A 52185-nucleotide genomic window follows, 5' to 3' on the forward strand; every position below is an offset into this window, starting at 1 on the left:
AGGTTTAACATGCAAGGGGACCATTGTTCAACACCTGATCTAAAAGATAGTTGTAACAACATGAATAACATTAGGGTACATGATGACAGAATTGATAGCTTATGGCAAATTATCTGCCAATGTGATCTCATGAAAATTCCTATGTATTTTTATATAAAGTTTGGGTCTAGCAAACGTACATTCTCTCACATTTGCATAGACAACGAATTATATAATTAATACCTATAGAAATGTACAAATGTTTACGTGTACTGTTTGAATTGATTAATATTTAATTAATGAATATTTAATTTAATGAAGTTGACATTATATTATAATATTTTAATGATTTCATTCAGTTCTGTGTGATTTCTGCTGCCCTATACAATGTTTTAAAGGATTATATTACTTTAACCAAGACTAAACTTTAAAGTGTTAAAATTAATAAAAACTCAGTAATCATTTATTAAGCATTTAATTTTATTTTTGTTTGCCATGGGACAAAATTAGTTTTCAGAATATGCCCATTAACAAAATAAACCACAAAAAGCACTAGAAAACAATAATAAAATTAATCCATACATTTGTTAGCTATAATGCAAATCTTCAGACTGCTTTCTGTGAAGAACAGACCCAAATTCAAACAATCTCCAGCTCCATCCGCCACAGTGACGTTGCGCCCACTGTAACCGTCAACACATTCAAAAACTGCCACCTCAAGCATTACGACCAGCGGTTTTACAGCAGTGATGTTGAATGCTCATTGGCTCTAAAGTGTTTTGCAACATGCCATATTCTATGATGTATATGTTTGAGTGAGATATGACAGTGCCGTAATGGAGTGCATCAGGAGAAGATTTACAACGATTTATAATTTAAATTCTACTCTCCACCTCACACAATGCTATTGCATGCTGTCAGGGAGCACATTGGATGCAGCGCATCACCCTTTGGACTACTTTTGTACTAAATTTAGCAATTTTTCGGAATAAATGATTGCGATTAAACTTTTCTGCCTTTTACATGTTTTATATGCTAAATAAATGGTTATGCTTAGTTTTAGGAGTGGGTGTGGGATTAGCGGCTTTAACATATATATAAATATATATATTGAAAAAAACATTCTTGCTACTGTACATAAATCTGCTTGTTACATGCTTTTATATTGTTAAAATGTGGTTATGTTTAGGAGGTTGGGGTAGGGTTAAAGTTGCTATGTATATAAGATTAACAACAAGTGTTTGAAATGGGTACTGCATCCAAATTCAAAATATTGGAGAGTTGTCTGCCCCGCCCCGCCCCAGGCTCGACGCTCATGCGGGGTGCCAAGAATGTTGACTGTTGCAAATGAGCCAAGTAAGTATTCGCTTTAAAGGATTTCTGGGCTTTAAGCTGTCTCCATCTTCCAAAGGTTATTCCAATATTGATCCTTGTTTTACTACACCACTGGCCATGGTGGTTTTAGACGGATGGAGAGGCTTTTTATGTTGGGTGGAATCTGTTATCTCTGATCCAGTTTGTTTGCTGGCTTACATGGCTGCAGCACGCAGTGTTGTTTGCCTACAAACTTGTTCAGATCTGGCAACTCGGCGATGTCGAAATACTATTGGTTAGTGGGCAGTGGGCGGGATCACACAGGCCAAAACATAAACAGAAATTCTGTCCCGGAATGGAAACTTCAAAGTAGAATATACTGGCTGTAGCATTGTTATCGGAGAAGCCACAAAGCTTCCTAATTCTGTAATGACATATTATTGTAATTTTATGATTTAGTACAGTCAAATACATATATCACCTTTAAGGGATCTAAAATATCTATAAGAGTAAAAATTTGCAAATATATTTGTGCATACAAATTCGTCAATATTTTAAGTTTCTAATGCTGTAAATACGTAAAAATATAGATGCATTCAAATGTCTATATTGTACATTTTAGTGTCTATCCAAATGTACAAACATGTACTTTTAAACATTACAAATATTAACATACAAATATCGGTGCGACTTCATAGTAATGACCATATTTCGACATGTGCTGATTTCTGCCCCCAATTTATTTTACCTACAATAATCATGTAGCTTAAATAAAACCTGTTTTCATGAAAGTCATATTCAAAATCCATGTGCATCAAAAAAAGGTGAGGGGACTCATGTACATTGGTACTAAACTATAGAAGAGACACATGTTTATATAGGCTATAACTCATTGATGTCTGAGGATCAATATTAGGCAATTTTAAAAGAAATCTGACACATTAATAATGCGTGTGACTGTCAGCTCAAGCCATTGTTAGATCAGAAACAAAGCTACAACTTCTCTCACTCTCTGAGCTGAACTATTTTAATACAATGCCAAAGTGGATATCAAAGAACAGTGTGGCTATTGTTTTACAAAAGCTGTCTTTCTCCAGAGTAAAATAAGCAAAGAGCATGAAAAAATACAACAAAACAGAGCATTGCTCCTCATCTTGATGAAAGGAGAGATGAGAGCAGTGAAGATCAGCTTTGAAAAAATAAAAACAAGGGCAACTCTCTTTGCCCCCCCTCAGCTGAAGGGTTTGCTCACATGCCAAAGTCTACTGTCCTGGAGTAGAAAAAACCCATCACACAATAACACAAACTCATATACACACACATATGGCCCACCTCAATACAGCCATATCAAGGCCTTGCATCAGAGCAGGTCTTCAGGCTATGGCAGCAAAAGAAGGCAACATATTGTCGGAGGTTATGTCAACACATTCCAGAACAATCAATAGTGTCAGAAGCGCTTAAATGAGTATGCCTGAACCTGCGCTCGGCAGGCAAAAGAGAGACCAGATGTACTATAATGTGCACTTTGATGAAATCACTCCCAAATGCTCTAAGATACGTTATTTATTTTTATGTTTAAAAAATAAATAATTCAATGAAAATTTCCAGATCAACTGCTTGACAAAATGTGTCAGTTTTCCTTTCTAAACAGAACGTGACACGTGTGTTTCCATGCAATTGCATATTTGATGGTGACATCAAAAAATGGCTATAGAGAACAATTTCTGCCATACAGGGATTTTAGAATCCTGTGATGAAAAGTTCTTAACAAATTCTGAAATAGCTGTGCACTTCATATGTAAAAGAAAGGGGAAAACAAGCTATAACGTTAAGAATCGTTAAAGTCTTAAGAGTCATTGAAATAATTTCAACAATAAATATAAATATTTGGGCCATGGAAACCATTTTGTTGTAAAGAGAAAAAATACACCTTTAAAAAAAAAGGACCCCTGTTAGATGCTCATGACTGTGTGTGGAGTTTAAAAAAAATCATACATTGACTATTATGAAAAGGCACATTTTGTTTAAGTGAAAAGAACACATTGATATTCATAACTCAAATCCATGATATATTGTTTTTATTATATATTTTTACCTTAAAAAGATAGTTTAAAAAAAATTTAAATTAAGGATTCTGGGCCATGGAGATTGTGTTAGGATCCATGTGCAGGAAGTTTATTAAAAGAGACAAAAGTAAACAATCCAAAACAGCAGGCAGAGAGATGTGGCAATACTTCACACAGAACAATGGAACTGCATCGCTGTATATACCTGTGGTAAACAGGAAATGAGCAGTGAAGAAATGGGTGAAGATCAGTATTCGGGAGAGGGCTCCCTATGTTGGTTGGCAGGATGGGTAACAACCTCAGATGTTACAGATGGTTACACCACTTGCCTTTTTTTTGTTAGTTTTTTTGCAAAAAGTGCTACAAATGTTTTTCAAAAATGTAAGAAACAACACGGGCACAAAGACACAAACTTGACACACATATAAAATAGATTTTTCAATATTTAAATTTTTTTATCATCACAGGCAACCATGTCAATGGCCAGGCAATTCATTGGTCAAAAACGTGTGTGAACTGTACATAGTGGGGAATTTTAATTTCTAAAAGGTCAAGAAGAGATTGTTTAAGATGTTACCTAAACTGGCCTTCGATTTGAATCAAACAAAAAATTGTGAATTCTCTTAAAATTGTTTACATGCCATTTTTACTACACATTGTGTCATACACAGAAAGGCCCGTTAGAATGCCTCCTGATTCTTTTGTGGTCCGTTGTGAAAAGAGCACATCACCAGGTCATGGGTGAATAAGGCTTGGTGTGTTGGTAAGGCTCATGAGGTGAGGAGAATTTGTAAAGGTAAACTCTAGCATTGGAAAATAATGGGAGTGTGGCTTTAGTTGTCTTTAGAGACATGAATAATGAGAAAGGTCTGTGACGTTGTAAAAGGTAAACTCTAGTCTCTGTGACGTTCCTTTGGCAGAAGTGTGCAAACATCTGTAGAAGAGTATAAAAGCTCCACCAGGTCCTCTATGGCAGTACGGCATATTGGCGTGGACATACTGCTCTGTAATCATGGGAAAGGTAGGCACTGGCCGGAGTACACTAAAGTTAGAATGACACCAGCTGTTTCAAATGGATGTTATATATATATGTATATATATTGTATGTTCTTCACGTTGGCTAGAGACAGTGACCCAGTGAAAATAGAGTCAGAAGTTCTTCAGAGAATATGAGTGTGCAAACACATCTCAAATTATATAAGGATGTTGTGATTCTCTAGAATAATACCTAGGACTTCTCTCTGATCTATAGATGTTCAGGAAACCTTCCTTGGAGGCTTAGCTAGTGCGCTGTCCATGAAGTAGCTGTATATGATACTCTCTCACTCAAATTACTGGTTTGAAAATTGAACTTGCAGAGACACATTTTTACTAAGCTAAAAGAGTCATTCAAATGTTCATCAATATGAAGCTTGCAACTTACACCATATTACACAGGAAAGTCATTTGTCACTTACATTACCTGGATTATTCCACCGTTTGCTAAAATCTTATCTGCCTAATAATAGTTTTGATTATACTGACTCTCTCTTTTGACAGATCATCTTTTACGAAGGTCGCAACTTCCAGGGCCGCTCTTATGAGTGCTCTGCAGACTGCTTTGACACCTACAGGCACTTCAACTTCTGCAACTCCATCAGGGTCATGGGGGGTCATTGGGTGGCCTACGAGAAGCCCAACTATATGGGATATCAGTACATCCTGGGCCGTGGGGAGTACCCTGACTTTAATCACTGGATGGGCTTCAACAGTTGTATCAGATCTTGTCAGATGTTCCCCCCAGTAAGTCACTCAAACTGATGGGTTTTATTCCAAACAGTTTGACATCTTAAAAAAAAAAAAAAAGCAACATCAATCAATCCCTTTGTAGTAATTCATAAATTATGTGTGTGTGTGGGGTGGGGGGGTCAGGTTCACAGGTCCACTAGGAGATTTAGTTATTTGAAATGGAGCAAGACACACTCCGGTGACTGCACAGTTCATCATAATTCTATTCATCTGTTTTTGGCTGTGGAAAAATCATCCCACTGTCACTAGAGTTTGTTCAACCAAAATTAATAAACGTCTAATTGAAAATCTTTGAAAGTTGCATGTTTACAGCAGAAAGTCATTTTCAAAGGCTTCTGGTCTCAACAGCAACATCAAGAATTCAAAGCTTCAGTTTTGCCCCATAATATTCTGACAACTGCTTTCTCTAATGTCCGGAGCGTTTGTCACTCAAATGTTCGGAATGGTTGTCCCTATAATGCCCTGATTAGCAGTTTCTCAAGCCCTTACACCTATTTTTTCTCCCAACACAACAGTACAGAGGAGCCTACCGCATGAGAATCTACAACAGGCCTGAAATGTACGGACACATGATGGAGTTCACAGACGACTGCCCCAACGTATATGACCGTTTCGGCCACCACGGCATCTACTCCTCTAATGTTATGGAGGGCTTCTGGATCTTTTACGAGCACCCCAACTACAGAGGCCGTCAGTTTTTCCTGAGGCCTGGAGAGTACAGAGCTTGTGGAGACTGGGGTTGCATGAATCCTATGATTGGTTCCTTCAGAAGAATGAGGAGCAGTTTAGTGTAAACAGAGTCTTTTTTTTAACACCTTTAAAGACTTTTAAACGAAATAAATTGATTCTCTTTTATTCATTCCACTGTCAATTGTTTGGTTACAAAGGAAAATGAAAAGGTTTGCTCAGCTTGCCTGTTGTTTTCAGAGTTAGAATCCACTGATCCTCTGCCCAATAAACATGAAAATAAAGACTACATCAGTTCCAAACAAAATCGAACTTTACACATCTGACTTCATTGAAGAATTTATTTTTTGTCTGATTCCAGAACAAAAAAGAAATAAATTTTGCCCCCTTTGAGTGAACAATTCCAATTGCATCTCATATTCATAAATTCATATCTCAACTTGAAAACAAACTGCTTAATATTACTATTTGATCTTCATCTGTGTATTCTGTCCATTCACTGCATATACACGTAAAACGCTGGAGCAACTAAAAGCAGAGTTTGCAACTTTTTTTGTCAAGCACTGAAAAGAGCAATGGTGCTATCTTTGGAGAGAGAACAAAACAAAAAAAAAAGGCTTGCAATGACACAAAGGGGGGCGAACACTGCCAGGTCTACAGTTGCATACACTCTATAGAACACATTGTGCTGACAAGACAGAGTTTTGTGAGTCACACACAAAGCCCTGATCCATGCTGGTTCTATAAAGAGGTCCTTGACTCAGAAATGGTTTGGTCTGCTCAGAGAACAGTCATAATGGGCAAGGTAAGTGACCAAATTATATGGTATCTGTAAATTAATTTATACAGGAGTTAGGATATACCACTCTATTACTTTAATGCACACTTTAAACTCCTCAAAATAGTGAGTGAAGAATATATAGATCAGATGTAAAACTTTAAAAGTCATGCAAGAAACTAAAACTGCAGATTTGTGGGCATCAAAATTCTAATAACATGCATGTATTCTGGCAATCAGCTATGGACAAAATAATGGACTGCAATGTGAGTACAGTGGAAGTTTTCAATGAATTTCAGCTTTGGTTAAAATAAGATCCTTGAAATACAGTGGTCTACACTGCATTCTCTTTTGAATACATAATAGTCTGTAATAAAATCTCATAGTGCCCATTCATCTCACAATGTTCAAATGTTTACATCAACGAAAATGTTCATGTCAACTCAACATAGACATTTAAGGGCCAAGGGCCAAATAAATGCTTTTAACCTAAAAGGTAGTCCAGTTGAATTAATTTAGTGTTTAAAAAACAAATCTGTATCAGTGTATTTCACATACAATGAGTGTGTGTGTGTGTGTGTGTGTGTGTGTGTGTGTGTGTGTGTGTGTGTGTGTGTGTGTGTGTGTGTGTGTGTGTGTGTGTGTGACAGAGAACAGAATGTGTTGTCATGCTGAGGGCACAATTTTAACTGACAGACCTTAAAAAATTGGCACTAAATTTGAAAACACTAATATTTAAATGAACAATCCAGCTTCCAGAAATAATCTTCAAAATGATTTCATTTTCAAGTAAAAAGATACTGAAAAGTAAACTATGGTTTCCCTGTTTTCTTTTTTCTTTCCTTCATTGTAACCATCCAACAGATTACTTTCTTTGAAGACAAAAACTTCCAGGGCCGTCAATATGAGTGCCCTGGAGACTGTGCTGACATGCAGTCCCACTTTTCTCGTTGCAACTCTATCCGTGTAGAGAGTGGATGCTGGGTGGCCTACGAGAAGCGCAACTATGCAGGATACCAGTACATGCTGTCCAAGGGTGAATACCCTGATTTCCAGCACTGGGCTGGCTTCAATGACTGCATTCGTTCCTGCCGCATGGTTCCTGCTGTGAGTGTTTGACTGTGTAGTTTTAAAAAGTAAATTTTAAGTCATTGGGATGAACAAAATCCCCACCACTAATGTTCAGCTGGTCTAGCAGGTCTCCCAGTCTGGTCAAACTGGTCTGACCTCCTACAGTAACAAATGCCCAAAACCCTCTAAAGCCAGCAAAGCATACAAGCCTTATCAGATTGTTGAAGCTGGGAGACCAACTTACCACCATTGGCTAGTTTAAGCAGTTTTTCAAAATTACAATATTCTCTTTACATAAACAGGTTAAACATAAGAGCTTATAATATAAGTCTGATTGATTCTTCCTCAGTACACTGGAAACTACAGGATGAAGATCTTTGAGCGCTCAGATTTTGGTGGTCAGGCAATGGAGCTGAATGAAGACTGCCCTGATCTGCGCCAGCGATTCCACAATGGCGATATCTCTTCAGCCAATGTCATGGAGGGCTACTGGATCCTCCATGAACACCCCAATTACACTGGCCGCCAGTTCTTCCTGCGCCCCGGTGAATACAGGAGGCACGTTGAGTGGGGCAGTCCAAGTCCAACCATGGGCTCCCTGCGACGTGTGACTGACCTCAACTGAAGATCTAAATAATGCAACCACTTAGTGGAACCCTCTCCTAATGTGTCAACAGCACTTCCTGTCCATGCAACGACGATGTCTGACCTTCAGTCACCTTAGGAGGACAAGGTCTGTGGATCCGTTGTGTTGAATGTATTTGTGATGCTTGCTATGATCAGGCACTGTATCCAAGTGCCTGTTTAACCTCGCTTAAGCAGTGATATCTGTCTCCTTTAGCAATGTTGACCGAGCAAACTGTGTATTTTATCAGTCCCCTTCCCTTCCAAATGGAAATAAAGGAAAACTTGATTAAAATCAAACAAATTACTTTTGTTGAATTGTGTTTCACAATTACATTATGTTGTACGAGATCCACTGGGAGCTAAACTATGCAACAGAGAGTTTCTTATACATATACTATGCAGTATAGTCCAGTGTATGGCCTTGATCTGGCATGGCATCATCTTGTGCCAAGAAACAAAATACAATTATTAAGGAAACGAAGGGCTTGTTCTTTGAACCAAGTTATTAAAGAACAAAAAAAGGGTATCTAAGGATGCAAGAGCAGAAGTCTTTATCAGATCACATGGGGTGTAGCAGGCGCTTAGGGACCATGAAAGAGGCCCATATTAGCAGCACATCATAGGCCAGTGCAGACTCAAATAGGAAAAGTCAAAGTGGCCTGGTCTTAGCCCCGAGCATACAGCTCTCTCAGAACACAATATAAAACCAAGTCCATATCTCAGCTAATGCATATTTCATAAGGTATGGTTACTGAGCCATTACAGAGATAAATATCAATTATTAAAATTGTTAATTAGAACCCCGTAATTGGTAAAGATACAAATGAATAAGTAACTTTGACGATTAATTATTGATTTGGAAAAAAAAAAAAAAAAACATTAATCTCTGCAGGGATTCTGCATTTGAGTCTCTAAAGATCAAGGAAAAAAAATGAAATATGAGTTTTGGCCCCAAGTAATGTTCAATTAAAGCGGTACTGACTTGGCTGAGAAAGTCTGATGGTTTGACATGAGAACAGTTCTTTTAATTTTCACATCCATGTGCCCTAGGCTCTCAAGTTTGGCATTGACATGATACTTCACCTCAAGTTTCTAGCCTTTACCAGGTTGATAATACAAAGAAAAACTTTATATAGCAGTCATAATTTCTGCAGAACAAAATAAAACGGTCTTCACAAAATACTTCTGAAAGCTCTACTTACATGTTTAAAGGTGCAGGGTCAAAGCAAAGGGCAAAATAAATGTAACATTACAAGAGATCTCACACTTTCACTCTTACAAACTTACACAAGTTTACATTACCCTTTCAGGAGATGTAAGATATTTAGTATATTTTTTTCTTTAATAAGACAATAAAAATTGTGGGTTTTTCAATTGCTCCATAACAGATATTTTATGTAAATGTAAGCATTACCCCTATATTTAACTAGTATCCTCCATAAAGAAAATCAAAGTGCTCAGTTCTGGTAACTTTGGGAGCAGCATTCTTTCGATTCAATGCATGCAGCATTGAGTGAGCTGTCCATCTCAGTTTAAAGGGATAGTTCACCCAAAAATGACAATTCTTTCATCATACTCGATGCGATTGGGATCATGCTATCCCAAATGTGCATGACTTTCTTTCTTCTGATGAACACAAATTTAGGGAATTAGGTTCACACAATACACGTGAAAGCTGAACCTGCTGGGCCTGGACACCTCCCTCTGCAAATGGATCCTGGACTTCCTGACTGGGAGACCTCAGTCAGTCCGGATCGGGAACAGCATCTCCACCACCACCACACTGAGCACTGGGGCCCCCCAGGGCTGTGTGCTCAGTCCACTGCTGTTCACTCTGCTGACTCACGACTGTGCAGCAATGCACAGCTCGAACCACATCATCAAGTTCGTCGATGACATGACCGTGGTGGGTCTCATCAGCAAGAACGACGAGTCAGCATACAGAGAGGAGGTGCAGCGGCTGACGAACTGGTGTAGAGCCAACAACCTGTCCCTGAATGTCGACAAAACAAAAGAGATGGTTGTTGACTTTAGGAGAGCACAAGGTGAACACACTCCGCTGAACATCGACGGCTCCTCTTTGGAGATCGTCAAGAGCACCAAATTCCTTGGTGTTCACCTGGCGGAGAACCTCACCTGGTCCCTCAACACCAGCTCTATCACCAAGAAAGCCCAGCAGCGTCTATAGTTTCTTCGAAGGCTGAGGAAAGCACATCTCCCACCCCCCATCCTCACTACATTCTATAGAGGGACTATTGAGAGCATCTTGAGCAGCTGCATCACTGCCTGGTTTGGGACTTGCACCGTTTCGGACCGCAAAGCCCTGCAGAGGATAGTGAGGACAGCTGAGAAGATCACTGGGGTCTCTCTTCCCTCCATCAAAGACATTTACAAAAAACACTGTATCCGCAAAGCAACCAGCATTGTGGACGACCCCACACACCCCTCACACAAACTCTTTACCCTCCTGCCGTCTGGCAAGAGGTACCGTAGCATTCGGGCCCTCACGGCCAGACTGTGTAACAGCTTCTTCCCCCAAACCATCAGACTGCTCAATACTCAGAGACTGGTTTGACACACACACACACGTGTCCTGAGTTGCACTTTAATTACTGTCACTTTATAACTGTCTGCTACCTCAATAACTGCTATGTGCATAGAACACTATCTCATAGTATGTTATGTTTACGTTTTTTGCACTACTGAGTACTGGTCGGCGCTGCACTGTGTCTATTGTCCTGTTCATTGTCAGTAATTTGTTGTACTGTCCCGTACTTTGCACATGTTTGCACGTGCACTTTATATAGGTATATATATATATATATATATATATATATATATATATATATATATATATATATATATATATATATATATATAGGTATTTTATATAGGTATTTCATTTTGTTGTGTTGTCTCATGTGGTCCTGTGTTGGTCCTTTGTTGTTTTTATGTAGCACCATGGTCCTGGAGGAACGTTGTCTCGTTTTGCTGTGTACTGTACTAACTGTATATGGTTGAAACAATAATAAAAACCACTTGACTTGACTTGACTTGAATGGGTACATTTTGAAGCTCCAAAAGCACATAAAGGCAGCTTAAAAGTAACTCATAAAACGGCATTGGTAAATCTATCTTATCAGAAGTTACATGATAGGCAAGGGTGAGAAACAGATACATTTGAAGTCCTTTTTTACTATAATTCTTCACTTTCACATTCTTCTTGTGATTTTGGCGATTTGCATTCTTTGTGCATATCACCACCTGATGGGCAGGAAGGAGAGTTTATAGTAATAAATTACTTGAATATCAAACTGTTTCTCACCCACACCTTTCATATCACTTCTGAAGATATAGATTTAACCCCTGCCGTCACGTGGATTGCTTTATGCTGCCTCTATGTGCTTTTTGGAGCTTTCAAATTTTGGTACCCATTCACTTGTATTGTCTGGACCTACAGAGCTGAAATATTTTTCTGAAAATCTTAATTTGTGTTCTGCAGAAGAAAGAAAGTCAAACATATCTGAGATGGCATGAAAGTGAGAGAATGATGAGCTAATTTAAAATTTTGGGGGTGAACTATTCCTTTAATCTCATTGTGAACAAATTCAGAATGGACTTAAGCCTAAAGTATACTTCGCCTGTCCACATTCCGTGACGGACCTCACATTCCACGTGGCGTAATTTTAGTTATGAGTGTCCGCGGATGTCCGCGCTCAGTGTCGGCGTGCAGCCAGATTTTTTGGTCCATGCGGACTGTTCGCGGAAAAACGCGCATGCGCAAGTTTTACTGTTGAGATAGTGTCCACTAGATGGCAATAGGCACAGTTGGGCTGTACTGTCAAGCAGTAGTCAAAGAACATATCCTTATTCATAGCTTTGTTTTGATTCCTGCTTCTTCGGCCCTGTCCCAAATGGCGCACTGCATGCGGACTTTCGGTCTCGTGGACTTAAATTGCGCGTGCTCGCTGAGTCTACGAGTCCGTAGGCCGTCCCATTTAGCATTTTAACGCTCTGAAGTGTGCTCAGCAGCGCCCCTTTGTACCCTTGAAGCGGTCTTCCGCGAAGCCCGCATAGATCCAGGCTTCACGCACTTCAAGTACCCAGGAGTCCTTGCGAAAGGCCAATCAGACAACTGGTGTGAAGAGCGCTTTCGCTCACAGACACAGACAATTGATAACATGGCTGAGAAGAAAACATTTAAGTGTAAGTATCATTATGGTTTTTATGACTGTGTACATTTTACCAGTTGTTACCTACAGTTTATACAAACATTATGGTCATCGACCAGTGGTTGATGTCTCAAACATAGTAATAGCGCGCTGAATAACAGGCTGATCGCATAACGATTCATTATATAGAACCGAATGGCAGGGCTTTACTGAGTCATATGTAAGTGAAGTATGGATATTTAAACCTGTAAATTAAAAACGACATAAAAAAAACAAGGTACACATAAAAACTATATATATATATATATATATATATATATATATATATATATATATATATATATATATATATATATATATATAATTAAAGAAAAAGAAAATTAAACAGTAAATCAAATAATAATGACTTAATGCATTAACGACTTTTGACAAGTTATATGTTTATCTACAAAGTCAATAACATTTACTTGCTTACCCTTTCCTCCGTGCATAACATCAGCATTTGTATGCATGAAAAATAATCTTGTCTTCTACGAGGTCTGAGCGTATAAATGTGATTTCTCTGCATGGCAAGCCATCTCGCAAACACAATAGTAAAAACAACAATAGGCAGCATATTTCCCCGAACCGAACCTGCAGCTCCTGTCCAACAATAACCACGCTTCACGATCGAGTCTGTCCCAAAAATACTTCTCAATGCGCCCTTGTGGACTTGCGCGAGGGGCCCTATAAGTCTGCACTACATGACGTCACCGAAGTGTGGACTCTGAGGAAGTCCACAAGTCCGGAGTGTGCCATTTGGTACAGGGCCTTCTAATGGTGGTCACTAATCAGTTTTTGTTCTTCTTTGTCCTTCAGATCGGATGTCCTATAAATGACACGACTCGGTGCTGCCCTCTAACGTCTAGTAGCGTATAATAAAGCAATTGTACTGCGCATGTGTCGAACTCGTCCATTCGCGCTTATCATGTATACTTTCAAAACTGTGTGTACACAACTGTGCGTGAGATGGAACGTAACGTGTAAATTTAAGTATACCTGGGCCTTTAAAAATAGTTTCATTCGCAATTCGGGCATATATTTCTGATTCTAAAAGGCCAACAGAAAATATGAGGAACACAACATGATTGCTTATAAAAAAATTGTTTTGGGGTCGCTACGGAGATCTTCGAACAGGACAAGTTGTTAACATTGTTATTATTTTGTCTTGTGCAATATACTCTATGTAAAAATCGGTTGTCAAAAAGATCTTTCTCAGATTCTGCAAGTGAACAGTATGTAAAGTTATGAGCAGAATCCATTGATAACATTATCATTTGAGATTTGTAACATCTTTCATCTGAAACAGACATTGATCATAGATCTCAGATGCAGAAAAGTTGGAACACAATAAATTTTTTCCCTTCATCTCTGGGTATTTTGTTTTTTGATGAAGTCAAACGTAAACAGCACATTTGGGAAAATACAAAGAATTCATCAGTCAAAAGGCAGTAGAACTTTAACAGTAAGCCCTTTCTTCCCACAGTCCCTTTCCATATAGCTCCTTAATTAATCCTCTGTAGTATTGTTTTCACTCTTCCATTACCCACTTTAGTGCTTGGAAAATCTTCCTCCCTACAGAGAGGCCTCTTGATGTTTCCCATACTTAAAGTTCAAAATGGCCACAAAAACGTTTCAGCTTCCTAATTTTCCCTGCATTGCGATAAGCTGCCAAATTACATTCAAAAACATCTTCCAGGTACAAATTCAACTTTCAAGTCTTAGTCAGAAGCGACAAATGTAACAAGCACTCTTAAAATTACAACAAAAAGAAGACATTTATTCCACATACAAAATTGGTGAACATCCTGAGGACACTATACAGCATAATTGTCACTATTTTACAAAAAGAGCTGTTAACTTTTATGCAAGATATCAATGCCAGCAGTCCAGGACATGTCTGCCCCAGGTGAACTTTACACAAATGACAGGAAATCATTTACAGTACTGCACATTCCTCATGATTAAAAAGCAAGAAGCATAAACTAATGCAAAACGAGACTGAAAAGCAATACAGTGGAAAATGGGAATACATCTACTTGGAGATTTATTCTCTTTAAAATTAAAGCAACCAATACTGTACCGACTTGAGCATTCAGATAATAAAACACAAATGGGTTAATGTAATGAGCAACACTTTGCTACAAGAAAAATTATTTGTTCTAGATTGTTAAAGCTATGTGTATGCAATTTGCAGAGCACATAAAAAAAAACTAGCACAATGATTCTTTAATGCTCTGATGGACTGATTTGTACAGCCTGTGTCAGGGAAATTTTAAATTGCACATATTACATAAATACACCATTGGCATTGCATTCACAGGAGTCAGAAACATATTGGTTTGACTAGTGCCCTGTCATTAGATTTACAATGAAATTCATGATTGGCTTAATGTTTCAATACCCAAAGAAACAATCCAATGCACAAAACATCCCTCAAATTGAAAGAGAAACAAGATAGGTTATATCTTTAAGCCAACCTATATTTAATGTATTAATCAACATAGGGTTCTCACCTTCCATCTTTGTGGTATGACATTAACATGCAGGTATGAGTGAACTGGTTTGTTCCGAGAACAAAATAAATGACTGAAAATAAGATTTGAGGGAGTTCAAATTTGCTATAAAAGGCTCTTTTATGTAATTGGGTGGACCAAATTGATCTCAGTTCATGTAAGGTATCATATATTTGCACTTCAAACACACTGTCTGATGGGATCTTTTAAAATGCTGTTTTAAGTGGGTGAGCCTTCACTTAAATGAGATTTGCATTAAGAGAATTCTTTACAGCAGGGTCATTTAATAAATTACTTTAGCTAGTGTTTCTGCGTCCAGTCAGGGGCTGTGCGACTGGGAGATTCTCATGTAGGTACGTCATACTGCCATGCTCAGAGAAGTCTGCAGCCGTGTGGCCCTCACCCCGCAGGACCCACTTGGTAGTGAGAAGCCCCTCTAGCCCCACAGGTCCACGGGCATGAATACGTGCTGTACTAATGCCAACCTCCGCACCTACAACACACAACACCGTCATTAGGAGATTAAAAGGGAAATGTTTGAATAATTAATATGACTGTAGTTATCCCAAAAACGAAAAATTCCACTCAAAGGATTGTTTACCCAAAAATGAGAATTCTCACATCATTTAAATCATATGCCATCCCAGATGTGTATGACTTTCTTTCTTCATCAGAACAGAAACATAGATTTTTAGAAGAATATCTCAGCTCTGTTGGTCCATATAATGCAAGTGAATGGTGATCAGACCTTTGTAGCGCGAAAAATCACAAAGGAAACAGAGAAGTAATCCATAAGGCTCAAGTGGTTAAATCCATATCTTCAGAAGCGACATAATGGGTGTGGGTGAGAAACAGAAGTCCCTTTTTTTTTTCTCTAAATCTACACCTTTCTCATCTGAATGTCACATGAAGTGTCCGTTTAGTTTTACTTTCACATCTGAAAGTGAAAGTTAAAGTGGAGATTTAGAGTAAAAAAGGACTTATATATTGTTCCGTTTCTCACCCACTCCTATTATATTGCTTCTGAAGGGATTTACACACTGGAGTCATATCGATTCTTTTATGTGGTTTTTGAAGCTAAAAAAGGTCTGTTCACCATTCACTTGCATTGTATGGTCCTACAGGAGAAGAGATATTCTACTAAAAATCTTATTTTGTGTTCTGCTGAAGACATAAAGTCATACACATCTGGCTTGGCCGGGGGGGGGGGGGGTTCATTATCAGAAATATTTCATTTTTGGGTGAACTGTACCTTTAAATTTTAGTCTGTTCCTCACACACAGTTATTTTATAGCATTCAAAGACTTATTATATATTGTCATATATTATATATTGTTTGTGGTGCTTTTTTGGTTGTCATTTTAGCTCTTGACTGCCCCAGTCCTCTTTTACTTTCATTTCAAGGAAGTTAGTGGCAAAGGTATTCTTTAAAAGTTCACCACTGAGTTCCACTAAAGAAAGTCTATGACATGAGTGAGAGTAAATAACATAATTTTCATTTTTGGGAGAACTATTACAGAAGGTGGAATAGAAGAAAAAAATTAGAAAAAAGGATTATAAAAGGCTCTCTACCAAGGCCAAAACGATATCCATCTGCAAATCGTGAGCTGGCGTTCCAGAACACACAGGCACTGTCCAACTGCTGCAGGAACTGCTCTGCTGTCTCCTCTACACAGATTATGAATCATAGATTAAAAAAAATGGTTAATGACATGTGCAAATACATTACATGCATGCAAGGTTAATGTAAGTTTAGATGTAGTTACATGTTTGGATGCAATAACAATCTTGTCACTAGATGGTACTGAAGTATTTGAAATGGTTTTTTTTTTTGCCGCCACAACAGGGCCCTCAACGTCAACACACTTAAATGAATACAAAATCTAGAAAATTTAGACAAACTATTTAAAGATGCAGTATGTAACAATTTTCATGTAATATTTGCCCTTTTTTTTGCCAATATGTGATCGTCTTGTAACGCAACTTAAAAAAAAAAGAAAAGTTGAACCCTTCCCGGACTTCCTAGGTTGCCTGTTAAAGCCTGTAGACTGATTTTCATGGGAAGGTAGCAGGTCGCTTTTGCAGGGAAAATTCAAATGTTGTGACGTTAATGCTCCCGAGAGCCTTTACTCAGTGCTTATCTTCTGCTATTCAACAGCGACAACAGTCTGCAACTCTAGGTAACTTTATGTTAGAGATGGAATTTAGCAAAAAAAAATAAATAAAATGTATCTACTGCATCCAGTCTGGCTAATTGGGAACTTGATCGTGGTCTAGCGAAAGCAAATGTGAACATCGGCAGGGCATTTGATTCCTGGAGGGACTTTTGTTCGGTTTTGGGGATCAAAACAGACCCTGAATTGGCGTTCTTCTTATTGGACAGGTAACCTTACATAACTGCAAACATGTAGTGCCATAAGTAATGATCTGTGTAATTTTAGCGAACTTGATCTTGCCTTCTAACGCTGACAAATTGCAAGCAGCCTATAAATTATTTAAACAATCTTCTCTTTATACTAAAAGTCAGGTATGCTGATTCACTGTAACTGACATAAACAATGATAATCTGTAATTATTCAGCCAGGTAAACTACAATAACACATGAAATGAATGCTAGACAACGTTCAAGATAATGCTAAAAGACCCATTCATTAGTGTAACGCAACTTGGTTATACAGAACATATATACAATCTATTATTATAAAACAATATTGCATTGATATATCAAAATGAGTTGTGAATCATATCAATACTGAATTTTGTCAACATATTTATAAATGTACAGTCTATTTTATAAACAGCTACGGTCATCATCCATCAAATTTAGCTAACAGCTATAGATAAAGCTGGCTAGCTAGCTAACGCTGACATAGGCCATCATATAAATGCAGTCAATGTATCATGCAAAGTAAAGTGATTAATTCAAACTACAGTCTCACATAGTCAGAGCTACAGTATATCCACACTTTGTTTTAGCCCTGTTCCAGCACTGGATTGTCAAATATAATATACAGTCTCAAAGTACAACAATCATAACTATGTAATTTTAATTATGCATCTGTCAGCATGATGTTGGTGAATCACGTTCAGTCAATTTGTACATTATGTCATCGTTTTGGTCGATGCTCGCTCGCTTCCCTATGGAGTGTGTGCACGAGCAACAGGTAGCTGGCTGCAGTTCACTTAACAGCCACAGGTGTCATTAATAACAAGAGTTTCTGAATCTTACATACTGCAACTTTGAGTATGTGAACAGCTATATCTTGCATTACAGCAGGACAGCTGTATGTTCAGCATTACCATTCTCAGTAACAATAACATCAGTGTGGGAGCTGCCATATTTATGGATGTGATCCACAGCTTCCTGCATACTGTCCACAACCTCTATACAGCACTCCAGATCCCCATACTCAGTCCGCAAAGACTTCACCTCCGATGGACTGAAAGTCAGGTAGGATGCAAATTTGGGGCCAGCGTGGATCTTTACCTGCACGAATTAAGCCACCAATAATAATGAGGAATGGGATTTAGAATTAGACAAAAGGCAGATTTCGTTACAGTTCTGAGTATATGTGCCTCCTTTAGTAAGAATGGTATTCTGTGTATATGAATGCTCTTACATGTTCTGTTCTTAGCATGTCAATGATCTGGTCAAACAGAGGGGTTCTGAGAAGATCTCGATGCACCAACAGGGTTTCCATGGCATTACAGGCTGCAGGATAGTCACATTTGGAGTCTCGGACTAGAGAGATAAGGCAGCATCATTTTTGTAAACCGTTAAAGGAATAGTTCACCTAAACTGAAAATTGTCATTTACATAAACCCATATGACTTACTTTCTTCAGCGGAACATAAAGAGACATTTTAAAGGATATTTTGCCTGCTAATTTTAGTGGCAGTTAGTGACTCACTTTGAAGCTTAAAAAAAACATCCATTAAAATTTGTCTGTGTTCTGCAGACGAAATAAAGTCTCCTGTGTTTGGAACGCCATGAGGTTGAGTTAATGACAGAATTAACTTGCAAATATCTATATGAAGTCATATTCTTAAGCAGTCTATCTTACTGATCTTGATGGCTTTGTCAATGCTGGCCTCATGGTCCACATAGACATGGCAGATGCCCTCACTGTGGCCAAGAACAGGGATGCCTTTAGCTGCACGCTGAATATCTCTGACCAGCTGAGAGGATCCACGGGGAATGATCAGATCTATCATCTTCTCAAGACGACACAGATCCTCCACCTCTTCACGTGTGCTCACCTGCAAGAACATGTTATTATCGGTTACATATTTAATATATGAAAGCGATCATGGAGCTGCTCACTGACACGAATGAAACGTGAAATTTACTGTACACCAGTGTATCATTTACCAGCTGGATGGCGTCTTTCACTCCATGGATGGAAAGGGCCTCCTGGGCGAGCTCATGCAGGATGCGATTTGTGTTGGCGGCCTCTTTGCCACCTTTCAGCAAAAGAGCATTTCCACTGGCAATGGATAAAGCAGAAACCTACGCAGAAAAAAAATAAATAAAATTGTAGCTGTTTATCAGATGCTTATTTACAAAGTAACTTGCAGTACATTTATTGCAGGAACAATATGCCTTGAGCAACCTGGTGTTAATTGCCTTCCTTACGGGCACAATAGTGAATCACCCCTCACCCTTGTGAATTGCCTCTTGCTGGGTTTAAACCAACAAACATTCAGCCCAGATCTGTAACCACTAGTCCAACCACCAAATGTTTGCAAAACATGAAAACTATATAATACAGATTACAAAGAAACTATGCAAATGATCAGTTCCATTCAAATCATCTACATCCACATGCTCTTGATGTCTTGGTTAATACAGTATCTCACAAAAGTGAGTACACCCCTCACATTTTTGTAAATATTTGATTATATCTTTTCATCTGACAACACTGAAGAAATGACACTTTGCTACAAAGTAAAGCAGTGTAAATTTGCTGTCCCCTCAAAATAACTCAACACACAGCCATTAATGTCTAAACCTCTGGCAACAAAAGTGAGTACACCCCTAAGTGAAAATGTCCAAATTGGGCCCAAAGTGTCAATATTTTGTGTGGTCACCATTATTTACCAGCACTGCTTTAACCCTCTTGGGCATGGAGTTCACCAGAGCTTCACAGGTTGCCACTGGAGTCCTCTTCCACTCCTCCATGACGACATCACAGAGCTGGTGGATGTTAGAGACCTTGTGCTCCTTCACCTTCCATTTGAGGATGGCCCACAGATGCTCAATAGGGTTTAGGTCTGGAGACATGCTTGGCCAGTCCATCACCTTCACCCTCAGCTTCTTTAGCAAGGCAGTGGTCCTCTTGGAGGTGTGTTTGGGGTCGTTATCCTGCTGGAATGCTGCCCTGCGGCCCAGTCTCCGAAGGAAGGGGATCATGCTCTGCTTCAGTAGGTCACAATACATGTTGGCATTCATGGTTCCCTCAATGAAATGTAGCTCCCCAGTGCCGGGGAGCCCCAGACCATGACACTCCCACCACCATGCTTGACTGTAAGCAAGACACACTTGTCTTTGTACTCCTCACCTGGTTTCTGTCACACACTCTTGACACCATCTGAACCAAATAAGTTTATCTTGGTCTAATCAGACCACAGGACATGGTTCCAGTAATCCATGTCCTTAGTCTGCTTGTCTTCAGCAAACTGTTTGCGGGCTTTCTAGAGCTTCATCTTTAGAAGAGGCTTCCTTCTGGGATGACAGCCATGCAGACCAATTTGATGCAGTCTCCGGTGTATGGTCTGAGCACTGACAGGCTGACCCCCCACCCCTTCAACCTCTGCAGCAATGCTGGCAGCACTCATATGTCTATTTCTCAAAGACAACCTCTGGAAATGACGCTGATCATGTGCATTCAACTTCTTTGTTCGACCATGGCGAGGCCTGTTCTGAGTGGAGCCTGTCCTGTTAAACCGCTGTATGGTCTTGGCCACCGTGCTGCAGCTCAGTGTCAGGGTCTTGGCAATCTTCTTATAGCCTCGGCCATCTTTATGCAGAGCAACAATTCTTTTTTTCAGATCCTCAGAGAGTTCTTTGCCATGAGGTTCTATGTTGAACTTCCAGTGACCAGTATGAGGGAGTGTGAGAGCGATGAGACCCATTTTAACACACCTGCTCCCATTCACACCTGAGACCTTGTAACACTAACGAGTCACATGACACCAGGGAGGGAAAATGGTTAATTGGGCCCAATTTGGAAACTTTCACTTAGGGGTGTACTCACTTTTGTTGCCAGCGGTTTAGACATTAATGGCTGTGTGTTGAGTTATTTTGAGGGGACAGCAAATTGACACTGTTATACAAGCTGTTCACTCACTACTTTACATGTGTAATTTCTTCAGTGATGTCACATGAAAAGATATAATCAAATATTTACAAAAATGTGAGGGGTGTACTCACTTTTGTGAGACACTGTAAATTGATCATGAGTTTTTGCACGACTAACCTGGGGCAGGCAGTCTGGCCGTGACTCAAAGATGACCAGCAGTACTCCTATGGGCACGGTGATCTGTTCCAACTCCAGATTGTTTGCCACACGAGTCCTGCGCAGAACCCTACCCACACTGTCCTGAGAGGAGACTGCGATCTGACGCAGACCGATGGACAGACTGTTCAGCTTAGATGACGACAAACTGAGTCGCTTCAACATAGCTGGAGACAGGCGACCTATAACATCACAAGATGAGAACCTAAACGAAGGCAAAAATCCTCTTTGATGCAATAAATTTTATGTTAATGAGACTGTCTGGCCTGACAAGCAGCAATGACTTACCTGTGCTGACAGTAAGCTCCATGTCCTTTTTATTGGCTGTTAAAATTTCATCTTTTCTTTCAGTGAGGAGGTCAGCCAATGCACAGATGATATCACTCCTCTGTGGGCGAAGAGATTATTAATATTAAGACTTCATAGTGCTTTCTTAGTATGCAAGGATACGAGTCAGGGCAATTTCACACATGGCTCATTTGTTTTGGAACCTGGTGTGCTTTCTCTCTTAGTTTGTTTGGTTTAGGCATATATGAACACAGCAATCGCACTTGGATCTACATCAAAACAATCGGTTCGTGACCACCTGAATGAGGCAGTCTCAGCCTGACTGCAAACAAACTCTGGAGCAGTTCGCTTCTGGCGAGAATGCAATCCAACCCAATGGACCAATGAACCAAACTATATCCCTATAAAAACCACAAGCATACATGACGGATTGGCAGAGAAGAAATCTGTAGGTCAGCAAGTAACTTTAATAATAATCAAACTGTGGATATATCATTTGGGGACTATATTAAATATAACTGCCAGTTTAAAATAAGAGTTATTGAATGATTAATTATAGTACGATCATTTCTCCATTTTGGACAGCGGCCAAACAGACAGTTAGGACGACGTAAGCAACTTTTTGACCATCTTCACATGGCTTCACTCTTTCTGCTGTTTGTATGCGTTTTTGTGTATTAGAGAAAGAGCTCTGTGACTGAGGATAGGCACTTTTCAATGCAGAGACAATGCAAAAGCAAAATAACCATGATGAAACTTTTACAACTTATCTCTATCTGAGTAATGTTCAATGTTAATTTACTGCGCAACCTCTTACTGGAACATGCATTCTGGACCATTCAATAACGTTCTGCGTAACTGTGACATAAACAATACTCAACAATTTGTACCCGTTGACAAAGTTTTACAGGTAGGTCTATTTCATTTTAACCAGTACACAGTAGGAGCTAAATTGTGGAACAGCGCACAAACATTCTGACCAATGATAGGACAGTCTGCTCACATGTGACTTTATCCGGAGACTATAGCAGAGATGGGCCAGTTCTATTAAAATGGATGGGAGAAATTGTATTGCCCAACCAAGGAGCTCTAAGCTCCCAATGGTCAACAAAGAAAGGAAGTCCCGCCTTACAGGTAAAAGAGACAATCACCTTTTAGATACAGACATTGACTGTCAATCAACTCTAGAACACGCAAGTGCATTAGCAAGAACATTTAGTTTTTTACGTAATGAGTTAAAGAAGCATAATTTATAATTCCAGTAATGTCAAATTGTATTGCTGATTTGAAATATGTTCTTTGATTGTAATCTTGACCCAACCGTTTTTGAGATTGTTTTTTCCCTATTCAAGTAGATAGGAGCTGCACTGGTATGACTGGAAATAGCCTCCCAAGATGGCCGACAATGGACTGACTTGCTAGAAAGATTTTGCTTTAACAGTTTGAGTCAATTTTGAAATGTTGCCCCACGTTAAGGCTAGCTGCAGAGTGAATGCAAAGAGAACTTTGTTCTTTCTTTTTTTGCTCACTTTGGTAAAAATATTTACTCATTGAATTACTAATATATATATATATATATATATTTGAAATGGAAAAATCTAAATGGTTGGTACAATTCAGCAACTTTGTTTCCATCAAGTCAACAGTAGCCCAGAATATTGCTTTTTAATGCAAGGAATGTTCATAAATTAAGTCACATCAACGCCTTCTAGAAAAATAGGGACATATGACTCCTGGCAATCCTTTAATATAGTGGGTTATATGGCGTTATTTCCCTGTCAAATGTCGAGAGCGCATTATTGTAGCGCGAAAGTACATTAATGTTATGCGCGAGCGCGAATCCCTCTGCTCGCGCGCGGAATATAATGCGCCGAGCGCGAATCCCTCTGCTCGCGCTGGAACTGGGCGCGGCTCTCAGATACACGCTGCTCTTGAAAGAATTTTCTCTGCGCTCGCTCAGAGAATATGCCTGCACTTAAAACGTGTTCATTGCAATCGCGAATCTCTCCTCTTCGCTTAAAGTAAGCGTGTTTGTGCTTAGACTGTGTCCCGTGCGTTCGCGCATGCCCAAGTACTCTTCTCTTCGATTTCTTTCTCTTTGCTCTTGGCATAAACGCTGTCAAAACGGCAACAACCAATCAGAAAAGGCTTCAACGACTGACCAATGAAAACGCGACATCGTACATGGAATCTTATTGGTTGATATTGAACCGCACATGTTCATGTGTTCAATCAAGACGATTCAATTCAATCAAGACGAGCCGAGATGGATCCGCAGAATCGACGATCTCAGGTAAACAGTTTTATTTGTTTTGATGTTAAATATGTCAAATGTATCTTAGAAATGTCTGGGAAGAGGGCGACTGGATTATTTTACATATAAATGACCTAGACTGTCAACCACATTCATACTACAGGCGCTATGCCCATTGTAGTGAGATTTTTGAGCCAAATAGATTTGAAAGCCGATTCCAAAAGGCAAAAATAATATTTTACGTCTGATAATTAACACATTGTCTCGTGCAATCACACCAGTGATTAAACATTAAGTACGTAGCGAGATCAACTGCTAAATTAAAATCTGAAAAAAGACTTGGGGAAGATAAGGTGGCAACATGCCCCCGTAAAATTATGCTAGTCCTATATCTATTATGGCTGTCACGAATGAAGTGATGTGAAATGAAAAGTGTCATCTGCAATAGATTTTCTTTATCGCGGATTGCAGCGTTGAGTGTTATAACGTTAATCAATCACCCACTTTCTGTTGAGCTTAATTAATGCAGTTTGGCCAATCAGAGGCATTTTGATTAAAGGACAAGTTCAGTATTTTACACTTAAAGCCCTGTTTTAAGATCGCTTCTGATGAAATAGAACGGTTAAGATTAAAATTTGGACCAAGGCGTCATAAAACCAACGCACATGGCACCCTTTAGCGTCAATATGAGACGCAGATATATATGGGCCAGAAGGCACCTCCTAGTGGTCTAACCCTAACCAATCTTTCAATCTTAACCGTTCTATTTCATCAGAAACGATCTTAAAACAGGGCTTTAAGTGTAAAATACTGAACTTGTCCTTTAATCAAAATGCCTCTGATTGGCCAAACTGCATTAATTAAGCTCAACAGAAAGTGGGTGATTGATTAACGTTATAACACTCAACGCTGCAATCCGCGATAAAGAAAATCTATTGCAGATGACACTTTTCATTTCACATCACTTCATTCGTGACAGCCATAATAGATATAGGACTAGCATAATTTTACGGGGCATGTTGCCACCTTATCTTTCCCCAAGTCTTTTTTCAGATTTTAATTTAGCAGTTGATCTCGCTACGTACTTAATGTTTAATCACTGGTGAGATTGCACGAGACAATGTGTTAATTATCAGACGTAAAATATTATTTTTGCCTTTTGGAATCGGCTTTCAAATCTATTTGGCTCAAAAATCTCACTACAATGGGCATAGCTCTGTAGTATGAATGTGGTTGACAGTCTAGGTCATTTATATGTAAAATAATCCAATCGCCCTCTTCCCAGACATTTCTAAGATACATTTGACATATTTAACATCAAAACAAATAAAACTGTTTACCTGAGATCGTCGATTCTGCGGATCCATCTCGGCTCGTCTTGATTGAATTGAATCGTCTTGATTGAACACATGAACATGTGCGGTTCAATATCAACCAATAAGATTCCATGTACGATGTCGCGTTTTCATTGGTCAGTCGTTGAAGCCTTTTCTGATTGGTTGTTGCCGCTTTGACAGCGTTTATGCCAAGAGCAAAGAGAAAGAAATCGAAGAGAAGAGTACTTGGGCATGCGCTGAACGCACGGGACACAGTCTAAGCACAAACACGCTTACTTTAAGCTGAAGAGGAGAGATTCGCGATTGCAATGAATACGCTTTAAGTGCAGGCATATTCTCTGAGCGAAGCAGAGAAAATTCTTTCAAGAGCAGCGTGTATCTGAGAGCGCGCGCCAGTTCCAGCGCACGAGCAGAGGGATTCACGGCGCATGATATATTCAGCTAGCGAAGCAGAGGGATTCGGCCACAAGATAACATTAATGTACTTTCGCGCTACAATAATGCGCTCTCGACATTTGACAGGGAAATAACGCCATAGGGTTAGAGCTAACCTGCTCTGAGTCGAGGGAAGCTAGAGTCCTGCCAGCAGTGCGAGCCATTTCTGTCTGCTGCTCCACTGTGGGACCTGTGATAAAAAAAAAAAGTGATGTCACTTTCAGGTAAATTCACAGACAAGGACAAACGAATTACCTCAAAAGAAAACTGATCTTGCAGAATGTGTAATGCTTACCTGCTGGCTTGACCTCTGAGAAGAATGTTCCGACTTTCTTGCCTTCAACAATGTCTGTGATCACGTGACCTGTGACTTTGGGGTGTGTACCGTTTGCAATGACAACAGATGTCCCACCCTGGAGAGCCCACAGAGCAGCTTTCACCTAAGAGTTATTGATGGCACAGACTGTCATGTTTAGATATTCAACCAAATAATAAATATTCACTTACAAAAGCTGCCTTGTAGCTTTGCATTCACACCTTTGCTTCCATTCCTCCAATGCCGACCCTGGATTTTGTGCCATAGGTTATAGAATGCTGGTCCCCAGGATAAAAAGTGTCCAGGAGTTTTGCATCATCTGATCCTGGTGGGCTGTCATAAAGCCCTGCATAGAGTGACAAAACAGGCCACAGACTGACTGAGCTCATGGTCTAACGACAGCAGTTCCATCAAACTATTTTGCCTTCATATTCTAAAAATAGAGTAAAAGCTGTCATTTGAAATCTCACCTTCTACATCAGAGAGCGCGATCAGAAGATCTGCCCTCATCTCTACGGCAAGACGGGCCGCAAGACTATCATTATCCTTGATACTGATTATCTGAAAAAGAACTATATGTTAAGATCTGAGTAGAGGAAGTGGCTCACTGGGTCTCATTCACCAACCGTGCATGCAAGCAAATCTGTGCGTAAAAACTGTGTGTGAATGTTTCATGACTTATCAATAAGCTTGTACTTCAATTCTTTCTCAATCAAGAACCAACTTAAACAACAAGTACACAAAAAACAAAGACTACTGGTGGCCTTGGACACTTGCAATGCATTTTGCTGAAATATTTTGTATTAGTACAGTATGTATTATTTTTATTAGACGTTTTATAACTAAATTTTTACACAGCAGAGTTAAGGCTGTTCTGAGCCTGCTGAAAAAAGTGTGTGTAAAGACGCAATGCCGCATCAAATCCAGATTAAATTATGCCTGCTGTGACCCAACTCAGCCCCTAGTAGCAAAGGCAGTTCTGATGCTGCTTTGGTTCTGTGCAAATGAAATGCAACATCAAAGTGACCTTAAAATTTGTTGGTGTCATGATACTGCACATTATGAAGTTACATATTTAGAAGTATAATCTAAAGTTCTCATAAATGTCATGTTTATATATTCATAATTTTATATGCAAAACATTAAATGCATAACAATATTTATGCAATTGTTATTGCTGTGTAAATACATTTATTCCAACTCTGAAGCATTAAACAGTCTAAGTAAATATTCATTTTCTTGCTATGCCCCTTAAGTGAATAATAGGTCTCTGCGGAACAATAATGGGCATTTCTCAATCTGTGGGTATATTCAAATTGGTATGGGCATTTCCCAACTAATTAAAGTAGGGAATCTCAGTGTAGTAATCAGTGGGCATTTCCAAAACAGGATGGCCATATCTGAACAATCCAATGAAAGTAGGTAAACTCAATGTAGAAGGCAATTTGTGTAAAGTGGTTGAAAAATGCCCACTGACTGGAAAACGCTATTTTTGTCTCCTAAGCTGAGCAATGGGTGTTTTCAAACTGTAATGTGCATTTTCAACTATCCAATGAAAGGAATCTTAATGTAGTAATCAGTAGGCATTTTCAAACCAGTATTGGCGTTTCTGAATTATCCAATGAAACACCCATTTTTGTTCTGCAGAGACATAAGTGTCACTTTAGTTGCAACAACTGTGCCACCTTTGCGGGGTAAAGATGGTTATGGTGAACATATAAGTCAAACTTCTTTTATTAAAAAAAAAAAAAAAGTGTGTGTTATTACTCAAGCTGGGGTTCTGTATAGAAATGCAGCCTTTAAAGGAGTACACACAGCTGGCTAATGAGAGGTCTGAAACATGATCATGTACAGTCTAGACTTAAGTTAAAGGTGTTTTTAGTGTTTTATCTGGTTTTGAGAATGGCACATGTAGCTTTAATCAAGATCAGAGCCCAGCATGAAAACCCCTCATATGGAGATAGTTTGGGCAAGAATTATGCTAATTAATAACTGCAGGTACACACTCCATTTAGAATACAGATAAATTAACATTAGAAAGAGGATAAAAAAATTGTGCATATGGCAGATAATTGGATGCAATTATTAGTGAATGTGACCCATTATCTTTTTAAACCCACAAAGCAAGACATCATAGCTATATTTAATGTTTCCACAAGTTGGTGAGATTTTTCCATTTAATCTGTGACATCACATTGGCTTTGATGAATGAGAACGGTCTCTGCTCTATGAAATGGCAGCAATCCTCATAAAACCACATATGAAACAATAGCCAGTGCAAGAAGAGCAAACGTAGGCCAGCCCAGAGAAAAAGCATCAGTGCTACACAGCCAATTAAGTATTCTTACTTCCTTCCCAATTTCTACAGCAACAGAAAACACCCAAAGGCTGCAACAGTGCAGAAGACAAACATCAAGCCTCTATATTGTTCTGACTCCCAGCATGCATCTGTAAAAGCCCCTCCCAGCATGCAGTGCCAACAGAGACAAGGTGGGCAGCAACGCTGCATGGAAGACTTTGTATCCCTGACCCTTTGTGCCCTGTACCCACATTTACCCCCTGTAGGTCACTGTTGGGTTCTGGGGGAGGCACCACAGCATCGTTGGTATTGATGATGGGCACGATGTTCATCCGCAGCAGTTCGTGCAGAGTGCTGTTCAAGTTCCGCCTTTTCTGGTCATCGTGGAAGTCCAAGTTTGTCACCAGAATCTAAAGCAGCAAAAACATCAATTAAAGAGTGACTATGACAGGGTATTAACTTTTGGCCTATGAATTTCCAGGATATTTTAGAAATCATTTAATAGAAATTGCTTAATGGATTTCCAAATATATGCAAGGAATCATTTGAATTAATATAATGATTACAAATATTAGTGTTCATATATCTCCAATAAGACTCTAAAAATTTGCAATTTTTGCACCACTAGCGTCACCAAACAGAACTGCAAATGTAATCATTGTTTTCAAACAGATTCCAGAAAACATCCCCCATCTTCCATTGGTTATGACAAACAGATAGTCCCACTCCAAACTCAGACTATTGGTCGAGTCAATATTAATTTCACAATCTATCTACAAATGGCTTACTTATAATTCACTGTATATCATGCCGAGATACGAGAAATAATTTTTCAATCGAAAATATTAAACACATATATTGTTGGAGCCATTATTTTGAATTGTATTTTTTTGTTGTTACACTAGAGGGCGTATTAGTATATTTAAGTAAGGTGGTGATGAGTCACAGGCGCGCTTATGGAAGGTCAACAAACTTTTTGACCGTGCAGTGTTGAGTATTGGATTGTGCAAGACTGTGCTCATGCCCAACAATATATTTTGAATCAGATATTTTGGTTTAGTATTTATTGTTTGCACAGCCAAATGGACAATAAATGGATTTGGCTTATCCAAAATTGTTTTGAAGGTATGGACAATGCATTTATCTTTATTCAAGACAAGAGCACACGTCAGAAACAGACTAATGAAACCATCTGCGTCCCTATATGTATGTCAAAAAGTTTGACCGAAGGATCCTGGATGAGCCTTATATCGATGCCGACTGAAGCAGATCGAATTGGATGACTACAGGAAAAGTCAGCTGATCTGAAGTCGGATGCTCATTCATGACAGTTTGTTGGATTAATTTTTTGTGGAATATTTGGGAGTGATCGCCGCGGATTTCGAAGGACTACAAACCTGCACGTGCAAAAGGAGGATACAGAGCACAGGAACAACAAAGCCTTCAGCGTTTGTGGAACTGAGGTATGAAAGTGATTTCACTTGAACTTGAGTCGAATGGCCATATATAAAACAGTGTGCACACAAACAAAGACAAATCCAATGCGTATTGGTGGTAAAAAAAAAGGGGTATTTGTGAAACGAAGAACTGAACTGTTTTATCATTTGAAATGCTTGTGTTTGCCCATGTTTACAGTCTTTAATCAGATGTTTATGATGTAAAATATGCAGTTGGTAAAGGTTTAAAAATGGCGGATGAAATTCAGTTTCCTGGTGCTGAAATCGAGCAAGATGGGGCTCAGACTCAGAAATCAGATGAAAATGTTGAATTGTCTGTACGAAAACGAGAGGTTAAGCTTACTGCAAAAGGGTTAATGGTAAAACTCAATATTTTACAGAAACAAAGAAAGTCAAAATTTGACAAAGCATCCCAACTGAAAAAGACAATACAAGAGTTAATGGGTAATAGAGAATATGAAAATAAGGTCAAAGGTATGTTTGAAAAGTTTGAAATGCAATACAAAGAAGCAAAGGAAGCGCACGAGTCTTTGATTGTTTTATTACCTGATGAAGAGAAAGATCGGCATGAAACATGGTTCAAGGCAAAAATGATAGGGGTTGTGGAATTCAGCACTGTGGTATATAAATGGTTGGAGAATCTACAGGAGGAATGTGATCATGCTGCAAGCGAAATTGAACCCAATGATAGCATTTCGAACGTTGAAACACGGGCTAGCGGTCGCACTTCAAGCCATAAGAGCAGCCGCCACAGTTCACGCTCCAGCAAATCTAATGCATCTGTGCAGCATGCACGCATTCAGCTTGAAGCAGAAAAGGCTGCTCTTGTCGCTCAAGCAGAGTCTTTAAAAGCTAAGCATGATATTGAGCAACAGTTGGAAATATTACAGAAGCGTAAGGAACGAACAGATATTGATGCGAAAATCGCTGCATCCAACGCAAAGATATCTGTACTCAGGACTTATGAACAATGAGCAAACAGCATCGCATCGGATGGAATCCTATGTCAGCAAACAGGCAAAACAAGCAACTGCATCTCTTCATCCAGAAGTTGACAGACAGTCAAGAACTGTACTGCAAAGCCGCATAGGTGCTACCTCACAACCCACATCATCTCATTTACAGCAACCTGCATCTTCAAGACCCAGAATAGCTACCTCAGTAGATGAAAGAAGGTCTGATTTCACACAGAGTATGCTTCAAAAACATCAGGAAATAACAGAGTTGTTAATACAGCAGCAAAAGTCTCAACATTTACCACCACGTGATATTCCAGTGTTTGAAGGGGATCCACTGCAATTCAGTTTGTTCACTAAAGCTTTTAAACATTGTGTGGAGGAAAAAAACGAATAACAAAGGCGATTGCTTGTATTTCCTTGAAAGATACACAAGAGGGCGCCCAAGAGAAATTGTTCAAAGCTGTATGAATATGGCACCTGAAAGAGGTTACGATACAGCTAAAACTATGCTTAAACAGCAGTTTGGAGAAGATTATTTTGTTTCTGCTGCATATATGGAGAAGGTGCTTGGATGGCCCATAATCAGGTATGAAGATCCCATAGCTCTTCAAGACTATGCACTCTTTTTACGTGGGTGTTGTAATGCTATGGCAGATCTACAGTACATGCAAGAACTGGACATGTCAGCAAACATGAAAGCAGTAATTCTAAAGCTTCCATTTAAGCTCAGAGAAAAATGGAGAACAGCTGCATGTGATATCATGGAAAGACAGAAAAGAAGAGCCCACTTTAGTGATGTTGTCAACTTCATTGAATACCAAGTTAAAATCATTTCTGATCCAATATTTGGGTCCATTCAACATGTAGAGATAAGACCTACTGGTAAACCGAAGGATGTGTACAAATGGAAGTCACAATTCCAGTCAAAGCCAAAGTTAAAAGGGGATAGTTTTGCTACCAATGTTACCAACGTTAACAAACCTATTGTTGGTGAAATCCAAAGGGTAAATCCAAGCAGGCAAGTCAAGAGTAACTTCACTTGTTTGTTTTGTTCACAAGGTCATTCTTTGGAACAATGTAAAGAGTTTGTGAAGAAGAAACATAGGGAAAATTAAACTTTATAAAGGAAAAAGCTGTCTGTTTTGGTTGCTTGCATGTTGGACACATGAGCAAAGAATGTAAAAGGCGCTTAACTTGCAAAGTGTGCAATCAGAAACATCCCAGTGTTCTTCACATTCATCTTAAGGAGTTCAAGGTTGATAAAGCTGTCAACACAAATGATGAACAGTATGTAGAACCAACTATCAACAATACGCTTGTATCTGCCCAAACATGTGGTCATATTGGGGCCGGGAGTAGCAGTGGTATCTTACCTATCCTTCCAGTCCAAGTAAAGTCTGCAAGGGGCAACAAAATTGTTCAAACCTACGCATTTCCGGACACAGGCAGTACCTCTACCTTTTGTTCAGAAAGTTTAATGAGGAAGCTGCACCTAAATGGACGAAAGACAAATATTTGTTTGCTTACCATGAGTCCCAAAACAACAGTCTCAAGCTATGTGGTAAACAATTTGGAGATTTCAAGTCTTGATGGTAATACATTTTATGAATTACCAGAAGTGTACACACAGAAACAAATGCCCGTAAACCAAGCCAACATGGTCAATCGGGAAAACCTAGCTAAATGGCCATATCTTGATGGTATTCAAATTCCGCACATTCAGGCTGAAGTAGAGTTGTTGATAGGTACCAACGCCTCCAAATTACTTGAACCGTGGGAAGTAGTAAATAGTCAGGGAGATGGTCCCTATGCCATAACGTACCCTATTGGGGTGGGTCAGTCAATGGTTCTCTAGGCAGTTATCAAAATGAACAACATACTGCTAGAGTAAACAGGATCTCTGTTGAAACATTGGAGTTGCTATTGGAAAAGCAATACCAGCATGATTTCAATGAAAAAATGTCAGAGGACAAAGAAGAAATGTCCAGAGAGGAGGTAAAGTTCATGGAAATCATAGAGAAATCTGTGAGCTTCAAGGATGGACATTATAGTTTGAAACTGCCTTTCAAAAACAAAGATATTATTATGTCTAACAATCGTAACATTGTCAAACAGCGTCTTATAGGGATAAAAAGAAGGTTTGAAAGGAATTTTAAGTTTCAGCAAGAATATACAGACTTTGTCAACAATATGATTATCCAAGGTTATGCTGAGAAAGTGCCAGAGCATCAATTGGATCGATCTGATGGTAAAGTTTGGTACATTCCACATCATGGTATGTACCACCCTCGTAAAGGCAAGTTACGTGTGGTATTTGACTGTGGAGCAAAATACCAAGGCACATCTTTAAACGATCAACTACTACAAGGCCCAAACCTCACAAGCTCTTTAATTGGAGTTCTTCTGAGGTTCAGACAAGAACTTGTTGCTTTCATAACGGATATTAGAGCAATGTTTTACCAGGTCAAAGTAGCAGAAGGAGGCAAAGACTTTCTTCGCTTCCTGTGGTGGCCAGGTGGAGATGTTACGAGGGATGTTGCTGTCTTCCGAATGACTGTCCATATTTTTGGAGCAGTTTCATCCCCAAGTTGTGCAAGTTTCGCTCTGAGGAGAACTGCAAAAGACAATCAACACTGCTTTAATAAAGAGGTAATTGACACTGCGTATAATAACTTCTACATGGATGATTGCTTAAAAAGCTTATCTACAGAATATGAAGCAGTCCAGATGGTCAAAGACCTGACCACGCTATGTCAAAAGGGAGGCTTCCATTTAACACAATGGGTCAGTAACAGCCGTAAGGTCTTACAATCCATTTCAGAAAAAGATAGATCCAAGAATCTAACTGAGCTCAACTTGGATCGAGACCATCTACCAGTGGAAAGGGCCTTAGGACTTCAATGGTGTGTACAGACTGACACCTTCAATTTCAGAACGGTTTGCAAAGAGAAAATGCCAACTCGACGTGGAATATTGTCAGTGATCAGTTCAGTGTATGATCCTTTAGGATATCTTGCACCACTGACACTTCCAGTCAAACTCATCCTGCAGGAGTTGTGCAGAACAAACTATAACTGGGATGATGAGATTCCTAAAGTTCTTGAACAAAGGTGAGTTAAATGGATTTCTGACTTGGATCAGTTAAGTACTTTTAATGTTCACAGATGTTTGAAACCATGTGATTTTGGACAGCCGGTTAGTGCCCAGCTTCACCATTTTTTCAGATGCCAGTGGAAGTGGACCTACTTGAGGCTACAGAATTGTAACAATGGTGTTCACGTTTCCTTTCTGCTTGGCAAAGCCAGGGTGGCACCCCTAAAACCAGTTACCATTCCTCGTTTGGAGCTGACCGCTGCAGTCCTAGCAATTCGCATTGACAAAATGCTCAGAGGAGAACTTCAGCTTCAACTGGAAAATTCTTGTTTTTGGACTGATAGCACATCTGTCCTGAAGTATATAAGGAATGAGAACAAGAGATTCCGTACCTTCGTGGCAAATAGAATTTCTGTTATCAGAAAAGCTTCAAATGTGACACAGTGGAGGTATATTCATACTTCACAAAACCCTGCAGATGATGCGTCCAGGGGAATGACTGTACAACAGCTAACATCCAACAAGAGATGGTTAAATGGACCAAAGTTTCTAAAAGAACCAGTTTCAAATTGGTTAAATGACAACATTGAGTCAAATATTGCTGATGATGATCCAGAACTAAAGAAAGAGCTCTCAACAAATGTTGTAAACATTGAAGACACCAATAATGCAACCCATAGGCTGATCAATTACTTTTCTGATTGGAAAAGACTCAAGACTGCAGTTGCATGGATACTGAAAGTAAAGAAAGTTCTACTTGAAGTAAGTAGGCAAAGAAAACAATTGACGACAACTTTAAATGATTCCAATGTATTGGAAGTTACAACAAACCAAAGCTTCATTTGGAGGAAAGTGCTTGTCTCCAGACGACCTTTCAGAGGCAGAAAAGGACATTATCCAGTTCTGTCAATGGGAAAGATTCAGCGTAGAAATTTCATCACTGAAATCTGGAAGATCTGACATCAGAAAACACAGTTCTATTCACAAGTTAAGCCTCATTTTAGAAGATGGATTGCTGAGAATCGGTGGCAGGTTATGCAAAGCTGCCATGCCTGAAGAAAGGAAACACCCAGTTATTTTATCTAAAGATCAGCATATTTCCAAATTGATTCTTAGGCATATTCATGTACAGAGTGGCCATAGTGGAAGAAATCATATGCTGTCTATATTAAGAGAAAAATACTGGATTACTCAAGCCAATCCAACAGCCAGAAAAATTATTTCAAGCTGTACCTTCTGCAAGCGAAACAAAGGTAAGCTAGGTGAGCAAAAAATGTCAGACTTGCCCGAAGAAAGAATAACTGCAGATCTTCCTCCATTTTCAAATGTAGGAGTGGATTACTTTGGCCCAATTAATTTAAGAGGTCGTACTTGTGTGAAACGCTATGGCGTAATTTTTACATGCATGGCCAGTAGGGCCAGTTCATTTGGAGGTGGCATACTCATTAGACACTGATTCTTGCATAAATGCTTTGCGACGATTCATATGCAGAAGAGGACAAGTATGTCATATGAGGTCTGACAATGGAACAAATTTTACTAGCTAGAAAAGGAATTGAAAAGGGCACTGGCAGAGTTTAATCAAAATAAAATCACAAAGATTTTAGCGCACAAAGGAATTAAATGGAGTTTTAATGCACCCACTGCTTCACATCATGGTGGTGCATGGGAACGCATCATCAGAATGGTAAGAAAGGTGTTGTCCTCCGTTTTGAATCAACAAACGCTGGATGATGAAGGATTACACACTGTTCTGTGTGAAACTGAGGCAATTCTTAATATTCGACCCATCACCAAAGTGTCCAAATGATCTTGAAGCGCTTACCCCAATCATCTGCTTACAATGAAGAGAAACCCAACCTATCCTCCTGGTCTTTTTGAGAAATCAGATCAGTATGTAAAAAGAAGGTGGAAACAAGTACAATACCTTTCAGATCTTTTTTGGAAAAGATGGATAAAAGAATACTTGCCTTTGCTACAGGAAAGGCAAAAATGGACCAAAGAGAGACGTAATCTTATGCGGGGTGATATTGTACTCATTGCAGATTCTACAGCCCCACGCAATTCTTGGACTCTTGGAAGAGTAATAGAAACTTTCCCAGATAAAAGGGGTTTAGTTAGATCTGTACGAGTTCAAACCAAAACAAACACAATAGTTAGACCAGTAACAAAACTTTGTCTTTTATTAGAAATGTAAAAAGAGGAAGGTTCAAATGCATGGTATATAATATATAAATTAACTGATGTATAATGGACTGTTTTGATGGCTCCTTATGTAAATATATGATTTTGAATTGTTTATGCCCTATGTCATTAACAGTTCAGGGGTTGGTATGTTGGAGCCATTATTTTGAATTGTATTTTTTTGTTGTTACACTAGAGGGCGTATTAGTATATTTAAGTAAGGTGGTGATGAGTCACAGGTGCGCTTATGGAAGGTCAACAAACTTTTTGACCGTGCAGTGTTGAGTATTGGATTGTGCAAGACTGTGCTCATGCCCAACAATATGTTTTGAATCAGATATTTTGGTTTAGTATTTATTTTCGTTTTATTTGTTGTTTGCACAGCCAAATGGACAATAAATGGATTTGGCTTATCCAAAATTGTTTTGAAGGTATGGACAATGCATTTATCTTTATTCAAGACAAGAGCACGCGTCAGAAACAGACTAATGAAACCATCTGCGTCCCTATATATATGAACAGACTATATGATGCTGGCTTGTGTTTTGCGGATGTTTTGCTCCATGCAAGGACTCACAAAGAACAATATCTAGCCAATAATATATCTTAGAGCACCGCAAAGCTGGAAAACAGATTCACTATAAACATTTCCATTCCTTATAATTTTAACAATTTTCATGACTTTTCCAGGCCTGGAAATCCCCATTATATACATTTCCAGGTTTGGATAGCATCTACTCTGAATAGAATCTATTTTCTAGCTTCATCAAGCATGTGTAAGTGTGAGAATTTACCTGTGCTGTACAGGTGCTGTACTGAGTGAACATTACTTCATATAGTGCCATGAGCCCACTCTGTCCGGCAGCAGCACACGCTCTTGCCTCCAAAACCGGCAGTGACTGACACAGAAACACATTTATAATTATTATTCAGAGCAATTCATCCTGTATCAATCAATGCAGTTATTGTATCTGGCACACGAGGACAGCATGGAACACGTTAATGCAATAAAATATAGTAAGTTATTCACACTTACCATGTCTTTGAGCTGATTCTGGCCAGAATGCAGGGCTTGTCTTACACTCTGTGAGAGGAGAATTTCATGCCTCAGCCTTTGTTTACCAAATGCCACAGCGCCACTGGTCACGATCATCATTTCTCTCCCCTGATTCTGAAGCATTGCCACCTTAAAACAATCAGAATTCATCAGTCACAATGTGCCAACATTTACATAATACGTCATTTTTTTTATTAACATTTAAAGGTGACATATCATGTTTTTTTTTATATAGATATATTTTGTTCCTCTAAAGTCCACTTTTAAGGTTAGTAAATATTTGTGTGTGAAAAAGTCATAATTTGTTTTTTTTTTCCAACAAATGTCCTCAATCTCTTTTAGTCTCAGAATCAGGGCTAAAGAAAGAGTGTTTTTCATTTTGGCTCATTTGAAGCAAACATTTAATTTTTTCATCTCCTTTCGAAATGGTAACCGGATAGAACAAAAAAGAACGGTTAATAATGTTCTTTTTAAAATGACAGTACTCTGCGCTAAGGGGTGGGTGAAATACCAATTGCGGTGTTGCGAGAAACAAGCAACGTGGTCTGGAAAAACAAGTCCAAAATTAGCCACTTGCCTCACCAAAATAAATGAAAATAAGCAAGTAAATGTTCTCCTGTGGTGGCTTTATCAGAATAGAAATCATAAGCATACAGTTAATAAACAGTGAAGTGCAATTTTAATTACAGATCAGTTTCTCAAAGCCCAGCAGTATCAAATCTGGATTGCATCATTTCTAACAATAACAAGTCTTTTTGGAGTAGGGATAAAATTCAGAGTTCTACAAGTAACACTATGTTTTCATAGCACCATTAACTTCTCAACAATGATAAGTTGACTTTTCATGATATGACCCCTTCAATACTAATAAATTTTTTTTTTTTCAATGCGAGTTGTTAAATGTAGAGTGAAACCACAAGCCTTTATTTTTACCTGTTCTACGATCGAGGCCAGACGCCCCAAAGCGAGTCCACACTCGTCACCGCGGGTTACAACAGCACTGCCCAGCTTGACCACAATTCTTTTGGCCTGGCGCAGCTCGCTGCGATGGCCAAATGACTTACCGTGCGCTCGCGCCAGCGGCACTGTAAAAAAAGGCACATTACTCCACTGGCGCACAGCATGGAGTGTGAGAGATGGAGAGAAAGAGGGATCTGCAGGAGACGGAGAGCCAGGAAAGGACCCAATGAACGGCCATGCCATGCAGGAGAGCCAGTGAGAGGATAGAGGAAAAATAAGAGTGATGGGAGAATGTTACTGTGCATCAACTGATTGTGTTACTTATGTCACGATAATCAGGAGAGGATGGATAGGACAGAAAATGGTGGATGACAAAAACAAGCATGTCCATCATGTGCGATTATTATGGGATACTGCACTAACTCTTCACAATAAAGTTACAGTTGTTTATTTTAGTTGACTAACATAGTTAACATGAACCAACAATAAACCACTTTTACTTAGGATTGGGAACCGAGGGTTGGGAATCTTATTCAGAACCGCTTCCATTTTTTGAAAAATACCAGAATGTATGGTTTACATTGCGGGCCGAACTCAGAACTAAATTACTCTGACAGTGTTTCAACTTAAGCTTGAGATGCTTTTGGGAAACGCAGCCAAGAACTGTTAAATTTTCACAAGACTGACATTTGGCTACATAACACAGTCTAAACTATCTCTGGTCCTGTTATAGTTAAGAAATATACTTCAGACCAGTGAGATTTCAATTAGTCAGTGCAGTTGTCAAGGAATTTTATAAAATAATCAATTAATGAAATACATTTTCAAATTTCTTAAAATATTTTTTTTTAAATCACATCAATCTACACTCAATACCCCATAATGACAAAGCAAAAAACTGATTTTTGATAACTTTGCAAATTAAAAAGAAAAACTGAAATATCACATTGACATAAGTATTCAGACCCTTTGCTATGACACTTGAAATTTAGCTCAGGTGCATCACATTTCTCTGGATCATCTTTGAGAAGTTTCTACACTTTGATTGGAGTCCACCTGTGGCAAATTCAATTGATTGGATATGATTCGGAAATGCACAGACCTGTCTATATAAGGTCTCAGAGCTGATGCATTTCAGAGCAAAAACCAAGTCGCGAGGTCAAAAGGAACTGCCTGCAGAGCTCAGAGACAGGATTTTGTCACGGCACAGATCTGGGGAAGGCTACAAAAAAAATTCCAGCTGCATTGAGAGCTTCCCAAGAGCACAGTGGCCTCCATAATTCTTAAATGGAAGTTTGGAACAACAAGGACTCTTCCTAGAGCTGGCTGCCCGGCCAAACTGAGCAATCGGGGGAGATGGGCCTTGGTAAAAGAGGTGACCAAGAACCCGATGATCACTCTGGTTGAGCTCCAGAGATCATGTGTGGAGATGGGAGAAACGTGCAGATGGACAACCATCACTGCAACACTCCACCAATTTGACTTTATGACCAGTGGCCAGATGGAAGCCTCTCCTCAGTGCAAGACATGGAATTGAAGCCCACATTCAATTAGCAAAAAAACACCTAAAGGACTCTGAGAAAAACAAGATTATCTTGTCTGATGCAACGATGATTGAACTGTTTGGCCTCAATTCCAAGTGTCATGTCTGGAGGAAACCAGGTAACACTTATCACCTGCTCAATACCATCCCAATGGTGAAACATGGTGGTGGTAGCATCATGCTGTGGGAATGTTTTTCAGCAGCAGGTACTGGTCAGTGTTGAAGGAAAGATGAACGCAGCAAAATCCTTAATGAACATCTGGTTCAGAGCTCTTAGGACCTCAGACTAGGCCGAAGGTTCACCTTACCACAGGACAATGGCCCAAAGTGCACAGTCAAGACCACGCAAAGGTGGCTTAGGGACAACTATGTGAATGTCCTTGAGTGGCCCAGCCAGAGCCCAGACTTGAACCCAATCAAACATTTCTGGTGAGACCTGAAAATGACCATCCAACCTGACAGAGCTTGAGAGGATCAGCAGAGACGAATGGCAGAAAAATCCCCAAATCCAGGTGTGCAAAGCTTGTCGCATCATAACCAAAAACACTTGAGGCTGCAATCGCTGCCAAAGGTGCTTTAACCAAGTACTAAGTTAAGGGTCTGAATGCTTATATCAATGTGACATTTAAGTAGTTTTTTGTTTTGTTTTTGTAAATAATAATAAAATACAAGTAATCAAAAGTTATTTGCAATCAAAATCAACACACCAAGTGATCAGAAATCTGAGACAAAGCTGTGTGTTTAAGCAGTACAGCATCCACCAAAGCCCCACCACATACTTTATGAAAGAAAATAAACATGGTAAAAGGTGCCACATCAGCTAAGCCAGACAGCAAAAACCAAATGCTGACAGCACAGAACCCAAAGCTGATGCAGTGAATGAAAGACAAACATGCTGCAAAATAGGAGTGATTTGAGCAGATCAGGGGAAATGGATGAAAACCACTTTCTACATTATGTCTATTCTTCAATCCCATTCAATTACTCAAAGATTTTAACAAATAATAATAAAGATATACTTTAGTACTTTGTATATAATGGGACAGGTAATTAGCTTTACAAGCCTAGAAATGTCTCAAGTTGCGTTCTATTACATATTTTACAACATAAACACTTACTCTTCCCTTGTGAAGCAGCTCTTCTGAAAGTCTGCATAGCTTTTGGCCTTGTTAAAAGCCGAGAACAGGAGAGCACCCTCTGGAGATCCATGTTGATCTAATCTGTTCAACTAAAATCTAAATCAAAAGAACAAAATTAATCTAATACATCCCTCTTGTAGTCTTCCTATGCATGATTAATAAATAAATTGCTTCAAGTTTATGATAATTGTTCCTGTAAACAAAACCAGAGAAACAAAAGCAGTTGATCAAAACCATGCGTGTATTAAACCCAGGCTATATCACGGTTTAGCTACACCCAACTGGCCCACGTTCAATTCAACAAGTGCATCAATGTACAATGTATAAGAGTAGAAAAGGATGGGTGCTATATTGTGTGAAAATATTTAATACGTTTTGAATGGGACAATGGACTGCATCTAAACGCACGCTGTCTGCAACATTTAACAATATATATAAAAAAGAGACTCCGCAAACCACTCTGAAACCACAATAACTAATAAACAAAGCAACAAATCAATAATAACAGGCTTTATACACAAACAATACGTCATTTTTTTCTAATGCAAACTTTTTTCAGGGACATTGGATGATGCAAGATTAAATGGCCCAGCATGCCATTTCTAATGCAAATATAATGTGTAATGCCGATTACGTGTAATGTCAATCTGATTACACGATCTCATTTTACATACCTTAATCTGCTAAATAAATACTCTTTATCCAATTCAAATGTACTGTCACGCCACTCTCTTCAGTGCCACATCAACTCTCAGCGGCTGCTCTCAAGGATTCAGCCATGTTGACGTTAAACCACGTAGCAGCGCAACAAACGTACGCGCTCGTTGTTCTATTCACAAACACGTTTACGCAAAATATGGTCTCGTTCCGCTGTTCACTTCACATACGCAACCTGCGCAAAGCTTCAATGTCTAAACTGAACGAGAAACTATTTTAAATGTGATTTAAACTGAACGAGAATATCTATTCAGTAGTGTTTTGGGGTTGCATGAAAATGTAGTTTATTTATTTTTACTTTATTTGTATGAGTACATATTTGAAAGGCACGGAGCAAAGAAATATAGCCAATAAATAAGTAGCTAGTACAGAGAAGATGGATACAATCTGAATAGTAATTTTACAATAAAATGATATAGTTGAAATGTACAAATTGGGCAATTAGATTAATTTGAAAAACTTTAGTTTTACAGTTTAAGTATTTCATTTTACACATAAGGGTTTCCATATAAATATTAAGATTAGCATTACAAAAAACAATATACAAAACATGTTTGTGCAATTATCATTTTATGCATACAATATTTGATTAATATAAGGTTTAAAATGCATTTCTCATTTTCTAATACATGTACTTCTTTCCATATGCACTTTCTATCCACAAGGACAATGTAAATATATTCTGTATCTTTTGAGTGTTAGGCATACAGAATGTACATTGATCACAAATAACATGGATGTGTCTACTTGTGGTTGCATTTACTGTATAATGCCTCCGAATTCATTTTTAAATTAACTTCAATTATAATTGCACTACATATCTGTGTGATAATACGGTCTAAATTCTTTGCTATGTTGACAAAAACTGGGCTTGAACCACGTTAATTTAGCCTACATGAAATGTCGGAACTTATGTTAATGAAATTTCTGGAGAAACAACAATTATTTTATAAAATTCTATTGTATTTTTGTCAAAATGTACATCCAACGTGGCCAGGTGCCCAATTTTCACCACTAGAAGGCAGTGTGTAAACATGAGGAAGCAGAGATCTCTGATGGGTCACAGACATTCCAAGGGCTGAACATTAAGACAAATGGACCATTCTAAATGTTGATATTTTGCATAGTTTTATTATCTCTTTAGTGCATTAGTGCTTCCAGCATGGCTGCTGTAACAGCTTCTTGGTTGAATCATAAAACATGCTTTAGTGCTGTGGTTTCATCCAGAGAAGGTTTTAAAATGGCAATCAATTTCTTTGTGAAGTGACCGATTTAAGGCCAATTAAATCTCTAATTAAATAGATGATCGTTTCTGAACACTACATAACTATAAGAATATTTTGCCTTGTTTATAAAAAAATCAGTTCAGGATTCTTTAGACACTACACCACCTCATCTAATCTATCCGCTATAACATGCAGGTCTGAACCATGACTCTGCAAGTAATAAACAGGAGGACGTCACCGACAAGCACTCCTTAATCAATCCAGATGTGCACACATGTTTTATTCCTTTTCCAGCATTCCACAATTTCCCAGTTAAAAGTTAGAGTACAACTCTATGGAACATCTGGGCAAATGAGCCCTGCCTTTTCTATGTATGTGTTTGTCCATTTAGACAGAACCTTGTATATCCTGCTTTGAAATGCAATACAAGAAATATCAGTTTTTCTGATGTCCTACTTTTTTCATTGAATGCTGTTAACGGTGTGAATATATGGATGAATTGGAGTGAAGTAGAGAATGACAGTGTGAGAGCATGATTTTAAAAGATACAAAAGCACTTAACAGCTCTGTAAAGTCTTACTAACTAGGTTTACAAACTATTTTAGGGAACCGCTATTACAGTACACTGAAAATGTCCTTTACACAAGAGCTAATTCATCACATTGAATGCTTTTAGATTTGTGAATCAAATAAAATGACACCCTGGTTCATTGTGAACTTTATATAAACCTCACATTTGTTGAGAAAATGAATCTGTAGAAATGTGAAAAATTGGTTCTAACAAAACAATAACAAGTGTGTACTTGGGAAAAAATGTGAAGCTCCAAAAAGCACGTAGTCATCATACAACTCCAGGGGATTAATTAATGTCTTCTAGGTGTGTCACAGAGACAGTCTGGCGAGTGAAGGTTTTTTAAGAACCTAGTTGCAGAGACTTCTTTACTGAAAATAATCCAGAGCAAGAGGAACCACAAAAGAAACAAGACTAAGGACTCACCAAACTCAACTCAATGCAATTAACAATGCAAGACAAGAGACAGGGATAACACAAGGGCTATATCTACACAGAACTAAATGACACAAACTAGAAACACCTGTAAACAATTAGGAAGTATAGCTGGAACCTATAGCCGCTGAGAGGCTAAGTAGAGGGAAAAAAGAATCCTGTGACTCGTCCTGATGCATTTATGATCCATGGTGATTTATTAAGAGATATTTAAAGTAATCCAAAACAAATAACCACAATTGATGATAAATTCAGTCATCCAAACCACATAGAAACAGTCACCAAAAAGTGAGCATTCCCAGCTATTCACCGCCTATCCAACATGCTACAAACAGGAAATATAACCAGATAAATACCTCCTACATTCCAGCCCCTGATTATTACCTATGAAACCTGTAATAATCACCAACAAAATAACCAACTAAAATACAGAAAATACACACACACGGCCTGTGTGTGAGAAAATGTCCAGTATATATAAAGTTCAAAAATGTACCAAAAAAGAAAATAGTTCATCTATTACAGCGGAGGAAAAAAAAATAACGTCTACATCTGTAAGTCGTTCAATTAAGTGGAAGTTAATCATTTAAGTCAAGTCTAAGTCAATACGTCAAAATTCAAATGAGAGCTCTCATAAGTCACAGTCATAGTCAGTCTTTAGATTCCTCAGCATCAAGAAGACAACAAATCTTGGCAACTGGCCTGGTCAAGCAGGTACTCATGGTCTTGATTTTAACTTGATGTATTAATCCTTTTTTATCCTTTATTGTGTGAATAATCTTGCCCATAATCCATGTACTTCTAGGTGCATTATCGTCCACCACAAGCACAACATCTCCCAACTGACAATTGCATGTCTTTACCAACCACTTTTGGCATTCTTGTAGTTGTGTTAGATATTCACTGACCCATCTTTTCCAAAATAGGTTTGCCATGTGTTGGACTTGATGCCATCTTCTATGAGCATACAAATCCTCCTTCTCAAAGAGTCCAGGAGGTAAAGAAGGCTTTGTTTTTAGGAGAAGATGATTTGGCATAAGAGCTTCCAAATCATTGGGATCCATAGATGATCTGGTTATAGGTTGATTGTTGGGAATTGACTCGATTTCACATAATAATGTGTGGACACCCTCCTCATCCATACTCCGTCCTCTAAGGATGGAATTCAGAATCTTCTTTACTAATCTTATGAGCCTTTCCCAGATCCCTCCATGATGTGAGCCTGTAGGAGGATTGAAAATCCACTTTATCCTCTTCTGAAGCAGGAGGGTGTTAATTTGATTGTGGTTTCAATTACTTATTGCTTCCTGTAACTCACGATCAGCTTCGACTAAGTTCGTTCCATTATCTGAACATACCTCTGACACTCGTCCTCGTCATGCAATAAAAAGTTTTAATGCATGAATGAGTCTGTATCTAGAGCGGCTGCAATTTCAACGTGAACGGCTCTTATTCACAAACATGTGAAAATAACTCCATAGTGCTTCACAGTGCTTCTTCCTCGCTTTACCTCAAAAGGACCAAAGCAATCCACACCAATGTGTGTAAATGGTGGTTTGTCAGGTGAAACTCTATCTTGAGGCAAATCCACTATCTGCTGAAGATCTGTAGTTCCATGGAACCACCTGCAGACAACACAATTAGACAGATTTCTTCTTATGGCTGAACTAGCACCAGGGATCCAATATCGCTGTCGCAGATGAGCGAACACAATTTCGTCCACAGTGTCCAACTTCATAATGAATTTGACGTAAAATCTCATTTGAAATGTGAAGTTCTTTAGCTAGATTTGGGTGTTTTGACTCTTCAGGAATCATTGCTTTGTCGAGTCGTCCACCAACTCTGATGATATCAGAGTGAAGTATTGTTTGAGGCTACAAAGAGGATTATTTCGATTGACTACTCCATCCCTTTTTAGACTAGCCAGTTCCTCAGGAAACCTCTTCCTTTGACAAAGACGGATGATTTCCATTTCAGCTTTTTGCATTTCCTCCAAATAAAGCAACTCCTTAGCTGCAGTAGATCTAAACCTCTGCATTTCTTTGCCAACATTTTATCTTGCTGACCTTGATCCATACCAGAACAGACAACTGTCTTCAGTCATTTCCTTTCCTGGCTGAAATCCAAAAGAGTCTATTTTATATGAAGGATCCAAGCTACAGCTCTTTTTAGTTGAATCCATGAGGAGTAATATTTATGAAGCGTGATATAGAATCAGACTCTTTTTTTAACACGTACAACATTTACCAGAACACTTCCTTTGATCTCTGGGTAATGATGCTGTATTAAGTCTACACCAGTTGGATCCATTGGCCACTCTTCTTGTGTTCGAACAAGAAATGGAGGGCCAGAAATCCACATCTGATTCTTCAAGATTTAATCCACCTTTAATCCTCTTGAAGATAGATATTCTGAATTGCTTGAATTTCAGACACTCGATTTGCCACGAAGCCCTCAAATCTAGAGGTCTCGTTTAGAATATATTTACAGTAAGTATTGAAGTACTGTCTGTCCAAAATACTGATGGCTGAAAGGGCATCTTAAGTTCTTTCCTCCATAGTTCATCCATATGACTAGCATCTGTGGCTGCTGTAAGTTCGGGGCAGGGGATGGTAATAGATCTTAATAGCATTACTCTTGCCTTTCTCACTAAAAGGGAGGAATATTCAAGCTGTCAGTCATTATGATGTAGCAGATAGGATACAACACCATAACCCTGTTCGCTGGCATCTGAAAAGTGATGTAATTTAGCAGATGTTACTTCTCCAAAACCTTCTAACTTCAGCATTTTCCAATCCATGAAGATCATCCAGCCAAATTGTCCAGCGTTGAACATACACCAGAGGAATAATGTTGTCCCATCCAATTGCTTCCTTGCACAGATCTTGCGGCATCCTCTAGGCAGATAGAATTACTGGAGACAGGAACCCCAGTAGGAAGAGGTCTATACTTCTCTACTAATTTGAACTGAAAGACGTCAGATTCTGCACACCATTGCACTCCTAAAGCTCTTTTCAATGGCAAAGCATCATGGTCCAAGTCCAGATCCCTAACCTTCTCTCTGTCCTGCTCATGTATGGCACTCAATACAGCACGGCTGTTACTTATTCATTGTGTTAATCAAATCCACCTTTGGCACACATACTAGTTAGTTTCTTGTACAGTTGTACAGCATTTGAATCTGTCGGTACCGAAGCAAGACAGTCATTCACATAAAAGTTATTGAATACAACATCTGCCATCTTAGAGTTGAACAGATCCTTTTGGTCTTCTGCACATTTTTCTAAGGGCAAAACTAGAGAACTTGAAGTTGATGTTGCTCCAAACAGAACCACCATTCTATACTCCACCAAATTGCTATTAATGTTACCATCTGGCCACCAAAGGAATCTCAGCAAGTCACAGTCTTCTGGATGAACCTTGACTTGATGGAACATGGATTCAATGACAGCCATGATGGCAACAGTTTCAAGCCTAAATCGTACAAGGACAATTACAAGAGGACTAGTTAAATCTGGACCTTGCAGAAGCTTACTGTTCAATGAGGTACCCTGATACGAAGCTCCACAGTCAAATACCACTCTGATTTTTAGTTTCTTGGGATGATATACCCCATGATGAGGTATATACCACAGACGTCCATCACAACTCTCCAATTCGGTTGTGGGTACCCTTTCTGCATAGCCTTTATAGATGACATCATCCATGAAAGTGGTATAATCTGCATGAAACGAGGAATTTCTTTCAAATCAATGCACACTGTTCTGCAATTCCTCTATTCTCAGGCATGATCACTTCTCTATTTCCTGGCTATGTATAATTTGCCATGGTTCCAGTGCTTCTGGCACATTAGCTCCAATCAAAAGTTCACTACCAGCATCAATTAAGGGTCAGCAAATATTACTCAAATGAGGCCAACTATCAAGATCCTTCCCTTTCCGTACAGAAAGAAGCATAACTTCCAGAATCCAAGAAAGCGTAAGTCATCACTACATCACTTCCTTTTTTAGATTTTACACAAACAGGAACAATAGACAATGCACAATTGTCTTTACCAGCCCCAGTAAGACAAGAGAAACCAAAGCACTGCCTACAGCTGTCTTGGAATATGATTCTCTTTTGTCCAGAATGTGTTCATTTGCTTGAGGAAAAATATGAAGACTTGGATGTTCAAAAGACTGCAAAACTTACAGACATTTCGTTTCTTGCAATCCCTGCTAATGTGTCCAGTATGCAAACAACTGAAACAAATACCTCCTTTCTTTATGAAGTTCATCTTTTCTCTGAGTCTTTCTGGCAAACTTATTACAGGAATCCAATGTGTGTTCTTCATCACAGAAAAGACCGGTTTGGGTTCACTGATGTTTTACTGTACTCCTTTGCATGTGTAGCAGAGATGGTAGTAGCAAAACTACTTCTGGATTAATTCTATTGTTAACATTTCTTCCTACAGCAGATGAAACGTCATGAATATTACCAAACACAGGATCACTAAGAATTTTCACTTGTCGCTCTATGAAGTCTACGATATCTTGAAAGGTAGCCTGATTGTTGCGTTGTTCTCTTAGATCATATGCTACGATTCTCCATTTATCTCTGAGTGGTTTTGAAAGAATGGCTTGCATGTTGGTAGCAAGATTCAGCTCAATCATTTAGTGGATGTTCTGCATAACAGTGAAGCAACTCATGAGGAAGAGACCATAACCTGTAGGGTCTTAACGTCTTCCAACTTTATAGCTTTCCAAGAGAGAACCCATTCCATTCCATGCAAGCTGAAGCTTTTGTTACCTCATTTCCGAAGTTTTCCTTGAGTAGATCCTTAGCCCGGAGGTATCCCTGTGAAGGAGTCCTCTAGTGTATTGCTCTAGAAAATGCAAACAATCTCCAGAGTGGACTTCTTTCTTTTCCACCACCTCTTCAAATGAGTGTATGAAATCATGATAATGTAAGGGATCTCCATCAAATGATGGAACTTCTCAAGGTGGAAGTGAAGACTTTGTTGAACCAATAAAGACAAAATCCAATTTTGCTTATCAATGAGCTGAAGAAGGTATCCTTGATCAAAGCCATTTTGAAAGCCTAATCCATGAGCATTTCCAATATCATGGTGTGGTAGCGGGGGCGTGGTCAAGTGCCCGTCCGGGAGAGAAAAGCGGTAAGGGCGCTTACACCTGAGCTAAATTATGTCTAACACCTGTGTCTAATTGCAGTAAGCATGGGGAGAGCGGCATAAAAGAACAGCAGCCACATAGCCTCGAGAGAGACAGTGCCTACACCCAGACCAGCAACTACGAAAAAAGTGTGCTGTACAATTGTGTGTATAAGAGAAAAGTGTGTTAATTAAAGGTCCTTACCTTGAGCAAAAAGCTGTTCCCCGTGCAATCCTTAATCTGTGCTACACATGGCTAACCAATGATGGCATTCTTGGTAATGAAAACTGTAAATGTTTGGTTTTAGATCTTGGCGACTGTTGTTGTGGTAAAGTCTGAGATTGATTTGAAATACATTGTGATCTCTCGGCCTGTAATGCGTTAAATGCAGCCAAAGGTTGTGACACTGCTTGCACACTAGCTGAATACACAAATTACTCTACAACAGAATTTATATGTTTGGTTCTAGCTCCATTTGCAAATGCATTTGATTTAAATCTCTCTTCTTGATACACCTTCAATCTAGCCATTGATTCTGCTAATTTAATGTCCAGCTCCATTTGTTCCCTCTTTCTCCTTAAGCATTACTCCTCTTCCTCTAATGCATGTTTCCTTGATAGCATTTTCTGAGAGGCTAATGAAGCTGCCATTTCAGCCTCAGCCTTAAGATGAGTAGAAGCAATAGAAGAGTGACTGGATCGAGGTCCAAGAGAAGTTATTCTGGTAGATCCTTTGCTGCTTACATTTGAAATGCTGTCCATAGCTGTCCAGAATCCTTATAAACACATTGATGTCCATTTTTTAACTGAGTAGGCCTATTTGTTGTAGATGTTGTAGACACTGCTTCAGCAGAAGCAGTATCAGAGACACAAATTTGTGTACTGTTATACGATGTCCCAGATTCAGTCATTCATCATTCAACATCCTCAAAAAAACAATTTTTGATGTTTTGAAATTGAATCAAACCACTCATTTTGTTTATCTTGTTCCTCAGAAGGCAGAAAAGGAAGTACCTTTTTATGTAGCAAAGATGCATCACCCATCAACAATTTCAATGTTTTTAACATTGAACATACTTGCGAAGCATCACCATCACATTTCATCAATTCTTTCACTCACACAATAATGTTCTTAATTTTATTCACTGTACTCTTGTGATCCTTTCGCAAAGCCTCAATTTTATCTGCCAGGGCCTTTGCTGTGGGCTTATGCTCTTGTTTACTGCTATCAGCACCATTCTCCATTTCCTCAGAAAGAGTTCATTTTCTAACACAACAGAAAGAGCAAGCTCCAAAACTCAAAATTCAGTACGTAACAATCAAAGCTCTGAAATTATGAATGAACGGCAGCCCAAACAAGAGTGAAGTAAACGTGCAAGAGTGATGCACATAATTCCTCTAACTTCAATCCATCAAACAACAATCCAATAAAACGGCACACAAACATCACACGAGGAGAACAACATCTTCATTAAACAGACAGCATCGATGTAGCCAAAACACATCTTAAACGGCTGATATACCTCTTCTGGCGTATGTGTGTGCGTTGTGTCCGTTGTTCCCCTTCACGGTGTGCAAGAGCAAAGATCCTTTCAACAATAAAACATCAGTCATTTTTGTTGACTAAATATAGAGGCTATAGGTTGCAGCTATATTTAGTCAACAAAAATGACTGCTGTTTGATTGATGACTAAATATAGCTGCAACCTAAATACAAAATAAAAGGCAAACTTTCCTGCTCCTACTGGAAGGGAAAATGAACTAAGACAAGGCAATTACAGGAAAATCAAATTTCAAAATAAAAGTCCAGCCCTCTAGCGACCCCCTACTGGCCGCTAGGTTAAGTTATACGTGACAGTGTGGGTAAGAAATAAAGAAATATTTAAAACTTTTTTACAAAAATTGTTTTGCTTCCGGCCAGCTGTTGTATGCACGATCATGAGGGTCGAGGTCATGCAGCCTGTTGCAGTTTGAACTCCACTCTCATGAACGTGCATTTCACAGCTGGCTGGAAGCAAACATTTTTAGTAAAAAAAGTTGTAAATATTGAACTATTTCTTAAACACATCTAGCGTTCCACTTTAGAAGACATGAATTAATCCACTGGAGTCCAACTGATTACTTTTATGATGACTATATGTGCTTTTTCTAGCTTAAAATTTTGGCACTCATTCACTTGCATTGTGTGGACATACAGGGCTGAATTATTCTTCCAAAAATCTTCGTTTGTGTTCTGCTGAAGAAAGACATTCAAATCTGGAATGTTATGAGGGTGAGTAAATGATGAGAGAATTTTCATTTTTGGGTGAACTATTCCTTTAAAATTTGAATGTTTACAGATTTAAACCAATTCACTTCCAATGCAAGTGCTTCACCCAGATTTTTATTTATTTAAGAAAAGGAGTCAAAATGAGTTTTTGTGGAAATCAATATTGTGCCACAAATCCTGTCGAGCTTTACTTGTATTGAACCCGGAATATTCCTTTAGCCTCTTATTTGAGCCGTTCAGTAAAGAGTTGTACAGTACAGTATTAAGAAAAAAATATACACTAAAACCTCACAGTCAGACAGTTGTCTGCAGCCTTGTCATAAGTGATGAGGTCAAAATGTATTTAGATTATAACACTATAATTGAGTCAGTGTTTGTACTGTCTTCATCACTTATTTCATTTTGCAAATTGTGCACCATGTCCTTCTCACTATATGGATAGCAGGAAACCCTTTTGGCAGGGAAGAGAGTTTTCCAACAGGAAAGCAGATGGTTGACATAATATCCAGACAGCCATTAAAACAAAAATGCAGGCTCTAAATCACCAGTGCAAACTTTAGTTTACTTATTGTGAGCTCAATTCTGTTGCCATTAGTGCTGAAGGAGTTTATTTAATACTTTAGTCTTTAGGCAGACAATATCTTGGGGACGTATGGTGAATATTATGCCCTCTGTTCTAAAAGGTTTCAACAAAAAAACCAAGTGAGCCCAAACGGGTGAAACACTTTTTCTTCAATCAGACATTTCAGAAAAAAAAGATGAAAAAAAAAAAAAAATCATGGAAAAAACACTTGATTATGTTTTCACCGTCCAAATAAAGGATGTATAAACATCCCCCAGGAAAAAAAAGTTTCTGAAGGTTTAATTGAAAGAGTATGCTGTTTGAATCCATTTCAGGGCACCAGGAAGTAATTCAGATGATGCATTTTCTTTTAAGGTAAT

At 38.8% G+C, this 52185-nt stretch overlaps 3 protein-coding genes across 4 annotated transcripts; 2 read left to right on the forward strand and 1 right to left on the reverse strand.

Annotated features, from left to right (window-relative positions):
- The first annotated feature begins 4263 nt into the window (after nucleotides 1–4263).
- LOC127633889 (gamma-crystallin M2-like) lies at nucleotides 4264–6217 on the forward strand. The gene is made up of 3 exons (XM_052113264.1): nucleotides 4264–4380; nucleotides 4899–5141; nucleotides 5663–6217. The coding sequence occupies exons 1-3, from the start codon at nucleotides 4372–4374 to the stop codon at nucleotides 5939–5941; spliced, it is 531 nt and encodes a 176-aa protein (XP_051969224.1). The 5' UTR covers nucleotides 4264–4371; the 3' UTR covers nucleotides 5942–6217.
- Nucleotides 6218–6533: 316 nt separating this feature from the next.
- LOC127633888 (gamma-crystallin S-1-like) lies at nucleotides 6534–8613 on the forward strand. Its single transcript, XM_052113263.1, has 3 exons — nucleotides 6534–6639; nucleotides 7477–7719; nucleotides 8033–8613. The coding sequence occupies exons 1-3, from the start codon at nucleotides 6601–6603 to the stop codon at nucleotides 8306–8308; spliced, it is 558 nt and encodes a 185-aa protein (XP_051969223.1). The 5' UTR covers nucleotides 6534–6600; the 3' UTR covers nucleotides 8309–8613.
- Nucleotides 8614–14280: 5667 nt separating this feature from the next.
- On the reverse strand, nucleotides 14281–41673 carry LOC127633840 (delta-1-pyrroline-5-carboxylate synthase-like). 2 transcript variants are annotated; one of them, XM_052113182.1, is made up of 18 exons: nucleotides 41551–41673; nucleotides 40856–40972; nucleotides 38168–38319; nucleotides 37214–37363; nucleotides 36972–37076; nucleotides 28742–28894; nucleotides 26656–26746; nucleotides 26407–26531; nucleotides 26165–26309; nucleotides 25986–26059; nucleotides 21844–21943; nucleotides 21517–21737; nucleotides 19410–19547; nucleotides 19102–19297; nucleotides 18658–18779; nucleotides 18338–18524; nucleotides 16610–16705; nucleotides 14281–15530 (listed from the first exon to the last, which is right to left on the reverse strand). In XM_052113182.1, exons 2-18 carry the CDS (start codon nucleotides 40944–40946, stop codon nucleotides 15334–15336), a joined length of 2343 nt encoding a protein of 780 aa, XP_051969142.1. In that variant the 5' UTR covers nucleotides 40947–40972; nucleotides 41551–41673; the 3' UTR covers nucleotides 14281–15333. The 2 variants fall into 2 exon arrangements, with proteins under 2 accessions (XP_051969142.1, XP_051969141.1); XM_052113181.1 differs by having other exon boundaries at nucleotides 28736–28894.
- Nucleotides 41674–52185: the final 10512 nt, after the last annotated feature.

This window comes from Xyrauchen texanus, chromosome 40 (assembly GCF_025860055.1).
Source record: "Xyrauchen texanus isolate HMW12.3.18 chromosome 40, RBS_HiC_50CHRs, whole genome shotgun sequence".
NCBI classification, from domain to species: Eukaryota; Metazoa; Chordata; class Actinopteri; order Cypriniformes; family Catostomidae; genus Xyrauchen; species Xyrauchen texanus.

Bases quoted from the DNA above. Each gene is read 5' to 3' on its own strand.
- LOC127633889 (XM_052113264.1), top strand. The intron at 5,142-5,662 runs GTAAGTCACTCA...CCAACACAACAG, and splicing joins CTTGTCAGATGTTCCCCCCA to TACAGAGGAGCCTACCGCAT.
- LOC127633888 (XM_052113263.1), top strand. From the start codon at position 6,601: ATGGTTTGGTCTGCTCAGAGAACAGTCATAATGGGCAAG. The intron at 6,640-7,476 runs GTAAGTGACCAA...ACCATCCAACAG, and splicing joins GAACAGTCATAATGGGCAAG to ATTACTTTCTTTGAAGACAA. The intron at 7,720-8,032 runs GTGAGTGTTTGA...ATTCTTCCTCAG, and splicing joins CCTGCCGCATGGTTCCTGCT to TACACTGGAAACTACAGGAT.
- LOC127633840 (XM_052113181.1), bottom strand. From the start codon at position 40,946: ATGGATCTCCAGAGGGTGCTCTCCTGTTCTCGGCTTTTAACAAGGCCA. The intron at 37,077-37,213 runs GTAAGTGTGAAT...TTTCTGTGTCAG, and splicing joins AGAATCAGCTCAAAGACATG to TCACTGCCGGTTTTGGAGGC. The intron at 26,747-28,735 runs GTGGGTACAGGG...GTTCTTTTTCAG, and splicing joins GTGACCTACAGGGGGTAAAT to ATAATCAGTATCAAGGATAA.